This window comes from Elaeis guineensis, chromosome 8, assembly GCF_000442705.2.
Source record: "Elaeis guineensis isolate ETL-2024a chromosome 8, EG11, whole genome shotgun sequence".
In the NCBI taxonomy this organism is placed as follows: domain Eukaryota; kingdom Viridiplantae; phylum Streptophyta; class Magnoliopsida; order Arecales; family Arecaceae; genus Elaeis; species Elaeis guineensis.
The window spans coordinates 28161079-28216088 of NC_026000.2; the positions used below are offsets into that span (position 1 = coordinate 28161079).

Sequence of the window (55010 nt, forward strand, 5' to 3'; positions counted from 1 at the left end):
TTATCTGAGAGATCGTGGATCGAGATGATGTTGACTTTCAGAAGATCGACAGAAAGGATAATTTAACTGACCCATTAACTAAAGTCCTTGCGGTAAAGAAGTTCGAAGATCACAAAATGAAGATGAATATAGGATACAGTACTGATTGACTTTAGTACAAGTGAAAGTTGTTGAAAAATATATCCTAAAATCAATTATCAACCTATTGATGGTTGTAATATTTAACATAATTATATATGAATTAATTAATAAAATATTTATTTGATAATTTTCATCATAAGATTGTACATCTTCTATATCAAACTTTTATGTTATGATAAAAGTCCTTAGGACTATTTTAAATCGATAAAGGAGGATTTATCGTTTAGTCCTTAAATGAGTTCGTGACCAAATGATATGCTATTACTAGGATGATAGACATATCAAGTGTCGGTCGTTGTGTACCATATAGGTTGGTTGTCCTCTTAATCAAGGGACATGGAGATGCTGGTATGACATGTAGGTGAAATATAGGAGTATATTTTACTGAACGTGATCAACTTCGGAGTACTTTACTATCAAGAGTCACTCCGAAGGGATATAGGTATAAGTGTCCCTCCGACCTGAGATCACCATGGTGACTTGCAAGTAACTCATTACGCTTTGACGTCAAACTATCTAAATTTCTAATTCAAGATTGAAAAATTTTTAGGTACAGTCAAGTACTTGTGAAGTTGGTGCATGAGTCAAGATGAAATTGACCACTCCAAGAGATTGGAGAGAATGCTTTGTATTTCAATTTAGTAAAATCTTGACCAGGACAATCCTTGTGAGGAGTCACAAAATTTATTAGGTTGAGACACATAATGGATGTACTATTAAGAGTTGATAGTTTAAACTCTAAGTCATCCTAGCATCAAGAGTCAAAGGGATGAATTATATGGTAACTATATTCATATAGATTCTTGAGTGTTGCTTTGCAGACATTCGGCCTATCCAGATGTCGGATACCATTGCTAGATGGTTACTCCGATTGGTACAGAAATCAATTTCTGTGCTACCGGCCTAGATTCAAACCTATGGGGTCACCCATATTAAAAGTTTCTCTCTGATCATATGGCTAATCTGAAGAGTTCCAGTGGACGGAGACTCTGGTGAAGAGTCCCATTGGACAGAGATTCTACTGAAGAGTCCCACTGGATGGGGTCTCTAGAGAAGAGCCCCACTAGATTTGGATTCTATCATTAATGGAAGATTAATTAGTGATTAGATCACTAATTAGCTCAATTTGATTAAGCATTAAAGTCTAGATCAAGTTTGATTGAATTGAATTCAATCAAGTCAAGTCTAATTAGATTATGAGATGACCTAATCGGTAAGGAAGAAATGATCCTGATTTGATTGGATCTATGGCTCAATTAATTTATTGATTTTATCAGATTTAATTAAGATTATAAGAGCCTAATGATATTAGATTCATCATATTTTATTTGAATCTAATTGGATTGGATTTGAAAGAAATCCAATTGGTTAAACCCTAGAGTCTCAAATGAATGGGACTCTCTCCCTTCCGCCACCCAAATTATCTCATGCCTTTTCTTATCGTACAAAATAAGTTTGTGCATGAGAAAATTAGAAGATAACCCTTCTTTTATCATCCATTAAGGATAGAAATTTGTTGGTTTTGATTTGAATTCAAAATGGTTTGAATTTCAACCTAAAATATTATCCATATCCTTCCACACGTTGGCTGTTTTTGAAGGGGCCCATTGTGTGGGAGAAAAGAAAGTCTTCTCGATGGTTTTTTATATCCAATTTTTTTGATAAGTCCTTATTTAAGTTAGATAAGGGTGAGAAAAAGTTAGAGTCAAATTAAAATTCAAAATTATTTGAATTACAACAAACTCCAACCCTTATCTATCTTACCTGGTTTGTACGACAACCACAAAAAAGTCATAATTTTGTGTGCCAACAAGAGAGAACTTTTCATCATGAGATATCAGAGAGAAAGAGGAATAAAAATCCTTCTTTAGGGTATGAGGTTTGAATGGTTTTTTTCTTTCTTGGCGTGAACAAAAGAGGAGACCGTTCTCCTCTCGGGTGAGAGATCTAGAACTGTTCTAGATTTTTGGATGAGAAAAAAATCAAAGAGAAGAGAGTCTTCATCTAATTTTTCTCTCCTATCCAGCATCCTCCTCTGATCCATCTTCGACATCGAAAAGGTTTGAGATGATCGAAGAAAGAGATCAAGTCAGATCTGCCATCAGAAGTCGACTGCACAAGCTAGCACTCCTATGGAGGGCTGATCGGTCCGAAGGACTTCGTGTGGACCATTCGTAGAGATCGGATGCTTGTGTGGCTACGAACAATCAGAGAAGACTTTCAAATCTACATTCTTAATTGTGGAGTTTGACTACCCATGCTTAGATATTGTGTTCAGAATCTTAGAAGTGGTAGATTAGATCTATTACTAAATATTATTTTTTTGGTTCACATACTTGTCATTTTAAATTTAAATTTTTATGTATATAAATTCATATCATCGATCTGTTTATAAAAGTTTTGAGATTAGATCTTATGCATGTATTTATAGATTAAATAGTTTAATCTAATATTTTTTTATTGAAAAATTTATGAAATGCATGCATGAAATCTCTGCGCAATTCTAACAAATACATTATAAATATATAAAAATATATAATAACTATACAAAAATAAATAAATAAATAAATAATTAAAATAATGAAAATCTATTCTCACTGAGATCGTACGACGTAGATGTTGGTGGAGCCTCATCAGTGGGTGGAGTATGTGCCGAAGACATGGCTACCAGTGGAGGCTTAGATGTCGATGGTGCCTGCGAAGTCAAAGCTGATGTAGAGGTGGATAGAGTATGCTCTAGCAGTAGCTCAGATGTGAAGCTCCGCATAGCCCGTTGAGGGGTGGGGATGAAAACTAGATGGTGTTTCGGTGCTATCATGATCTGCAATGTTAATGAACATTAACCAATGTAATATATTGTTGAACAACAATATTAGTAGAGCATCAATAAATAAATATTAACATTTATATCAAGATGTTGAACTCATCGCCTAGTGGCATCTATAATATGGACATCACCATCGCTCCTGACAAATGTATCTGGGACCTTGACAATATCAGATAAGTTTTGTCCTAGAAAAATACTTTGTATAGATGGTCCAACATCGTCATCAATCTCGGTATCATCAAAGATATATCTAGATACCATCCTCACAACAACACCCCATTGAGGCTCCAAGAGATCACTAATGTAGAAGACATGACTAGCTTGGAAGGCAAGTATATACAGTTCTTCAGTGTAGAGATGGCATTACATATTGACGAGAGTAAAATCACACTCATCAGTCTTCATCCCTGACTGAGACAATGTGTCAAACCAATCACATTTCATCAATGTAACCCTCCCTTTAGAATAGTAGTCCAAAATAACTATCTTCTCCATAATCCTATAATAGTTCAGATCTTCCGTACAAGACTGTGAATCCATCGAGCTAGCATAACACCCAGTGGTGGCGCTCAATATCATGCCACTATTTTGTGTTGCAATGTTTACGAACCGACTGTGAATATTGGATCTATAGCCATTAATGACGAGCTGTTTGTACTCATACACGGTATGATTAGGTTCTATTGAAAGAGCATGCACTTCAGAGCTCACATCATCGAGCGATAATCTTCACACCTAAGAAGATGACACCTAATTAGTAACATGTTCAAATAAGGTGTACAAGGCAGGAATATATACTCACTTACATGATCTTTGAACCACTCAAAAAAATTTTTGCAGTACATTTTCTCTTTTTTTCGCATACTTAGAGCACTGTATTTTACTCTTATGATCTTCTTGTGTTTGCTACATGCATAAAAAACAAATTTAGATGTATGAGATATTTTTTTCTAAGTAATAAAAAATAAATAAGATTTAGTGACTCACCTTATGTATGACTCAATGACATCATAATTGAACAGCACGTAGCGGTGCACCTTATCCCTTTCCTCAAGGCTCAAATCAGTGAGATGGTATGAAGTGAAAAGTTCATCTAATTATGAAATAGACTCAAATGCAGACTCAATTGGCTCATATTGATCATCATGATTCCTCATTGGCCGGTTATGATGAATCTCAAGCTTGTTTAAGTACATGGTATAAAAATCCATACACTCTTAACCCAAATAATCTTCTGCTATGAATCCCATCAGGCGATTCATATTTTTTACATAAGATTTCAGTATTTGAATATTTCTCTCGATGAGATACATCCATCGGCAGAACACCAGGCCTCCAAGTGCAACTTCCTCCGTAAGGTGTACGGTGAGATGCATCATAACTGTAAAAAATGATGGTGAAAATATCTTCTTCAAATCACATAATATAGTGACGGCCCTTGTCTTCATTTTCTTCACATCTTTCTTAAGTAATCTCTTCACACAAATATCTTTATAGAAGTTGCTTTTGTAATTATAAATGATCTAAAATTATATATCTCTTGATACTCATTCTTAAAGTCCTTAAGTAATTATATTTCTACTTTTGTAAGATCTACTTAACATGGACGATTCATGTAGATACGGTTTAGATTTTATGATCATCACTGTATAAATAATTAAAGTAGTAGCAAAGATTATTTATCTAAAAAATCATCTTATAATCAGATACCATTTGGCTTTTTCATCACTCTTTTTTATTTAACAATCAAAATCATCCTGTACTAAATTAATCATGATAATGATGTCTAATTAAAGTAAAACTTTGATAGTGTGCTATAAATATTATCAAGATTATCATTGCAAGTTTTTGAATCCATCGGTGTTCTCTATCTATCAAATCATCATACGGTCATTCATAACCGTCGAAATCAAATTTTATTGATCGACATAGCTAGGGCTATCGGATCAAGACAATATTTTGTGATCACACTCTAACGATAATTATTTAGATAATGAATGATAAAGATGAACTTTAAATTTTAAAATTATATCATATTCAGAAAAAAATATAAAAAAAAATTATATCCAACCTATATAGCAGCGGTTGCATGAAACCACTGCTATAATTAGTTATAGCAGCGGTTATTATTAGCCGCTACTATAGATTTGACCTATAGCAGCTGTTGCCATACGTCAGAGATATGGTAGTGGTTATAACAACTGCTGCCATATGTTGAACCGATAGAAGTGGTTACACATAATCGCTGCCATAGGTTGAACCTATGGCAGTGATTTTTTGTAACCGCTGCTATATCTCCAACCTATGGCCGTGGTTAGTCAACTGCTGCAATATCTAGAATCTATTATGGTGATTATTTGTAACCGCTATCATAGGTCGGGACTATAGCCACGGTTACGTTTAACCGCTGCCATAAGTAGCCTATGGCAGTGGTTACTTATAACCACTGCCATATGTCCAACATTTGATAGTGGTTATGGATAACCACTACTATACTTACTACAGCAGTGGTTTTTGAACCGCTACTGTAGTAAGCGCTTTCATAGGCCTGTTCTTTAGTAGTGCTACCATGAGACTATCGATCCCATGGATGACTTAGAGAACTTCAAAGCCCTAATGTTGTTTCATAGGGCCACCGATGCTGCTCTCTGTCGAGCCTTCCTGTCTATCCTGAAAGGCATATCTCGGCACTGGTATTCTAACTTGAAGTAGTGGACGATCCACCCATTCGACTAGATGAGTTGATTGTTCGCAGAATATTTTGTCAGTAGTAGGAGGCAGCAAAAAGGATCAGACTCCCTGATCAACATCAAGCAGAGGGAGGGAGAGTCTCTCTGATCCTACCTCAATCACTTCAACATGATTGTTTTGGAGGTATGTGATCTGGATTAGTCGGTCGCTATGACCACCTTGAATGATGGTCTTCTGAAGAACGATCTTCGATACTCTTTAGAGAAGACCTACCCTTACACTTCACCGATATGTTGGCTCGGATAGAGAAGTACATGAGGGCTGATGAAGCTTTTGAAGATAAGCCCTGATGGATGCGATCGTCAGAGAAAAGAAGAAGGTAGATGAGATGAAGTTTCTAATAAAGAATCGGTAATGCTCCCACTCTCCATCCAAATGTCGGAGGTCCCGAACTCCCCCATAGAACCCCCGACGGAAGAACTCCAGGAGAGAGTGATGTGTATCTCCACTTCAAAGGTTCACCAACTACATGCCGTGGAACACCTCGAGAACTCAAGTGATGATGAAATCAGGGATCAGCTTCCTCCAACAAGAAAGTTGCGGGCCCACCTGAGGTAGTGTAATCCTAATAAGTACTATCTCTACCATCACGACCATGATCACAACACTAAAGAATGTCTTCAGCTTTGGGATGAAATTGAGGAACTCATTCATCGTGGTCGCTTGGATCGGTTTATCAAACGACGACAAGAGCAATCGAAGGATCGGTGGAGGTCTCCTCACCCACCAGAATAGCAACAAAGAGAGCCTTTTGCAGATCGATCTCCTGTCAGAATGATAAACATAATAACTAGGAGGCACCGAAGCAGAGCGGATGATCCAACCAAACCTTCCAAGAAGCGAAGGACTAAGGAGTCTCTTACTTTCACTAATGAAGATGTTGAATGAGTCCAATTCCTGCATACTGATGCGATAATTATAACATTTAATATTGCGAACTATGATGTACACTGCATTCTCATTGATAATAAAAGCTCAGCCGATATATTATTTTATGATGCATTCTCTTAAATGGGCATACCCTCAGAATGGCTAGGCCGAATGGACTCTCTTCTAGTGGGATTTACTGGAGATTTTGTACTTGTCGAAGGAGTCATAACTCTTCCTATGGTTGTCTGTCGCTCCCCCTAAAAATCCAAAGCTCAAGTTGACTTCTTAGTGGTTCGGGACCTTTGACCTACAATGCCATCCTTAGGCATCTGGGACTCAACGCACTCAGAGCTGTGGTATCCACCTACCATCTGAAAATAAATTTTTTCATCGAATATGGAGTCGACTAAGTCAGAGGAGACCAGGCCCTGGTGCGATAGTGCTATATACACCATCACACTTCATGGCATGGGGCCTTCTGAAGCTTACCCAATTGATGGATTGGATGCCCAAGATGAGCTATCGAAAGAAAGAGGGAAGCCAGTGGATGACCTAGAGATGATCCCATTAAATGACGGCAACAAGGATCATACTGTCCAAATTGGATCGAATCTTGATTAGGTAACCAAAGAGCATCTTGTCTCCTTCTTGCAGGACATGCGGACGTGTTTTTCTGGACCTTGGCTGATATACCTCACATTGATCTAAAAATGATGATGCATTGGCTAAGCATTAATCAAAACCATCAGCCCATCAAGTAGAAGAAAAGTAGCTTCACACCTGAACGTCAGAAGATAATTGTCGAAGAGGTAGACAAATTACTTGATGTTGGCTTCATCCGAGAGGTGACTTATTTGAGCTGGATCCCAAACATGGTCTTGATGAAGAAAGCAAATGGGAAGTGGAAGATATGTATCAACTTAACCGACCTTAACAAGGTGTGTCTGAAGGACAGCTATCCTTTACCATCAATCAACTAGCTAATAGATGCAACTTCGGAACATGAGCTCCTTACCTTTATGGATACCTTTTTGAGATATAATTAAATCTAAATGGCTCCTAAAGATGAGAAAAAAACTACTTTTATCACTGATCAAGGTCTCTTCTGTTACATGGTGATGCCTTTCGGCTTAAAAAATATAGGTGCCACTTATCAATGCCTAGATTAAATTATCTATGATTTTTATTAAGCCATCTATACACTAATTCAACTATAATTTTGTTAAACCATCTTGATTAGATCAATCATATTGTTGAACAATGTCTCATGATTATTCTATTCTATTTTATTAATTTTTCTCTTCTTTGAATCTGGGTTGATTATAGTAGAAAATTTTGAACCACTCTGTTAGTTGGACAATATGCCTACACCATTCGAGCCTTTATCAAATATCTCAAAATCTGATTCTTATTAATCTCTATCGAATCATTATACTTTAAGTGATCCTAATTAGATGAAGTTATCTAATCAAATGGATCTTTGACTATCAATCGATGTTCTGACCTCTACTTTGACTATTATCGAATACTACTAATTTGATCACCATTGTTTTCTGTTGAATGATCTATTTTCTATTCTAATTATGATAAGATAAAATTAAAAATACTTTTAATTTGACCAACCTGGATGTTAATTGATACCACTTTTATCAGTCTTATGAGGGTGTCCAAAAATAAGATTTTAATTTATTGTGGCTTAAGACTGATAGAAGAATATATTTTGAATAATAGGTTCTAAAAGATACTTTCAGGATTAATTGAATATGTCTATTCAATATTCCATAGAGATAAGTAATGAACCATCTTCTCGAGATATTTTATAATTTATTTTAAAAATAAATAATTAGTCTTTAAAATTATGCATGATTTATGAAATTATATTTTGAATGAAAAATAGTTTCTGAAATATTATAGTTATTAATGAAATATGTATATGTTGAATGGAATTATATATATATTATCTTACAAATGTGTTTTGATATGGATTAGATTTATACTCTTAGCCTAACTATATTCTGAACCCTATCAATAGGGGTGGTGCATTGGTTTTTAATTCTGCCAATGGAGGCTTGTGCATTGGTTGTTAACCCTACCAATGGGGGTTGTGCATTGGTTTTTGACTCTATCAATTAGGGTTATACATTAATTTTTGATCCTACCAATGGGGTTATATGTTGGCACTCCAATTGAACTCATAGTTTCTATTTTGGCCCTGTCACATGGATAAGTATGGTCGTAGTTAAGGCTATTGAGCTATATATGTTTTATGTCGAAACTAGATTTATGATTATGTATATATATGAGTATTTGAAAGATTTGATTTGTATTAAGTAGCATGGAATATATGATCTTATGTTTATTTATAGTATTTATTTTCCAACATCATATCTTATGATAATAATTGAGATGTCTAGCTGAGATATTCATTACTTACTGGACTATCATGCTCGTTACCTTTTTTTTACATTTAGATTATTAATTACAGGCATAGATACTACTTTAGGAGTAGGTTAGAAGCGAGAGACAATAACATAAATTTAATATTATATTTTTTATAGGATCATTATTTGAGATGTAATTTATGTAAGATTTTTTTGGATATTATTAAAATTTTATGAGAGATAACAATTGATTTTGGTTAGTTAAATTTTAGCATTAATTTATTATAAATTCTGCTATGATGTATTAATATTATTTTTGAAAAGTCTTATATGCTTATAGAGAGAGTTCTCTATTAGTATGTGGTAGTTGTCATTGTTAATGAATACCCTAGAAGACAATTAGGCCAATATATATTTATTCTAAGGTAAAATTTTGTATTTGATATTTTTATTATTAATGAAATTGGGTTATAATATTCCATTCATATTATGCATGTGTCCATGAATCATCTAAAAAATTAATAAGATGATGATATATATTTTCAAGAGTTGAGAATTTGAGGTATGTAATATTGGTGATTAATTTTTAGATACTTTCGATCGATGGATCATCATAGAGATGGTAATTGATCCAGATAGATTGGTGCATAGATCGCTTTCCTATTAGGATAGATGAGTGTCAATCTATAATATGGAGATACTGGTGGAGAGTATAAATATTTGTTAGAGAATAAAGACATCGAGAGTGACCAATACGAGAAGTCATTTGGATGTCTACTTACTCATCAATGACTTACTTGATGCTATAGTAGTGTAACTGATCTTTGACCTATGGTGCCTAGGCTATTCATAATGGGGTTACGGTAGTTTGACCGCATATACACTTGATCTTCTAGCCATATAAATTCTCGTAGTACATATTGGTTACAGTAGGTTTAATGTAGGAATAGGGTGTACACCTATATAAAATCTATCATCCTTAGTAAATAAAGAGATAGTCCTATGTGATTTATAGATTGAGTTCAAAAAATGTTGGTTAGGGCTGTGTGAATAGTGAAAAGAGTTTCTATAATTTTTACATTAGAAATTCGAGTCGAATAAATTTGACATATGATAGATGATGGATTTGACGAGAAATTTCATAACTTCTGTCTTATCAAGACTCACAATAGAAGAACTAAATCATATGGTAACTACATCTGGAGGTTTACCTATGTATTTTTCTGAAATGCTACTACATACTACTAGGCATCACTGGGGATTGTAAGATTCATGAAAATTATTTTGATAATCAATAATTCTCATTGGATGAGTTAAAATTATTTTAATTATTGAAAAAGTTTCAATGATATTATTGATGAAAATTATAATATTTTTTACTGTTAGACAAAATAAAACCTATGGAATCATACACAAAGAGGTTGTATCTGATCAGATGGTTGGATTAATTTAATATGTCAAAAAGTTGACACGATCAAGCCCAAAAAAAATTGGACTCCTTATGAGATATTTTGCTTTGATCAAAGTCCATGCCCTTTGAAACTCTATCCTAAAGGTGATTAAGTAGCAGAAGGACTCCTCTCCTCATATTTTGGTGCCACTTATTCCCTACTTCCTCATGTGAAAACCTTTCTCACACCTAAGTGGGGACACACCTCTTTGGTTGCGCACCACACTTCTTCATGCCAAGTGCGAGAGGCATGCATCCAAGAGTTGGATGCCCAAGGCTAAAGTCCTTCCTAAACAAGAGTTTGACTAAATCAAAGTTGTGACATGTCAAAGTCTTATAAAACTTGAACTCCTTATAAGATAAGGATTGGTATTGGTCAAAAAGGACTACCTCGCTTTTCCATGCCCCTTAAGAAGAGGAGCACCAAATCTCTCTCATGAGATAAGCCTCATGTCCAAGTTGTTGGGTGCTAAGAAGGATGAGTGCCTAAAGTATTCCATGCCCTTCTTCATGTGGAAAAGGTTCGTGCCCTTCTCATATCTCATGCCCCGTGGAGAGTCCATGTGTCTTGAAAAACTCTCATAACACCTCTTTCTCATTCCTTGATATCTCACGTCCAAGGTAGTTGGATGCCCCACATATCTCTCTCCCTCTTCCTACTAACATCCAAGTGTTGGACATCAAAAGGGTGGGCACACACAAAAGGGATGGGAAGAAAAAGAGGAGCTAGATTTTTTGAGAAAAAAATCAAGAAAGGTTGAAAAGCTTGATTTTCTTGTGAAAGGAATCAAAAAGGATTAGGAAAGGTTCCGATCCATTCATGTGTGGAACATGATTTGCAAAGAGGAAAGGCTAAAATTCTTGAGAAAGATTTTTAGCAAAAAAGAGAAAAAAAATCCACCATCAAAGAAGATCTTGGTAAGGAAGCTAGCACCCCAGTGATATTGGATATCTTAATCAGATGATGACCTCGTGTGGATACTTGTAAAGGTCGGATGCTCGTGCGTCTTCAAGAAATCATGAAGACATCCACAATCATCAAATTACGGTGAAGAACTGCCCACACAAAGGTGAAGATCTAATTTTTTGATCTTAATCTTAATAACTATGAGAGATCTGGATTGATTCGAGATGAGATCTCGCATCTTTAATGATCCAAAATTAATTTTATTTTTTGCTACATATTAGTCAAAATTTTTATTTTATCCTTCCATTGTGTATATCAATCAATCTCTAGTTTCTAATAGCCATGACCCCTAAACTCGTGATCTTGGGTTGGAGGTGTGATAATTTATATGATATCAGAGCATGAGTGGATAAATTATGATAGATAGAATCGGACATAGCATGAGTGTAAATGGGAAACTATTGTAGCAGATTTTTAGCTTCGGTCGGAGGTGTTGGAGTGAGGTAAATTCCGAAGGGGATGATGATGACCGAAACTGCAAAATAAGTCTCGGCCGGAGGTGATTCTGATGAGGATCCTTCGACACTCAAGTTAGAAATATAGAATGGATGGGAAGGAGCGTAAGAGAGAATTTGTATACCTTTGGGGGTCCCTTATTTTTCCTATTTTGTAGGCAAGGATTGGAGCCATAGAGGGGATTGTGGTGGGAGGTCTCTCTACCTCCATTGAGTATATCCTTAAAATTCTCACTTTGATTTTCCTGGATTTGGTGGGTGGCATCACCTTTCCCAGCATGTGGCCTGCCGCTTTCATTAATGATTCTAGTCAGAGTCTATGGGACCTGGTAGTTGATGCGACCTGATCCTATGCTTGGCTAGCTATTTTCAATAAATAATTTTGGCCTATCTCCCTAGGACTTGATAGTTGATGTGATCTTATTCGACATGTGATCTATTGCTCTCATAAATGGCTTGATTGTGGGAGTTTCCTATCAACCTTCTTGAATATGGTGGCAATAACAAAGGTTGGCCAAAATGAAGAGCATCAGCTGAAGCATGGTGAACACTGGAGAGACGCATGGGTCAAAAGCCAGTGCATGAGTTGACAGCCAATGCTTCATATGTTTCTAGTGGTCATGGGATTTGAAGATCCTTGTGGGTACTGAGGGTCCATCTTTTCAATTATGCCAGATAAAGTTGGCTCATATACCTCAAGTCGGCAAGCATTAAGGTTGGAGTGGGCCCGCCTCCCTATGCATCGACTTTAACTAAGGAAAGAATTTTCTACCTATAGCATATGCCCCCTACTCTCAAGTCCAAACTAGAATTAGGTCAGATGAAAAGAGTACATTAGCTTTTAGTAGCCGATACCAATCCTTTAGATGGTTTCTAGAAGATAGTGTATCCATTGGTTTGTCTCTAGGGTGGCTTTGAGTATGTGTAATAGTTCCTTTGGTGATCTTGACTCATATCGATGTTGATGTTTTGAGCCTCCAAGAATTATTTTTGCCATTGTTGCTCATAGTTTGGCTCATCTTAGAGATAAGGGGCTTCCTTTGCTCATGGTCATCCGAGGTCTTCGAGGGTCCTTGGGGTTTAGCCTTTGCTTTTTGATCACCGAAGTCTTCTTTGTCAATTATTCCCTTTCACCTTTGAGAATCTCATGGTTATTTTTGTTCGAAAATGAGGTGGCTTCGACTTCTTCTCATGGCCATATTCATCTAGAGATGAAGCACCCGGCATCATGGCTTCATTCATTGAGATGATAAAGTGTCTAACATCACGGCTACATTCATCGAGATGATGAAGTACCCAGTATCGTGGCTAGTTCGTCAGGTGATGAAGTGCCTAGCATCGTGACTACATTTATCGAGGTGACAAAGTATCCGACATCATGGCTACGTTCATCAAGGTGATGAAGCACTTGGCATCATGGCTATGTTCATTAGGATGATGAAGCCACTGGCATTATGACTATGTTTATCGAGGTGATGAAGCATCTGACATCGTGACTATATTCATCAAGGTGATGAAGTGCCCATTATTGTGACTACGTTGATCGAGATGACGAAGTGTCTAGCGTCTGGCTACATTCGTCAAGGTGATGAAGCATCCGACATTATGGTAGAGTTGTTTGCTTTGGCCTGTGCACATACCATAGCCTATGCTTGTGGCAAAGCTGTAGCTTATGCTTGCGATAACCGGATGTCATCGTAGGGGTGTCTGCTTTGGCCTGTGTGCATACCAAAGCTTATGCTTGCAGCAGCCAGGCATCATCATGCAGGTGTCTGCCTTGACCTACATGCATATCGTAGCTTGTGCTTGTGGCAAAGCCATAGCTTATGCTTGCGGTAGCCAGGCCTCATCGTGGGGTGGTCTACTTTGGCCTGCATGCAAACCATAGCTTATGCTTGCGGTAGAGCCGTAGCTTATGCTTGTGGTAGTCAGGCCCCATAGTTTGTCCCTCTAAGGTGTCTCACAGAGGGAAATGCTTGGCATCATTGTTTCCCTAGATGACTTGATAGGGGGTCTTATTCATCTGCAAATATCCATGGATAAGGGAAAGAAAGGATTTATTAAGAGAGCTTTACATATTTATCTTTGATACAATTAGTGATTTGAAAACTTGTAAGACTCTTTATTTTATACTGAGCTTTGATTTTATTTTCCTATTCATGAGATTATTTTCAAGTTTTTATGCGCTATACTATGTGTAGTTAATTCTTGAATAGCCTATGTGTATGTAGGGATAGATCGTGATCGAAAAATATGATCTATACTCAAGCAAAATAGGTTAGCTTAAGAATTTACTCACAGATCTTTTTATCTTCCTCCTAAGATTTTTATGATTCATGTTTTGAATAGTTTATGACTATAAGGAGATGGATCGTGATCGGGAGATACTATCTATGCTCAAGTGAGATAAGTTATGCTCAGAATCTGATCATAAAATATTTTGATTGATTATCATAATTATATCATTAGAAAATACCAACATTGTGATTAAATATGGATTTGAAACCCTGAAACTTTCATTCTCATATGACTTTCTTTGATTTTATTTCTTAGTTAATTATTTTCATAAACATTTATATTCTTCAAGATATTGATTCATAAAAATTTTTTTATTCAATAAAACCCTAAACCTTTCATTCTTAATTTTTTGTTTTTGTTGAACGTAACTTAGCCTTTGATCCCTATGGATTCAATATCTGACTCCAGCTATTCTATCCAATAGTTAAATCAGAACATAATTTTATCTTTGGTGTTAGAAATGACACGTATCACTAGATCTAATCTATTCATCATGCATAGTGAAATAAAAGATAAACTATCCAACATATAAAAGAGAAAACCTAATATGAATATCCCAACATACATAGAAAAAAAGAAATTATATAATAAAAAAACTAACTTTTCCATTATCCCTTTGCATGGTTTGAAGAACTCCACAAATAATGATCATGGATTTGTTCCTTTTCTTGTAGCTGTGCAAGTGTCTGGCCTCCACGGGTATCCACACAAAGTCAAAGGGCTGATCTGCAACCAACTGGCTCTTTGGGATGCTAGCTCCCTTGCAAAACCTTTGCTTGATGGATAATCTTTTTTAACTCCTTAAGAAAAATAGCAGGACAAGAGCTTCTACAAGATCCATTTGCTGAAATCTAATTTTTAGCAACGGAGAGGAGAGAGATGCCCTAGGCATGGAGGAGAGGGAGAAAGATGCTACGATAGCCTTGGGGCTAGGGAGAGAAAACTTGGTGTTAGATGTATGCCCTAGAAGCCAATTGGGCGACACATATAATCTTTCTAAGGGCATAGTTTGTAATTTTGACTTAATAATGAAATAAAATTTGAGTTATTCATCCATTCATATTGTGTAATATTTCTATGAATTATCTAATAATTAATAAGATGATGATACATATTCTAAGAGTTGAGAATTTAAGGTATATGTCATTAGTGGTTAATTCATAAACTTCTCTTGATCATAAAATCATCATGGAGATGATGATTGATCCAGATAGGTTGGTGCATGAATCGCTTTCTTATGGATAGATAAGTCTCGAATCTACAGTATGAAGATACTGAGTGAGAGTGCAAGCACTTATCAGAGAATAAGGATGTTGAGCGTGACCAACACGAGTAGTCATTTGGATATCTACTTTCTCATCATGACATACTCGATGATGTAGTAGTGTGAATAATTCTTCGATCTGTAATATTTCAACTATTTACAATGAGGTTACTATAGTTTGACTACATCATAACTCGACCTTCTAGTCATACAGAGTCTTGAGGTATATGTTGATTGCAGTAGGTTCATTGTAGGAATAAAGTATGCACCTATATGGGATCTATCAATCCTGATAGTTAGAGAGAAGTCCTATGAGGATCATAAAACTAAGTTTGAAAGTTCATGGTGATGGCAGATGTGAATGATGGAAAGAAATTTCTATGAGGATCACTAAGAAGTCAGATTGATTGAATCTTACATATGTAAGATCAGGTTGATGAGTTATCCATGACCTTAGTCTTGTCATGATTTATGATAGAAAAATTGGATCACACGACAACTGCACCTAGAGGTTCGTCTATTCAGTTCTACTGGATTGCTACTGCATAATGTTAGATGTCACTGATAGATCATAGGATCAATTGAGAATTATTCTGATGATCAATAATTCTCAAATTAGCTGAATTAGAAGAGATTCCAATCCATTGAAAGGAGTTTCAATGATATTATTGATGGAGATCACAATATATCCTACTATCAGACAGAATTGAACTTATGAGGTCATACAACAAAGGATTTGATCTAGGATCATATAATTGAAATCATGTGGTTCTAATTAGTTTAGATTTGAGAAATTTTATTGTATTTAGAAAAACCATACTACCACATGGTAAACCCAAAATCTTTTTTAAACTTGAATCCCTATGAGATGGAGATTGGACAAGTCAATTGTAAGTAATATTGATAGCCAAGAGTTGGTTTTCTCTTATTAATTAAGTTAGAAGAAATTGGGTTTGAACTCAATTAGATTGGATCCATGGGGTGCCAGTTGTTGGCGCCCCCTAGTCCTTGTGCAATAAAGAATTGGAAGAGGATGGGGCACACGCCCCATCAGGGTTTGGCATCAAAGAGAGCAAGTGGAGGTACATAAGAAGTTCTAATTAAAGTTGGTTCTGGGTTCCTTATGAGATAAGGATCTGATTTGATAAAATTCTTAAACCAAGTAGGACTCTGTTTTAGCCTATAAAAGGGACTTGAGATGAGATCTCTAAGCCCTAAGCAATCAAAGCAAGTTAGCCTTCACACCTCCCTCTCTCTTTCTTGAGTTCTCCATGCCCTCTCCCTCTCCTCTCTTCCTCACGCCCAAGAGTTGGGCATCCTTGGTTCCCATGCCCAAGGATTGGGTGCCTTCTTTCTTTTACGCGCCAAGCTTTAAGGTGCTGATTTGAGAGAAGGAGTTCTCTCATCTTCTTCATACTCTTTTAAAGATTGCTTGCTAGTTTCTTGGTGAAGAAATAAAAGAAAAGTTTTTCTAGATCTATCCTGTGGATATCTGTAGAGGTCGGATACTTGTACGACTCAAAAATAATCGAGAAGTTATCCACGATCATCAATTACGGTGAATAACTATCCACGCAAAGGTGAAGATGAGATATTCATGATTTTTACTGTAATAAAATTTTATTTGCTGCATATAGATCTTAAGAATATAATAGAAATGATCTCATGAGATAAGATCTAGAAGATGTATATTAGATTAATATACTTCCACTGCTCGTATGAAAATTTTTGTTATTCTAGTATGCATGCTGCCCTAGATTTTTCTTCAACTAGTATCAGAGCATAGGTTCATGATCATATTTTTAGATCTAAAATTTAGATAAGAACTGAATTATTTTACTTATGATTAGATCTCTATTTCAGATTAGATCTAAAAATTTATGTTTATCAATTATAGATGAAATTTAGATGAGATATGAATTTTATGTTTTCAAATAAGCATGATTGTTAGATTAGATCTAATGTTTTATTTTATTTGAATTTAATTTTTTGTGTTATAATCTGAAATTTAGATAAAATTTAAAATATTAGATCAAAAATTTTAATAAAAAATTAAAAAATATAATTGATAAATATAGAATTAATTAAGGATCATCTTGACATAAGGTTGTCCTAGCATAATGGATGTTATGCTGAAAGGTTATCCTAGGATGATAAGAGATGAAATCCCAAGTCACACCTCTAAAATTTAGATTGAATCTAAAATTTTAGATTAGAGATCTAATTGATAAGCAATCAGATTAGTCTAAGTTCATCCTGACATAAGGTTGTCCTGACATAAAGTTGGTTATGCTGAAAGGCTGTCCTAAGATGATAAGTGATCAAATCCTTTCATCATAAGTCATCTTTTGAGAAAAGAAAAGACTTAACTAGATTATGAAATAATTGTGATGTAGTTCGTTGATACATGTAGTGATCAAATTGAGTTACTATGATCTTTGGTGTAGGGTTGTATCATGAATTCACTTAGATGGTTGCAACAGGTCAATTAGTGGTAAGAAACCAAAAGCTGTAGTCAATTTAGATAAGGTTGACCAATTGGTGTCTAAAATAAGTTCTTTGAAAGATGGTTATTTAATTAGAACCATTGCACTAGTAGTGGGGAGCCTCCCACTGATCTCCACTTATCTGATCAATTTGTCTGACCAATTCTGATTTGAAATGCTTAGAGTTGAGTTCACCACAATTGCATTGCACCATGAGTCTGGTCTTGATGGGTCAAGACACGATCTCACTAGTAGATCTAATTAATTATGGATTTACATGTGATGTAAATAAATAATTAAACTTAAAGAAGATCTAAATTAAATCTTTTCGCAAAATATTAAGTCAAGCGGTCTTCTACCGTTATAGATTTGCGGGCCCTTTCGGATGTTAACTGTTCTCAGCTAGATATAGTGGTTTAGTTGCATCAAGAAAGATGCAACCACTCTATTAGCATGAGATGCTATGGGGTGGAGATGGGGTTAGATCCAATAACTATCAGGTGAGGATCCTAATGATAGCTTCACTTTCGCAAGAACAGTGGATCTGATTTAACTAAAGAATAAGATCAATAACTATTGAGTGAGGCTTCAGAAATTAGAGATCGATAACCACTGCAACTTACTTAAGAAGCATCAAACAAGAGTTGTCTACTCATTGATTGATATATAATCAAGAACTGTCAGATGAGGTGGTATGCCAATTGGTGAGACCGCAATATCCACTTGAAACCCTAATCACGGAGGTTTTCATTTCTCCACTAGAGGAGTGTGGAAGATCCGAGGGAACAATGGGAGTCAATTTATTTTTAAAATAAAAATTTTAAAATAAACTAAGAAGTCAATTATAAAATCTAACTAGAATCTTCTTCTCTCTGTAGAAAAATATCTGCTTCAAATCCTCTAGCATGAATCTTAGAAAATAACCGATTGATTGGACCCAATTATAAGGATTGGCTTAGAAACTTAAAGATTGTCTTGAGTTTTGAAGAACTGAGCTATGTTCTTCACCAGGACCTTCCTGTACTACCAGCCCATCCGACCCCTGATCAAAGGGCTACCCACAAGTAGTTGGACGATGACAATAAGGCATGGTGCTACGTGCTGGCATCCATGTCCAATGAGCTCCAACACCAGCTTGAGGACATGAAAACTGTCAAGAGCATGTTAGCACACCTACAAAAGTTGTACAGTGAGCAGAGTCAAGCAGCTCATTATGAAGTGTCCAAAAGACTCTTCAAGATGAAAATGCATGATGGGCAGTCAGTCCATGAGTATTGTTTGACAATGGTCAAGGACTTTGAGAAGCTTGAGATGCTTGAAATATCCATGGTTAAAGAGTTGCAGATTGATTTGATCCTGCAATCTCTTACTGATTCATATGCGCAGTTTATAGTAAACTACCATATGAATAAAATCGAATGCACCAAGGCCAAATTGCTCAATATATTGGTGACTACGGAAGGTACCTTGAAGAGTTCAAAAAGCACTGTTCTAGCTGTAGAGCAAACTTTTTTTTCTAAGAAAAATTTTACTGGAAAGAAAAAAAAAATCGTGAAGAAGCAGAAGATGGAGAACAGGCCAAGAAAGAAGATTCCTAAGAAGAAGGCTATAAAGAGAGAAAATTATTTCCACTGCAAAGAGGACGGTGATTGGAAGAGGAACTGTCCTGACTACTTGGCGAGCCTGAAGAACAAGAAGGATAGCACACCTTCTAAAGGTATGTCTAACCTATTCGTTATCGAAACTAACCTTATATTTTCTTCTACATCTAGTTGGGTTATCGACTCTGGTTCAAGTGCTCATCTGTGCACTTCTATGTAAGGTCTTGAGGATAGTAGGAGGGTAAGAGAAGGTGAGATGGCTCTATGAGTCAAAAATGGAGCAAGAGTTGCTATTGTTACTGTAGGGACATACCCTCTATGACTACCGTTAGGATTTAGTTTAATTCTTAGGAACTATTATTTTGTACCTATAGCAAGTAGAAATTTGATTTCTGTACTTATTTAGCATAGGATAACTATGTAATTAGTTTTCATAACGACTACTGTACCATTTATTTTGAAAATAAAATAGTTGAAAGTAGTTTCTTGATTAACAGTCTCTATCAGTTATATGTTGATGTTTTTATGAATATAACCAAGCAAGATGTGAATGCCATAGGAACTAAACGATCTAGAGATGATATTAACTTCAAGTATATGTGGCACCTTAGGCTAGGTCATATAGGAGAAAAAAAGATTAACAGATTGGAGAAAGATGGGCTCTTGAGCTCATTGATCTCTAGGTCTTATCCGGTCTGTGAGTCCTACATTCAAAAAAAATGACCAAGCTATCCTTTGTAAGACAAGGGGAAAGGACTACTGAAATACTTATTTTGGTACACACTGACATGTGTGGCCCATTTTATGTGACGGTCAGAGAAGGTTATCACTACTTCATCACCTTTACTAATGATCACTCATGATCTAGATATATATATATCTAATGAGACACATGTTTGAAGCCTTTGAAAGGTTCAAAGAATTCAAGAAAGAAATAGAAAAGTAGACTGAAAAATTTTTTAAGATTTTTTGATCATATCAAGGAGGTGAATACCTTAGTGAAAAATTTTTAGTTATCTCAAAGAATATGGCAAGTCTCATAATGGACTCTACCTAAAATATCTCAACTCAACGAAGTTTCAGAATGGAAAAATCAAACTCTATTGGATATGGTTCGATCCATGATGAGCTTCACGGACCTTCCTGCATTTTTTTAGGGACATAGTCTATTAACAATTAATTATGTGTTGAATAGGATTCCTTCTAAAATCATTTCTACTATACCATATGAGATATGGTATAATAAGAAATCAAGTTTGTGTCATCTCAGAATTTGAGATTGTCTGACCCACGTCAAGAGATAACAGGTGGACAAGTTAAAAGCCAGATCTCTTAAGGCTCATTTCATCAGATATCCTAAGGAGTCTTTAAGATATTATTCTATCTTTCAGAAGATCACAATGTGATTATGAGCTGGCATGTCATCTCTCTCGAAAAATAGTTTATTCAAGATGGAGGTATTGGAAGACAGATTGAGCTCGAAAAGAAAGTCTCTAATAAGCAACAAGCTTCAAAACTTGAAGAACCCATTCATATTGAGCCAAAACACACATCTCCTCTTCCATCTTATAGATCTAGTAGGATTTTTTATCCTCTTGATAAATACATGGGTATCATAACAGAGGATATAGAGAAAATATTTCTCATAAAAAATGGGGTTCATATTGATAACCCCAAGACCTATGATGAGGCGATATCAGATATCAATTTCGAAAAATGGTTAGAGGTAATGAAGTCAGAGATTGACTCGATGTACTTAAATCAGGTCTGAACCTTAGTGGATCCATCAAAAGATATTGTACCTATCGGGTGTAAATGGATCTATAAAAGAAAGATAGGTTCGGATGGTAAGGTAGAGACCTTTAAGGCAAGGCTCGTAGTGAAAGGTTATAGTCAATAAGAAAGCATTGACTATCAAGATACCTTTTCATCGGTGGCCATGCTAAAATTTATTCAAATATTGCTTGCTATTACAGCATATCACGATTATGAGATATAACAGATGGATATGAAAACTATTTTTTTGAATGGATATCTTGAGAAAGATATCTACATGGAGTAGTATTTAGATTTTCGATGATGGAGATCATAAAATTTACAAGCTGTAAAGATCCATTTATAGACTTAAGCAAGCATCTCAGATTTGGAACACTCATTTCAATAATGTCATCAAATCATTTGATTTTATCAAGAACGAGGAGGAACTATGTGTGTTCAAAAAGGTCAGTGGGAGTACTATTATTTTCCTCGTACTATAGGTGGATGACATACTCTTGATTGGAAATGATATTTTCGTGCTGACATCAGTCAAGTTATGGTTATCTAAGAAATTCTCCATGAAAAATCTTGGAGAAGCATCTTTTATTTTAGAGATTAAGGTCTATAGAGATAGATCTAAGAAGATGCTAGGACTTTTACATAAGATGCATATAGAAGAGGTGCGGAAGATGTTCGGCATAAAAATTTCAAGGGACTTGTGCCATTAGGTATAAAATTATCTCTCTAAAAAAATATACCCCAACACACCAGAAGAGATAGAAAGCATGAGCAAGATTCCTTATGCTTGGTCATAGGGAGCCTCATGTATGCCAGGCTATATACACGATCTGATATAGCCCATGTTGTGAGTGTCACGAGCAGATATCAATCGAATGCAGATAAAGAGTACTAAATATATATGAAATATATCCTTAAGTACTTGAGAAGATCTAAAGATATGTTTTTGATCTTTGGAGGTGAAAAATTGAGGGTGCAGGGATATATTAATTCAAACTTCATGTCTGATATTAATGATCGAAAGTCAACATTAGGCAGTGTATTCTTATGCAATGGTGGTGCTGTGAGCTAAAAGAGTTTCAAACAGCCTGTCATAGCAGACTCCACCATGGAAGTAAAGTACATCACCATATCGGAAGGTATAGAAAAGGTATTCTGATTCAAGAAGTTTGTTGCAGAATTGGATGTAATGCCATCAGATACTATTCTTCTCTATGCGACAATAATAGCACTATAGCACTTGCTAAGGAGTCGAGATCTCACTAGAAGTTCAAGTACATCGAGTGATGATTCTATTTGATCCATGATTATCTCGAGAAAAAATACATCGAGGTACAGAGAGTAGACACCATGAACAACATAGCTGATCCACTGACGAAGCAGCTAAGCCAACAAAAAATCAAAGTCCATCTTGATAAGATGGGACTTAGATTTGTGATCAATTAGCTTTAGTGTAAGTGGAAGATTGTTAGATATATGTCCTAGAAGTCAATTAGACCGACACATGTAATCTTTCTAAGGCATAGTTTGTAATTTTGACTTAATAATGAAATAAAATTTGAATTTTTTATCCATTCATATTATGTAATATGTCTATGAATCATCTAATGAATTAACAAAATGATGACACATATTCTCAAGAGTTAAAAATTTGGGGTATGTGTTATTGATAGTTAATTCATAAATTACTTCCGACCATAGAATCATCATGAGAATGATGATCGATCCAAAAAGATTGATGGACGGATCACTTTCTTATGAATAGATGAGTCTCGAATCTACAGTGTGGAGATATTAAGCGAGAGTGCAGACACTTATTAGGGAATGAGGATACTGAACATGACCAACATGAGTAGTCACTTGGATATCTACCTTCTCGTTGTGACATACTCGATGCTGCAGTATTTGAATAGTTCTTCGATCTGCAATGCCTTAGCTATTCACAATGAGGTTGCTGTAGTTTAACTACACCATAACTCGATCTTCTAGTCATACGGAGCCTTGAGGTATATATTGACTGTAGTAAATTCATTATAAGAATAGGATGTGCACCTATATGGGATCTATCAATCCTGATGGTTAAAGAAAAGTCCTATGAGGATCATGAAATTGAGTTCAAAAGTCCATAACCATGACAGGTGTGAATGATATTAAGGAGTTTCTATGAGGATTCACTAAGAACTCAAATTAATTAAATTTTATATATGATAAGATCAGATTGACGAGTTATCCATGATCTTAGTCTTGTCAGGACTCACGATAAAAGAATCGAATCACACAGTAACTGTATCTAGAGGTTCATCTATTCAATTCTATTAGATTGCTATTATATACTGCTAGCTATCACTGATGGATCATACGATCAATTGAGAATTATTATGATGATTAATAATTTTTGAATTGACTGAATTGGAAGGGATTTCAATCTATTAAAAGAAGTTTCAATGATATTGTTGATAGAGATCACAATATATCCTATTACCAGATAAAACTGAACTTATGGTGTCACATAACAAGAGATTTGATCTAGGATCGTACAATTGGGATCATGTGGTTCCAATTGATTTGGATTAAAGAAATCTTATTGGGTTTAGAAGAACCATGTTAGCACATGGTAGACCCAAAATCCTCTTTAGACTTGAATTTCTATAAGATGGAGATTGGACCAAGTCAATTGCAAGCAATATGGGCAGTCAAGAGTTAGTTTTTTCTCATTAATTAAGTTGGAAGAAATTGGATTTGAACCCAATTGGATTGGATCCATGGGACACCGATTGTTGGCGCCCCCTAGTCCTTGTGCGACAAGGAATTGGAAGAGGATGGGGCGCACGCCCCATCAGGGTTTGGCATCAAAGAAAGCAAGTGGAGACATCCAAGAAGTCCTAATTAAAGTTGGTTTTAGATTAATTATGAGATAAGGATCTGATTTGATAGAATTTCTAAACCAAATAGGACTCCATTTTAGCCTATAAAAGGGGCTTGAGATGAGATCTCTAAGTCCTAAGCAATCAAAGCAAGTTAGCCTTCAAACCTGCATGCCTCCCCCTCTCTTTCTTAAGCTCTCCACACCCTCTCTCTCTCCTCTCTTCCTCACACCCAAGAGTTGGATGTCCTTGGTTTCCATGCCCAAGGGTTGGATGCCTTCTTCCTTCTATGCGCCAAGCTTCGAGGTGCTGATTTGAGAAAAGAAATTCTTCATCTTTTTTATACTCCTTTGAAGATTGCTTGCTCATCTTTTGATGAAGAAACAAGAAAAAAAAATTTCTAGATCTGTTCTGTGTATATCTGTAGAGGTCGGACACTTGTGCGGCTCAAAAAAAATCAAGAAGATATCTACGATTATCAATTGCAATGAATAACTACTCACGCAAAGGTGAAGATAAGATCTTCATGATTTTTGCTATAATAAAATTTTATTTGCTGCATATAGATCTTAAGAACATGATAGGGATGATCTCATGAGATGAGATCTAGAAGATGCATGTTAGATTTTATGCTTCCATTGCTCGTATGAAAATTTTTGTTGTTCTAGCATGCATGTTGCCTTAGATTTTCCTTCACTTGGGATGTGGGAACTTCTTATAAACCCTAAGGGCTTGGCCACTTATTTATAGGATCAAAACCCTAGGTGGCACCCCTAAGCTTTCATAAAAATTAATCACATGAAAGACCCCTTGATGGCTAGGATTCCTGGAGAGAGAATTCCAGTGTGGCGCCCCACATAAATTAGCCAAGAAACTTCCTTTCATGGCTAGGGCGGCAAGGGTTTCAAGAAACCCTAGTGTTGGCACCCCACACTTGCCCCATTTGCTCCATATTGTGGCACTTAGGGTTTCATTCAAGAAACCCTATGGCATGGGCCCTGATAATTGGTCCATAACCAAGTCAAAATAGATTATTTGATGCATCCAAACTCATTTGGTTGCATATGACCTTGACCCAAATTCAATTGGACCCAAATTTCTATTTGATTCAATATGAATTCAACCACAATTATTTTGATCTAATCAAATCTAAGACATGCAACATTTACACATTAGTCCTCTTCGAAATTGCTAACATTTAGCAATTAAGTCCTTACTTTTGTAATAATTATAAATTAATCTAATTATCAATCACATTGATAATTTGGATTTCAACCATCTGATCAGTCTTAAAACTCCTTATGTGTGTGACCCCATAGGTTCTATTCTATCTGATAGTGAGTCATGTTGTAATCTCCATCACAGTATTATTGAAACTCTTTCAATGGATTGGAACACTTTCAATTCTTTCCAACAAAGAATCATTTGATCATCTATCTGATTCTCTATGGGTCCCACAATCCACCAGTGACACCTGATAGTATATGGTGGCAGGCTAGTAGAATAGAATGGAATGAACCTCTAGGTATAGTTATCGTGTGATACAGTCCTTCTATCAAGATCTCGACTAAATGAAGGTTATGGATTACTCATCAAACTACATCATCGTCATATGTCAAATTTATTTGACTTGAGTTCCTGATGTGAAATACGTGAAAACTCTTTCATTATTCATACTATCTTGATCAAGATCTTTTAAACTCAGTCTCATAAATTATATAGGACCATCTTCCTTATCTACCAAAGATGATAAATTCTATCTTGGTGCACATTCTATTCCTACAATAAATCCACTACAGTCAACATGCTGCATGATGCATGTCATTTTTAGAATCAAAGATAAAAGTTGTAATCTGATTCAACTATTGGATAGAATAGCTAGAGTCAGATGTTGAATCCATAGGTATCAAAGGCTAAGTTGCATTCAACAAAAATAAAGTTTAAGAATTAAGGGTTTAGGATTTATTTTAGGTAAGATTTAATTTTATGGAATAGAAAAGTTTTTATGAAATAAATATCTTGGAGAATATAAAATGAGAAAGATAATGTAATAAGAAACAAGACTAGATTGATGGCACAAAATCATAATCAAGAAGGAAAAATTAATTTTAATGAAATCTTTGCACCAGTTGTTAGGCTTGAAGCTATTACATTGCTTTTAGCTTTTGCATGTTTAATGGATTTTAAGCTTTTTCAAATAGATATAAAAGAGCATTTTTTATGGATATATTAAGGAAGAAGTTTATATGGAACAACCTCTTGATTTTGAAAACCATGAATTTCTAAATCATATATTCAAATTAAATAAAGCACTATGTAGATTAAAACAAGCATCAAGAGCTTGGTATGATAGATTAAGTAAATTTTTATTGAAAATTCATTTCAAAAGAGAAAATATAGACACAACTCTCTTTATCAAAAATAAATCAAATAAACTCTTAATTATTCATATTTATGTTGATGATATAATATTTGATACAACTAATGAATCTTTGTGTGAAGAATTTACCAAGTTAATATAGAGAAAGTTCGAAATGAGCATGATGGATAAACTAACCTTCTTTCTCAGACTTTAAATCAAAAAAATAAATGAGGGAATCTCTATAAACCAAAGTAAGTATATAAAAAAATATTAAAAAATTTGATATGGAGAATGTCAAAGAAATTGCACCCCCATGAGCTCAAATTGCAAGCTTGATCAAGATTTCAAGGGTAAAGCAATGGATCTTAAGCTATATAAAGATATGATTGGATTACTTCTTTACTTAACTGCTAGTAGACCAGACATTATATTTAGTATATGTATGTGTGCTCGCTATTAATCAAATCGTAAGGAATCACATGTATTAGCTATCAAAAGAATCTTTTGATATTTAATTGATACTCCAAATACTGGTTTATGGTTTTCAAAGCAATCTTCTTTATACTTAATTGATTATTTAGATACTAATTTTGCTGGACATAAATTAGATAAAAAAAGTATAAGTGGTATATATCAATTTTAGGTATTAATTTGATCTCATAATTTAGTAAGAAATAAAATTCAGTAGCATTGTCTATAGCTGAAGCTGAATACATTGCGATTACAAATTGTTGTACTCAACTTTTGTAGATTAAACAACAACTAAAGGATTATGTTATGACTTGTAATAAAATTTCAATAAGATGTGTAATACAAGTGCCATAAATCTAACTAAGAATTCGATTTAGCACTCAAGATCAAAATATATTAAAATTAGACATCATTTCATTAGAGATCATATTCAAAATAATAATATTATTTTTGAGTTTATTTCTACCAATAATCAAATTATTAATTTTTTATAAAATCTCAAAGTGAAGATAAGTTTTGTTCCATGAGAAAAGAATTAGATATCTATGATCCATGCAGTTGAATTATCTTGATAGATTAAAGTGTTTATTCATATGCAATGTTCTTGATTAAACGAATGGTTAAATTAATTTGATATGTATTTAATTGATTTTGAGACGAGTTATATTTTGGCATATTTGAATGCATTATTTTATGAAAGTTCATAGCTCCTGAAATTTCTTGAAAAATTTTTGAAATATTTCTTTGTCAGACTGAGTTGACTCATCCCTAATTGAGTCGACCCACATTCGAGCAGACTCACCAGTAATCTGAGCCAACTCAAAGATCGGGACCTAGACCTTTTAACTGATGCCTTAGCCGTTCATTTTCACTATTTCCATTTCACTCTCGAACCATTCCGTTCCTAAAAGCTCTCCACCCCACAAGAACCATTCTTCTTCTTGTCCTCCCTATAGTGTTTGTGGTGGGTTTTTTTTTGCAAATGGCTCCGATTAAGAGGCATGCCATGTGAAAGGAAAGTGGGAAGAGTTCCAAAGAAATGTATCAATAGCAAATTTGGTTGAGCCGATGCCAAGGTCAATGTCGACTCCTCCAAAGATAAACTTCTCAAATCATCCCATTGCATTAGGAAGAAGAGTTTATTTCAACTTTCTGGAAAAAGAGGAGTTCTCCATTTGTGGTAAACTCATCTATTCGTTAAATGATGTGGTTTATCCTATGTTGGTGCTTGAGTTTCATGAGAATGTTTCTTTAGAGTGTGATGCACTAATCTCCAAAGTTAAAGGCAAAGAGCTGAGAGTCTCTATTCATCATCTACTCTATCTGTCGATAGTTGATGAATCCTCTAACCCTCCTTTCAAAAGAAGAGATACATTAATTCATATTTTGGGAAGAATGGAGGTTGAAGAATCAAAAAGTCTGTTCGTTAGCCAACTTTCCTTGGAAATGCATCTTCTATACTATTTTATTTGTGGAATCATTATGCCAAGGATGAAAATTTTGACTTAGGACGAAAAGGATTTGCAGATCATGTACAGCATAGTATGTGAATATCCTTTGGATCTTGCCGCACTTATTGTTCATCAAATGCAAGAATCTATTGTCAAGAGTAAAGGAGTTTTACCATTCGGCATGGTTCTTACCCTTATATTCAACATTGCTAGAATCAATCTAGAGTTTGAGCCAACAAAAGTGTTACACCATTCGGATACTTATAACATACATTCTCTATGACAAATAGGTTTCAAGAAAATTAAGGAGGAATGGATAAGAAAACCTCTATCAGGCAAAAGAAAGGCTAAAGTTCTTGAAAGTGAAAATAAGAATGAATCTTTTGATCATTCTACTCCTAAGTTGCAACCATTGAATTCACTTTTCGGACATACAGGAGCCTCTCAACAATCCAAGAATTTTGAAAGTCATATCTCTACCTTGTATAGACTAATGACAAATATTGATCTCAAAATAACAAATCCAAGTCAATCTATTGGAAAACTGGCTCAAAGGACTACAACTATTGAAGATGAAGTAAAGGCAATCTGAAGATTCCAGGAGCAAACAACACCGGCTATCCCTCCTACTTATTCCCAACCCTTACACACTGCTAGAAACTTGCTGCTACTCGTCATCCCTATCCTCATCATTCTAGTAGTTCTTCTGACTCCCACCACAGCCCTGGCTTCTATTAGTCCATCATACAGTGTGTTTTGTTTTTTAATCTTTTTAGTTATGTCTTGCCTGATCCTAATAATGTTCTTTTTTGTAAAGGACAGGCACCCTTTTGACTGTGAAAACTTCTGCTTATCAACATTAAGCCTTGTTTGTCTTCTAATAATTTTATATTATTTGATATGAATGTAATTTGTTTAACTATCTTATGCTGATCTTATGTCTGAACAATAGGTTGAAATGATTTTAATTATGATTGAGATGGCAATAGAAATAGAAATGAAACCTTGTCCCTACCTTTTGATAATGACAAAAAGGGGGAGAGTATATAGAAATATAAAAATTAAGATGGAGATAAAGGCAAAAGCAGGTAAAGTATAATGAAATAAAGACAAAAATAGATCAAGTATAAGGAATTGTACATCAAAGGGGAAGTCTTGTATTGAAAGGTTATTTAACGAAGGTGGAGAAACAAATAGATAATGAAGTTTGATTATATTTAGAAACTTTTATGGAAAAGTTAAACTTTTGAAAATAGAAAGTTAAGAAATGCTTGTGTTGAAAAGTTATTTAAGAAAGCGGGAGATATGTGTTGAATATCTATTATTTGTTGAAATTTGAAACTCTTTCAATGCTTGAAAGGTGGTACTTAAAAAATTTTATCATCATCAAAAAAAGAAAGATTGTTAGTCCTAGAATTGATTTTGATGATATCAAAAGGTATTTAAGTACAAATTATGGTCACCAATAAAGTGCTTGAGAATGGTTGTAGGCTATCTTAAATTGCTAATTCACACTACTCGAAAGGCTACACTCTCAAAAGACTCAAAGGCCATATCCTCAAGAAAATTTAGAAGCCATATACTCAAAAAATACTCAAAGGCAAGAAAGATTTAAAGATGTCATCTTTAGAAAATTCAAAGGCCTTATTCTCAAAAAGAGTCAATTTTTCTTGCTTAAAATTCTCAAATTTGGAAGCAAAGAAATAAGTTGGAGTAAGAAATACAATCTAAAACTTCCTATAGCACGCTTGTCACGCATCTGAGCTAAATCAGTTTGAATTTAAGCCAACTCAGTATCAGAAGATAGGAAAGATAGAAGCCTTCATAATGCAGAACAATTCTCTGAACCGACCCAGTGATTAACTTAGCCAATCCAGTATTAGAAGATAAGAAAGACAGCAGCCTTCATAATGAAGAATAATTCTTTGAGCTGAGCCAGTGATTAACTTAGCTGATCTAGTCTAGAACTTAGTCAACTCAGTAAAGAAAAGAATCGACTCAATCTTAAAGAAAGATGAACACAGAAAGCTCATAAAGCAACTTTTCTTCTGATCGATTCAAATAATTAGTGAGCCGATCCATGTAACAAGTGAGTTGATCAAAATAGTATCTGAGCCGACCCAGTCTCAAGCTAGTAGAATAAAATAGAATGATAGATTTTTAGTATCTACTATTGAGCCAACTTAATTTTTTTGTTAGCCAACTCAGTATTTGGATGAGCTGACTCAGTGAACATAGACAAAATAATGGCTAGTTTCTCAGAAATTCTAAAAAGTGGCTAATTAATTCCAAACAGGTATTTTCTCATCTCAAATGGCTACAGCATTAAATGAAGATATTTTTCAGTCAATAAATATGTGGAATTCATAGAGGGAACCAATCCTTTTAACTTTGAATAGCTTGAATATCCTTGAACAACCTTTTGAAGGAAAAAGAGCTTATTGAGTATTTATTTAAGAGAAAAGTGAGAGGAACCTCAAGAGAAAAGGATGAAATTTAAGAGTATCATAAATCTTGTCCTTTCTACATTAAAGTCAGATTGAAAGAGAGGAAGAGTAATTGACTTTCAACCAGCTACTACCTTGAAAAAGCACAAAGGGCTGCCTCAACCACTCAAGCTTTCAAGAAGAAAGTCCAAGCATTGAATTCTCAACTATCTCGATTTCTTCTATTCCAAAAGGAGTTCTTTTGCTCCTAACTCTATTCTTACTCCTTTATTATTTTCTTGTAATAAGTTTCTTGGATTAGAAATTTAGAGTTGGTCCAAATCTTTGAAATTAGATGTTATATTGATTTTAATTAGTATCTCTGAAAAGTTCAATCAGGGTTGATTGTTATCCTAGAAGAAAACAATCGGGTTGATTTGGAGCCTAGAAGAAAATAATTGGTTGTAAGATTTTGGTTGGTGAGTTAGTAAAAATCAACTAGATTGAGTTGTGAATCTATAAAATAATTATATTATAATCTTAAAGATTTATAGTTAAAATTCTCAAGTGGTTTGCTTAGGGAGTAGACATAGGTACCGATTTGGTGCCGAACCACTACAAAATCCTTATGTTTGTGATTGTATTTGTTTTGACTACTATTTATTGCTTTACCTTAGTTTATTTTTGCTGCATCTTTATCTTTTCTGCAATCACTTCACACATACAATCTGAATTATATTTCGGCACACAAATTCTCTATCTTTACTTTAAAATTTTATAAAACTAAATCACCCACCTCTTATGTTGTTGCCTCTAGAAAATAGATGGAAAGCAATTTCTAAATATTATAGTTATTAATGGACTATGCATATGTTGAATGAAATTATGATATACATATATCATATTACAAAAGTACTTTGATACGGATCAGATTTGTACTCTCAGCCTAACTATGTTTTGAACCCTACCAATGGAGTTGTGCATTTATTTTTGATCCTACCAATAGAGGTTGTGCATTGGTTTTTGGCCCTGCAATGGAGGTTGTGTATTGTTTTGACCCTAAAAATGAGGGTTATGTGTTAGCACTCTGATTAAGCTCTTGATTTCTGTTATGGCTCTACCATAGGGATAAGTGTAGTCGTAGTTACAACTATGGAACTATATGTGTTTTATTTTAAATTAGATTTATGATTATATATGTATATGAGTATTTGAAAGATTTGATTTTTGTTATATTAGAAAAGTGCTTTTGTATGGATCAATTTGTGCTCTCAACCTAATGTGTTTTGAACCCTACTAATGGGGGTTATGCATTGAATTTTGATCCTGCCAATGGGAGTTATGCATTAATTTTTGACTCTTCAATAAGAATTCTGCATTAGTTTTTCACCTTGCCAATGGAGGTTGTGCATTAATTTTTAATTCTGCCAATAAGAGTTGTGTATTAGTTTTTGATCCTACCAATGGGGGTTATATGTTGGCACTTTGATTGAGCTCATAGTTTCTATTCTGGCTTTGCCACAGAGATAAGTGGTCATAGTTAAGACTGTTGAGCTATATGTATTTTATTTCAAATTAGATTTATGATTATGTATATATATGAGTATTTGAAAATTTGATTTGTATTAATTAGAATGGAATATATGTTCTTATGTTTATTCATAGTATTTATTTTGAATATCATATCTTATGATAATAATCGAGATATCTAGTTGAAATATTTATCACTTACTAGACTATCGTGCTCATTACCTCCTCTTTCTTTTTAGATTCAATTATTAATTGTGGTATGGGTACTGCTTTGGGAGTGAATTAAAAGTAAGAAATAGCTACATAATTTATTATTATATTTTTTTAAGAATTATTTTGTTAGAAACTGAGGTTGATTAGCACAGTAAAAGTTAAAAATTTTAAATATATATGCAGTAGAAAATTAAATTTTAGATCACGATGATGCGAGATCTCATCTTAAATCAACCTTAGATCCCTTATAGTTATTAAGATTAAGATTAAAAAAGAAGATTAGATTAAGATTATTATATATATATATATATATATATATTAAAATAGAAGTATCAATCTCCATCTGCTACATGTCCACTCTATTCGTGAGCACCATCCACCATGTATCCATTATACCTGTAGCATGCTTTTTTCTTTGTCCCTCTCGAGAGAGGAGAACTTCTACTGGGTTTTGGGCGTGGCGGTAGTGACAGTCGAGGAAGAGGGCCTAGGCCTGCATGTAGATATTGACGGGGTCACCATTGGCTGCCACCACCTTATCCACGAAGAATATTACTCATGAGTATAGGATCTACAGCAATTGCAGCAAAGGGGCCTGCACCGAGTGGGCCATCATCGAGCTACAGTTCATCGTCAAATCCCAGACCCATTGATGGTTAGATCCAAGGTCTGAGATCAGATGCTTCTGTTGAAATGGGGGAGGGGGTTAGCAGGAACTTGGCGGTGAGGTAGCAAAAGCGAAGGTCTTGGAGAGGATGTGGGAGGAGCTGAGGAGGTGGAAGATATGGCGGTAGCGGGTGAAGAAAATGAAAGTAGTGGGTGAAGAGGAGATGGGGCCAAATCAAAAGTCATTGGAATTATTGGCCATAAGATAGCCAAAGCCTTGATTTAAGTAAATTGGGATGTGATAGAAAGCATTGAAGGAACATATGGTTCTAATTTTATAGGACTTCTTATAAATTTTTAATTTATTTTTTTTAAGGCTCACAAATAAAAGAAAAGAAAATCTCATAGTGATTGAATGCATATGCTTAAAGATTTTCTTTTTGGGTAAATATCATAAAAAGTTAATTAATTTTTTTTATTGACCAACTTACCCATATTCTCATACTTTTCAAAATGCATAAGTTACTTTCCTATAAATAGCATTTATCCATGAAATGAAAAAAAAAATTATCCATCTAGGTGGTTGCTAAATCATTTTTTCATCGACCCAAAAAAATAATTTTTTAATTTATTCTAATATATGCTTAACCTTATAATAATATAATAAATATTTAATAATAACTATAATATATTATAATAATATAATAATATATAAAATATATAATATATATATTATATATCAATATTTTATAATTATTATACTATAGTATTATAATATATTAATATAAGATATTAATATAATATAATACTATAATATATTATAATAATATATAATAATAAAATATATTAATATATTAATATTTTTATATTATAATATTATAAATAATAATATAATAATATAATATATGATAATATGTTATAATAATATAATATAATACTATAATAATATAATATATTATTATATATAATAATATATATTAGTATAGTGTAATATAGTATAGTATAATATATTAAATATACTATAATATAATATAATAATATATTATATTATATTATATATTTATATAATATTATAATAATATAACATATTTGAATATAATAGTATATATTAATATAATATATTATATTATACTATATTATATATAATAATATTATATAATGTATATTATATTATACTAATATAAGATATTATATAAATAATATATCAATATATTATATTATAATAGTATAATATAATATAATAATATGATATAATATAATATATTATTATTATATATAATAATATTATATAATAAAGATATTATGAAAAATATGAATAGATCATAGTAATTTATTCATGAAACTAGTAATACAAAAGAACATGGATTACAGATTTCTAAGCGATTTTTCAATATACAAAAGAAATGAGTAATTATTTTACTGTCTAAATATTGTTTGAAAATATTTATCCAAAAAAATATATTTTTTGATAAATCTTTTACCATAAAAGAATGGACCGTAAGTGAAAGATTCCTTCCTTTGTATAAACTCAATACTTTTAAACTATGAAACTTTTTAAAGGAACTAATCAGAAATTCAAGTGGATCTATGGCCAAATATAATATAATCACATTTTCATCTATAGGTGTCAAATTTTATCTGTATTTGTGATTAAGATGTAATGTTTTATTTTTTCTCTGCATTATGATAAATCTAATTGGCACTTCACTTAATTCGACCAATATGACACATATAGTTCATTACGACGAGATTGAAAAGTGGCAACCTCCTTTAATGCATAGTCGATGATGTTATAACATAATCCAAATATTTAGCATGGTAACCAAAGAAATGTTCCATATTGACGTCGATATTGGATATGGTCACTAATTTAGTTCAAATATTATGATTGCTTGACACTTGAGGCAAGAAGTGAGGGTTTGCCGGTTGCCCTCCTATAAAAAAAAATAAGATAGCTTATAATTTATACTATACATAAAATATATTTTTTTATTATTTTAATTATCATTAAAATATATATAATATTAATAAAATAATAAAATAAAATATATTTTAGAAAAAATTGGTTCCATGCATGGCACAGGGTTATAAGCTGGTTTATAATTTATAATGGACATATAATCTAATAGTTTATTTTGTCAAATATTTATAGATTTTTTTTTTGGTACAGATTTACTGTGTATGTTTAGCTTTTGTGTTGTTGAGCAGAAGGTTTGAATTTACTTGTTGCTATGACATGCTATGTCCAAATTCCTTTTAAAATTATTATTATTGAGTAGATTATTTGTTGGTGCAAATTGTCGACCACCTATTCTTACTATATTTTTTAATAAAATCAATAAACATTGTGCTATAATTTATTTTTGAAATATTTTAATAATTTAAAGAGCAATTTGCTAGTCAAATTTTGGTTGTCTCACATTGGTGTGTTATGATATTGATTGGCCAACTTTTAATTTCAAAAATTGAAAACTAACTAGGATCGATCTAACATCTAGTAGCTGCTGTCTTTTATCTTTCCTCATGTCCTATTTGTTATATGAAGTAGGCTTTTAAATGATTGATCTTGTGACAATGCAAATTATATTATTTAAATATAAACTTTTGACTTGATTGAATAGCATGAATTATAATATTTTTTGTTAATTAAATAGTAATTTTTATATTCAAGAAATCAAGTAAAATTGAAAAGTTTATCAAAAGCTCCAAAATGTATAGATTCAATACTTGCTTTTTGTGCTTGATTGCTTGTGTATATGTATCCGATACATAGAACATTGTAGGTGCAATGCAAAAGTTAAAATATCTAGTAGACATGAATTGCGTGTGGAGTTCCTCTTAAGCAGTGAATGGCAGTCTTGAAAAAAAAAAAAAAGATTGTTATTTTTAGTTTTAGTTATGGTAATAGCCATTGTAATGATTATTAATTATTTTAACATACGCATTCTCAAAATCATATCGTGTATGATAAATAGCGTTACAACTATCTGATTGCTCTGTTATTTATACTACTCTTAAAAATAGATAGTTGGAATCTTTGGTCTTCCTCATATAAATGACCAAACTATTCTAGATTAATTCAAATAAAGGCTCTTAAAGAATAATAAAGTATATGATGAATGTTATGTCCGAATATCTATATGTAAAGATTCAGCAACGTTCCCATTTCATGATATTATATATATATGTATATACACAATTGTTTAAAAATCCAAGTTAATGCCTTTATCGTACTCATCCGTTTATTTCATTCACAACTAAAATATTTCTATAACAAAAGTTTTTCTCTTCGGAAATAAGAAATCTGGAATGATGTTCCATCGCTATTTTTTATTGGGTTGGTCAATGGTTAATGTGATAGACTTAACCTATGTAATAATTTCTGCTGTTAAGAATGCTAATTAGAAAGAGTCCAAATCTGTTGGCAAGGAATATAAAATTAAGCTTTTAAGAATATCAATGGCTGGATTTTTTTTTTTTTTTTTTTCCAAATGAATGGTAAATGGCGCAGCCATATTAACCGTTTTTAGGAATACTAATAGCTGAATTTTTTTTTTTCTTAAATTAACGGTAAATGACATGAGGCAGAGCTGGGGCCTGCTTCTATAGGGTTTAGTTAAAGCGAGAATAGCAATCATGTATTTGCTACCAAAAATATTTAATATTGACCAAGACTTTTATTTGGATTTCTATTTCATGATTTATATGAAATTGGTTAAATAATCCAAGAAAATGCCCTTATCATACTCAGCCCTTTGTTCCATTCAGGATTAAAATATTTCTGCTACAAAATATTTTATTTTATATTAATTAAATAACAAATCTTAAGCAAATATAAAAACTGGTGCTACTACAATAAATTTATCAGCAATACATCATACAAAACCAAAAGAGAAAAGAAGTTGCTCTATACCAACACAACCCTCCTTTACCCTTTATTTAGGCTACCATTTATATACTAAATAATATTTTAGATTATTAATGTATAAATTAAATGCAATTTTTTAAAAAACCATCCAAGTAATAGGCTATTTCATTGCCACTCTCACCTTCCCAACAACTTCTATTCTCTCTCCCTTATAAAAAGAGAAAAGAGGAAATAGCCTATTACTCTTAACTCCTAAAAATTTGTTGTGACCTCGAACATCTTCTCTTAGTTGTTTTTCATAAACATCTCTTTCCTTTTGCAGCCAAAAATTTATTAATAGAGTGATGACGCCAAAATATCATGTTTAGAGATATTGTCTTAGAGATATTAGAGAAGATGGAATCGGGGCTTCCAGTGGGCATAGCGCCACCACATGTGTTAGTTCGACTACAAGTGTTAGGTGTCTCAACAAATATAGATTATTGACAACATACATAGGCAACAAACTTTTTAATGAATAATAAATAACTAAATTGAATTTGGAGGTTTTAGATTTAAAATCATTTTTTTTTTCGAATTTGATTTTTAATTAAAACTATATTTATTCAAAAGATCCATGGTAGTTAATGAGAGAGTTCAAAAGTGAAAAAAAAAAAAAAAAAAGAAGAATTAGAGACAAAATAGAGAAAAACATGAATTAGAAAAGTTCTTCTCAAAGTATATATTTTACTGTGCAATTTAAATGTCCAGCTTACAATATCATAATTAATAGTTTCAAAAATATGAAATATCATATTTTTCCTATAATCCAAAAGTATTCCAATGAAATCCTCTTATTTTGTTTAAGTCTTCTGCATTATTGAGATATATATTCTTTATCTAAAGCTAATTGCTGCCGAGTTAGGTGAACCCAAAGGTACATAACCGACTTTAAGTCTACCATGTCTCGTGAACTTAGTGACTTCCTTCAATTGATTCACACTTAACTAGGATGGCTCAAGAGATCCCTCAATCCTGTGCCTTCCCAAAGGACAAGGTAGTATCTTTCGCATAAAAGCTGGATTCCCCTTCGTTCACATGAATCCACTATCGAAGTGCATAATAACTGCTTTGAGATCTATCAAAAGAAAAAAGATTTTCATATTGCTTTGGGATATGTGCAATGCATGATCCAATGATTGACATTGTGAAAGAGGATTAATCATTTTCTCACACAAAAGATACAACCCAAGCCCCTCTCCAAAGCCATTACCTACCATACAAGGTTTAGAAAATGAGCCACATGTAAAGCAAGCTGCATAGGCTTAGGACCTAGCTTCAAGCATGGCTAGACCACAACTTAGTCCTTGAAATCAAGCCCAATCTTATCTCTACAGGCATGAAAGGCCCTCCTGGATAGACATCTCATTGTCCATAAGTTTAATGATGAAGAGATTTTTGTGCAATCAATAATCACTAATTCTGAACCTATCAATCTCAATCATTAAAGCAATGATAAGAAAACTCATTGCTTGGTTGGGCATCATTAAACAATTTAGCTCCAAGATATCCGCAGGCCCAACATTCACCAATTTGATTCAAGATTGCTATGATGCAGTACTGTCAGAGCACATGAAATGCTTCATACGTTGCACTAAATGGCCAGTAACTAAAACTGATCACTTGCCATGCTACTCCAAAGCATTTCATCGAAAATTTAGAAATCCTACAACTTACAGTAGCTTCAATCATTCTCTGTTTGGCTTAAGTTCCTCTCCAACTTTGTATTTGAAATCAATGCCCACATGGATTTTCCAACCTTTATGAGCTTTGTTTTTAATGACATATCTCTCATTTACTACTTGGAGACATTCTTGAACTTGTATTCTTATAAAATCTATGGAGCTCAAATAAGAAAGATGGTAATATTTAACAGCAAATATTACCTCAAAAACCCAAGAAAATGACATCTTACCCTTCACCTTCCTACGTTAGTAAAATCCACTTACGTGTCAAACCTTGTTGAAGAAAACAAATAACTCATGACTGCAAGCCATCCCTCCTTCATTGGACTGTGAGAATAGTTTGACATGAGAACAAACATTTAAGTTCAAAGATATGCTGGAAGGTCAGCTAACTTCCATACAGATTAATAAATTTAGAAAATAAAAAGATACAAAAATAGGAAAACTGCAAAAATAAATATCACATATATATAAGTGAATGCCCCCTCCAAGAGAAAAAAAAAAAAAAAAAAGAAAAAGATGAGGAATAAGAACTAAAATAAAATATCATCTTTTGTTTCTTGAGAAGAATAATTGTCATTTATGGATCATTCATTTTCATATATAAATACTTTATGAAATTAATATAGTATTTTTTGGTTGCGAAAAAGTTGGCCAGTGGAGCACTCATGAATTCATTTTGTTTTATTTTTTGATGAATTGAGTTGGAGATTTTGTGAGGAGCATTTTAAGTTCTTGGCCTCTGAAACTGCCGACTTTCTTAGGATTTAACGTCTCGAGATTCAGTCCACATTGAGCCCACAGTGAGGTTCGCGGTGAAAAATGAAGTCCAACGAGACCAAGATCGTCCCAAACGGAGCTCGGATAGAGGAGATACGAGCTTTTAAAGTCGGCATGAGATTCGAGGCGGCGGAGGACCGTCGGCGGCGGCGGGCCGGCGGAGCGGCGGCGGCATGGCCGCAGGCCGCAGTGCGCAGCCTAGGCGGGGCCAATGCGCGGGACGCACGACCCAGGCGTGTAGCCCAAGCGGGCAGGCGGCCCAGGCAGGCACGCGACCCAGCCCGTGCGTGGGCCCGCGCGCGCGAGCCGGCCCAGGCCCAGGCACCTTGCCTGGGCCTGCACCCCGATCCACCATGGACCGAGCGGTCCACGGCTGGGCCTGTGGACCGCATGGGCATTTCCCATGCATTTCTCGCGGTCCACAGCACTATTCCATGGATTGGAGTGCGATCGAAGGGCCCAGGGACGTCCCGGTCTTGATCCGACGGTCTGGGGCCTTGATCTGGATTATTTTAGCTGTGTTTGGGTTGATTAGGATTGAGAATCCTAAGCTAATACAAGTTTTAGCCTTTAAAAAGACCTGTGAGGCACAGAGGGAAAGGGTGGTGATTCGGTTTTTGCTGAGGATGCATGTGGAACCCGAGAAGAGAAAGAGAGAGGCGTGAAGCCACTGAGAGAGAAGAGCAGGGCTCCTGGACAACAGACGCCAGACACTTAGGGGTTCAGGGGTCTTCCAAGAGAGAGAGCTTTTGTGAGGAAAACTCCTAATGAGAGAGAAATTGGGTATACGAGGGTTGAGGATAAGATCTCTTGTAAAATTTTTTTTTCATAGTGAAGTTTGCATGTCCTGTGGAGGCGAGCCCTTTTTGGCTGATCCACATATTTTGATTGTTTTTGTTTTGTTTTTCTTTCTTCCTGCTGCATCGGTGGTACTGAAAAATCTTGGGAGGTGGTGTCCTGGCCAGACATCCACCCAACAAGTGGTATCAGAATAAGTGGTACAAGATGCAGATTGCAGCGGTGGTGAGCAAGACTGAAGATGGAGAAGACAGAAACAATCAAGATGAAGATCAACAAGTTCGATGGTAAGAGCAATTTCTCCTTATGGCAGGCAAAGGTGAAGGACATGCTCATCCAACAGGGGTTGATCGATGCTCTCTTGTACGATGAGAAGCCGACCACCATAGAGATGAGGGATTGGAAATGGCTATAGATGCAGGCAGTGAGCACCATCCGTATATACCTGACGGATGAGATGGTGATCTATGTGCTGAGCGAGACTTCTTCGATGGTGCTGTGGTCGAAGCTCGAGGAATTGTACATGGCGAAGTCTCTCACCAATACTATTTTTCTCTGGAGGCAGTTTCATCAACTGCGGATGACTGAGGGACAGAGCATGCAGGAGCATCTCAGCTACTTCCAGAAGATCCTCACCGACCTCCTCAACGTTGGTGAGAATGTTGAGGAGAAGACCAGGACACTGGTTTTGCTGGCATCGCTTCTCCCTTCGTACGAGTCCTTAGTGACTGCTCTTCTAGTGGGGAAGAGCACTATCAAGATGGATGAGGTCACCGTAGTGATACTCCAGAACAGGTTCTCAGGAGGGAGAATCTGGTTTCGAGCTCAGATGGCGGTAGCTCAGCTTTGGTGGCTTTTGAAGGAGCAGGAGGCAGTAAACAGAGCGACAGAAGATCACAACGAGGGCGGTCCAAGTCTAGAGGGACTTAAGCAAAATTAGGTGTTATCGATGTGAAGAGTTGGGGCATCTAGCTAGAGATTGTCCTCAACTCAAAAATCGGACAGTGGCTGCTATAGCGACGGCTGACAGCGATTCAGATGGAGATATCCTAGAGATATCTGATGAGGTATCTACTTCTTTCCACAGTGGATATTAGATTCTGCATGCCCCTATTATGTATGTTGCAGAGAGGAGCAATTTGACTCCCTTGAGAACAGTGAGGGACTGTATATCTGTCGGATAGATCGAGCTGTACGATCAGAGGCATTGGGACGGTCAACTGGAGGACACATGACGGTGCAGTGAGAAGATGGGGGAGATCCGATACATACCGATTTCAGACGAAATCTTATCTCACTTAGCAGACTGGATTCGAGAGGCTACAGGACGGTAGCTGGTGGAGGAATCCTGGGGTGCTACGCAGTGATAGGATTGTACTGGAGGGGAAGAAGGGAGTAGAGGACATTATTATCTGGTGGGGAGCCCAGTGCAAGGTGGAGCTTCGGGAGCCAGGCAGAGACCAGAGTGAGGTGGAGCTCCAGGTGGAGGCGGATCGGGCACGAGATAAAAGACTCGAGAGGACGAGAGGCGACGTCGCAAGGTAAGATTCTATTACCGCAAGATGATACCCAAGCAATCTTAGGTCAGGAGGAGCACAGCATACGACGGAGATGGGATCGAGCAGCCTGGCTCGACTCCCTGTTTGCCCATCCATGATCAGCAGGCGATTGCCCTAGGGCATGGGGACGAAGAGATCCAGAAGCTCTCGAAGTTTGGAGGAGGCCGAATATCGAGTCGAGATAGAGATTGTTAGGATTTGACATCTCAAGATTCAGCCCATATTGAGCCTACAGTGAGGTTCACGATGAAAAACGGAGTCCAACGAGATCAAGATCGCCCCAAACGGAGCTCAGATGGAGGAGATACAAGCTTTTAAAGTCGACACGAGACTCGAGGCGACAGAGGACCACCGGCGGCCGGCGGCCGGCGGCGCGCGGCCCAGGCGGGGCCAATGCACGGGACGAGCGACCCAGGCGCACAGCCCAAGCAGGCGGGCGGCCCACGATTGGGCCTGTGGACCGCGTGGGCATTTCCCACACATTTTTCGTGGTCCACAGCACTATTTCGTAGACCGGAATGCGATCGGAGGGCCCAGGGACATCCCGGTCTTGATCCGACGGTCTGGGGCCTTGATCTGGATTATTTTAGTTGTGTTTGGGTTCGTTTAGGATTAAGAATCCTAATCTAATACAAGTTTTAGCCTTTAAAAAGGCCTATGAGGCACAGAGGGAAAGGGTGGTGATTCAGTTTTTGCTTAGGACGCCGCATGGAACCCGAGAAGAGAAAGAGAGAGGCATGAGGCCGTTGAGAGAGAAGGAGCAGGGCTCTTGGACAGCGGATGCCAGGCACTTCAGGAGTTCAGGAGATCTTCCAAGAGGGAGAGTTTTTGTGAGGAAAACTCCTAGTGGGAGAGAAATTGAGTGTACGAGGGTTAAGGGTGAGATCTCCTCTTGTAAATTTTTTTTTCATAGTGAAGTTTGCATGCCTCGTAGAGACGAGCCCTTTTGTGACTGATCCACGTATTTTAATTATTTTTATTTTGTTTCTTCTTTCTTTTGCTGCATTACATGGTGCTGAAAAGATCTTGAGAGATGGTGTCCTGAGACATCTACCCAACAGACTTTTTATCGTAAGCCTTCGAAACTGCTGATTTTTTTATCATTCATACCCGGTAACCAATGGCCCGGCGGAAGTCCCTTTCAACTCACCCCTCCTCGCCACATCTCACGCACAAAGCATGAGACAAATTCACACGAAGCGCCTTGCAAACTGAACTGATTGCAGCATTGGGATGGTTGAACTAGGCTTTCACTCTTTTAATGTTGCAATAAGGATCGATGATCGACCCTAGCTAGCACTCTCATTCCTCTTTCGTTCCTCCTCAAAAATCATCAGAATTTTTAGTAATTTCTAATGTTGGCAGAGTTTCTATTACAGTATTCAACCTCCCAAACAATCCCTTTCAGGCTTCTCACAACATCGAAGCCATGGACCTAGACATGATGCTATAAATCCCTTTCTAAAGCCATGTTGCTGCTCTAAGGCTCAACCAAGTCCATGCTCTTCCACCTTGCCTTCATTTCTTGATCATAATATTTGGACATAATGTTTTTGATGCGTGGATTCATGAAGACAGCCAGTGAAAGGCCGCTGCAGTCTGAGAAGAAACCACGAGGGAGGCCATTGCCAGGGAAAGCCATAGTCGTACTCTGCATGGCGAGCTTCTTTGTGATCTTGCTCTTTAGCAATCGAATGGGGTTCCTGCCACTGGAGACTCGAGAGCAAAGTACGTCTATCAATCGACAGTCGAAAATCTCTCACAACACATGATTGCGAAGATAAGCATGTAAGTTTTCTAGTAGTTCATTAATGCATTGCAAATGTAATTCGTTTTGCTGTAAAAGATTCATGGTTATCATAATTACATCACTCCAATAAATTTGTAGAGGCTTGGTGAGGGCAATACAAGAGATATCATTGGAGAAGTCTCCAAGACTCATCAAGCAATTCAGTGAGTTTAAGCTCTTCTTAGTTTATAGTTACGAGTTCATTCAAACATGCACCTTGTTTCCAGGCATGATTATTTCAATTCAGACACTCTGATTTTTCTCTTTCTCGTTTCAATTTCCTGTAAATATTTTTAGGTCCTTGGACAAAACGATCTCTACATTGGAGATGGAACTGGCAGCAGCTCGAACAAACCAAAATGGCGGAGGCCAGGGTACACCTGGAGGAGCTGCAATGGGGTCTAATAAGGGACTTCAAAAGGCATTTGTAGTGATTGGGATCAACACTGCATTTAGCAGCAAGAAGAGGCGTGACTCAATCAGAGAAACTTGGATGCCTAGAGGTCCTTATTGTCTCCTATAATTTAAGAAAGTATCGGTCCCTCTGAAGTTGCACCATACCAGCCTCACAGTGCCCATGTTTTTATGGTGCAATCAGTAAAATGGAGCATGGTAGTCACTAATAATCTTTGTAATTAGCCTTTGTTTAGGGTCCAAACTTGAGAGATTGGAGAAGGAGAAAGGGATCGTTATACGATTTGTGATCGGTCACAGTGCCACACGCGGAGGCGTTCTCGATCATGCAATCGATGCAGAAGATGCAGAGACTAAGGACTTCCTAAGGCTTGAGCATGTGGAAGGGTACCATGAGCTTTCATCCAAGACAAGGGTGTACTTCGCCACGGTGGTATCCTTATGGGATGCTGATTTCTATGTTAAGTTTGATGATGATGTGCATGTTAATCTTGGTAAGCATTTTCATTCATTGTTCTTGCTTTTTTTTTTTGTATTATTTTGGTGCAAAATTCGTTAGCAAAGAAGGCAGTTGAGTTCTCCAATAGAGGATAGATGTAAAAACACGTAAGAAAGATGGAATAGACTAGCAAAGATGTTGATTAGAACTCCCAAATTTTCCTATTTTATTAGTAATAGTGTGTGTGTGTGTGGTGTGTGTGTGTGGTGTGTCAAAGTGAAATAGTTGTAAGACTAGATGAATTATATAGGTCACCTGTCCTAAGCTAAAGAATAGACTTTCATACAATTCTAAGATTGACCTAAACGTCATAAGCTTGAAGCTTCATATTTTTTTTTGTCTATGTATAAGCCACTAGATTGTGGCTGATGGTGGGTCTTTCTTTTTTCTTGTTTATTCCTCTACCCCCTTTACTTCTCTATACTCCTACTTCACTCTGTTTTTTAATTATTCTTCCCACATTTCATTCTGTAAATATTTGATAATTGAATAAATGCTGGATGCCTATGTGCCTCCCTTGAACCTCAAAAAAAAAAAAAAGAAAATAGCTTCTCCACATATAAAAATAAAACTGTGTACATCTGTCCCTCCCTAGTTTCCTAGCGTAAGCCTTTTATATCGTGATGCCCTTTTGCCTTTTTTGAGCCATTACTTGAAAACCCTGATGTAGCCATAGTCAGACGTAAGGATCATGAACCAGCCTAGCCTACTAAGAATTTAGATGGCCAAACCCAAGTCAAACTTAGCTTGGCACAACAATAATCAAGGACAAGCTATAGAAACAATATGTAGTCCTGGAAATTTTTGTTAATTTAAAAAAAAAGTTTCCAATCTAAGCACTTGCTTGTACAAATGCAAAAACAATGAGGACTAAGAGTAATCTGAATACACACACACACACATTGAAGTAGACCTCCTTAATAAACAAGCACTTTACCTTTGCGTCCTATAAACCCCTCTTTTTTTATCAATCTCTCTGAATCATCATCAAATATTGCAGGCAGGCTTGCAACTACACTCACTCATTATAGAGCTAAACCAAGAATTTACATTGGCTGTATGAAATCTGGACCAGTCCTTTCACAGAAGTAAGTACATAGGATCCATCAACACAAACACATACATTTATTATATGTGGTAAGAAGATTTTCCTAATCTTTTATTTGCAGAGGAGTGAAATACCATGAACCAGAATTTTGGAAATTTGGAGAAGAGGGAAATAAATACTTTAGACATGCCACTGGTCAAATTTATGCCATCTCTAAAGATCTTGCTACATATATCTCCATCAACGCGTGAGTACGCATACTTTTCCTCTCTTCTTGTGACCAAAGTATATATATACAAAAGCAGGATAATAATATTGAGTTTCGCTTCGGTAAAGAATTTGTACTAAAGCAAAACTCATTAATATTTCTGCATATCAGTTTTGCTATCTCCACTAACTTGATATGTCAAAGTAAACAAGCAACCTGAAATATCCTTGTTAGATTCAAATAAGCAATTTCTTAAAATTGCCAAATATAATGTATTGGATAAAACAAGATATATTGGTGGAAGCATTGATCCTCTAATTGTAATTTTGGATTTGGGCAACCTCAAATATCATTTTTAATGAATTGAAGTACTATAAGCATTCCACTCCTTCAAATAGTTTAGGATGAAACTATGTTTTCTTTTTAGATATAAAAAAACTGCAACTATTGTTAGGATTTGACGCCTCGAGATTCAGTCCACATTGAGTCCACAGCGAGGTTCGCGGCGAAAAACGGAGTCCAACGAGACCAAGATCACCTGAAACGGAGCTCGGATGGAGGAGATACGAACTTTTGAAGTCGGCACGACATTCAAGGTGGCGGAGGACTGCCGGCGACCGGCGGCGGGGCGGCAGCGGCGTGCGGGACGCGCGACCCATGCCCATGCGGGACGCGCGACCCAGGCCTGCGGCCCAGCGGGCGCGCGGCCCAACCGGCCGCGCGGCCCAGTCTGCGCGCAGGCCCCCACGCAGGCGTGGCCCAGGCCCGCACGTGCGGGCCGGCCCAGGCCCAGCGGCCTGCTGGCCCCTTTGCCCCGGTCCACCGTGGACCGGGCAGTCCACGGCGGGGCCTATGGACCACATGGGTGTTTCCCATGCGTTTCTCGCGGTCCACGGTACTATTCCGTGGATCGAAGCGCGATCAGAGGGCCCAGGTGACTCCCGGTCTTGATCCGACGGTCTGGGATGTGATTTGGGTTGATTAAGGAGTCCTAATCATGATCTAAATCATGATTAAGGTCTATAAAAAGCTCATGTGACAAACAGAGGAAGCAAGTGGTTCGGATTTGCGCCGTACGAAGCCCGTACGAACCCGAGAAGAAGAGAGAGGCGAGAGTGCTGAGAGAGAAAGAGCAGGAGGCTCCTGGACAGCGGTCGCCAGGCTCTTCAGGGGTTCAGGGGGGTCTCCAAGAGAGAGAGAGCTTTTGTGAGGGGAACTTCAGATGAGAGAGAATTGGGTGTACAAGGGTTGAGAGTGAGGTCTCCTCTTGTAAAATTTTCTTTTTCATAGTGAAGTTTGCATGCCCCGTGGAGGCGAGCCCTTTTGTGGCTGATCCACGTATTTTGATTATTTTTCTTTTGTTTTGTTTCTTCTTTCTTCCTGCTACATCGCGTGGTACTGAAAAGATCTTGGGAGGTGGTGTCCTGACCAGACATCCACCCAACAAGTGGGATCAGAGCAAGGCGGTATAAGGACGTAGATTGCAGTGGTGGTGAGCAAGACTGAAGATGGAGAAGACAGAAACAATCAAGATGGAGATCAACAAGTTCGATGGTAAGAGCAATTTCTCCTTGTGGCAGGCAAGGATGAAGGACGTGCTCATCCAACAGGGGTTGATCGATCCTCTCTTGTGCGATGAGAAGCCGACCACCATGGAGGTGCGGGATTGAAAACAGCTACAGATGCAGGTGGTGAGTACCATTCGCATGTACCTAGCGGATGAGGTGATGATCCATGTGCTGAGCGAGACTTCCCCGATGGTGCTGTGGTCGAAGCTCGAGGAGTTGTACATGGCGAAGTCTCTCACCAACACTCTTTTCCTCTGGAGGTAGTTTTACCAACTGCGGATGACTGAGGGACAGAGCGTGCAGGAGCATCTAAGCCACTTCCAGAAGATCCTCACCGATCTTCTCAGCATTGGCGAGAATGTTGAGGAGAAGACCAGTGCACTAGTTTTGCTAGCATCGCTTCCCCCTTCGTACGAGTCCTTGGTGATTGCTCTTTTAGTGGGGAAGAGCACTATTAAGATGGACGAGGTCACCGCGGCGATACTCCAGAACGAGGTTCTCAGGAGGGAGAACCCAGCTTCGAGCTCAGGTGGCGGTAGCTCAGCTTTAATGGCTTCTGGAGGAGCAGAAGGAGGTAGACGGAGTGACAGGAGATTGCAACGAGGGCGGTCTAAGTCCAGGAGGGACTTGAGCAAAACCAGGTGTTACCGGTGTGAGGAGTTAGGGCATCTAGCCAGAGATTGCCCTCAACTGAAAAATCGGATGGTGGCTGCTGTAGCGACGGCCGGCAGTGATTTAGATGGAGATGTCCTGGAGATATCTGATGAGGTATCTACTTCTTCCCAGTAGTGGATATTAGATTCTGCATGCCCCTATCATGTATGTTGCAGAGAGGAGCAGTTTGACTCCCTGGAGAACAGTGAGGGCACTGTATATCTACCGGATGGATCGAGCTGTGCGATCAGAGGCATTGAGACGGTCAGCTGAGGACACATGACGGTGCAGTGAGGAGATTGGGGGAGGTCCGATACATACCCGATTTCAGGTAAATCTTATCTCACTTAGCAGACTGAATTCGAGAGGCTACAGGATGGTAGCTGGTGGAGGAATCTGAGGGTGCTACGCGGCGATAGGATTGTGCTGGAGGGGAAGAAGGGGAGCAGAGACATTATTACCTGGCAGGGAGTCCAGTGTAGGTGGAGCTTCGGGAGCCAGGTGGAGCCCAGAGCGAGGTGGAGCTCCAGGAGGTGGATCGGGCACGAGACAGGAGACTCGGGAGGACGAGAGGCGACGTCGCAAGGTGAGATTCCTATTGCGCAAGATGATGCCCCGAGCAGTCTCAGGTCAGGAGGAGCACAGCATACGACGGAGATGGGATCGAGCAGCCTGGCTCGACTCCCATGTTTGCCCATCCATGATCAGCAGGCGATTGCCCCAGGGCATGGGGGCGAGGAGATCCAGAAGCTCTCGGAGTTTGGAAGAGTCGAATATGAGTCGAGGTGGAGATTGTTAGGATTTGATACCTCGAGATTCAGCCCACATTGAGCCCACAGCGAGGTTCGCGGTGAAAAATGGAGTCCAACGAGATCAAGATCACCTAAACGGAGCTCGGATGGAGGAGATACGAGCTTTTGAGACATTCGAGGCGGTGGAGGACCGCCGGCGACCGGCGGCGCGGCCGCAGCGGCGGCCCGCGGGACCGCGACCCAGGCCCACGGCCCAGGCGGGCGCACGGCCCATGCGGGCGTGCGGCCCAGCCGGGCGCGCGGCCCAGTCGCGGCCCAGGCCCGCGCGCACGGGCCGGCCCAGGCCCAGCGGCTGCTGGCCCCTTTGCCCCGGTCCGCCGTGGACCGGGCGGTCCACGACGGGGCCTGTGGACCGCGTGGGGTTTTCCATGCGTTTCTCACGGTCCATGGCATTATTCCGTAGATCGGAGCGCGATCGGAGGGCCCTGGTGGCTCACGGTCTTGATCCGACGGTCTGGGACGTGATTTGGGTTGATTAAGAAGTCCTAATCATGATCTAAGTTGTGATTAAGGTCTATAAAAAGCCCCTGTGACGAATAGAGGAAGCAAGTGGTTCGGATTTGCGCCGTACGAAGCCCGTACGAACCGAGAAGAGAGAGAGAGAGGCGAGAGTGCTGAGAGAGAAGGAGCAAGAGGCTCCTGGACAGCGGTCGTCAGGCTCTTCAGGGGTTCAGGGGGGTCTCCAACAGAGAGAGAGCTTTTGTGAGGAAAACTTCAGGTGAGAGAGAATTGGGTGTATAAGGGTTGAGGGTGAGGTCTCCTCTTGTAAATTTTTTTTTTCATAGTGAAGTTTGCATACCCATGGAGGCAGTTCTTTTGTGGCTGATCCACGTATTTGATTATTTTTTTTTATTTTTTTTTCTTTCTTTCTGCTGCATTGTGTGATACTGAAAAGATCTTGGAGGTGGTGCCTTGGTCAGACATCCACCCAACAACTATTTGAAAAGGATGATAGATTAAAAGAGAATAAAATTGATACTCACAAGTAACGAGCCCACTTGAAGCTATGGGGTCAGCTTCTTTTCTTATTTTCTTTTTCCATTAAGACCAAAGAGAGGTTCCTAAGCACCTCCAACAGCTATTCTAACCAAAGAGAGGTTCCTAAGTGCTCTCCAGTAGCTATCCTATGTAATGATTATGGTTGTTATTCTTTAACCTTAGATGCTTTTCGATGAACATAAATATTGCTTTGGATAAAACTTGAGGATAAATATCAAGATGGTGAAAATATTCCATGATGGTCAAATTTATCCTTGTAATACCCATTATCCTCCATTTATTTGCAATATAGATCATTTTAAACAATAAATAATGTATAAATAAAGTGATAGAATATATTAATTATCAAAATAGAGATTTTTATTTAACCATATTTTTTGAAGTGGACAATTTCCCTTTTGAACATTATTTAAAATAATATTAAAAATACTTAAGAAAGATAACTAATATAGCATTAGTATATTCCTATTAATATAACATTGTTGATATAAGGGTATTCTCTTAATAGTTATGTCTTGATATAATATCAACATTAATAATATATCATATTATAATTATATAATATCATACTATACATCAACATATTAATATATCTACTTATAACCAAAAAAATAAAAATAATAATAAATTAGTATATTCAAAGAAGAAAGAACCAAGAACAATTTGGCCATTTTTTAAACTAACTTTCTCTCATCTTTTCTATGTTACCTTGCTTAATCCAAAGTGCTTGCCTCCCCTTTATATAGATCCATCCTAGACTTACTTTGACCAAATTTTTGGGGATGGATGCTGGAGCAAGATAAATGCTTTATTTGGATCTTCTCCCAGGATAGACAAGTATAACTTGCCTTATCCTCGTTCCAAAATTGCCCTAAAGACCTCTAGACTTTCAAGTCTTGACCGACAAATAGAGAAAACAAAAGATCAAATCCTAAGACTTGTTCTGTTTACCCAATGACCACTACTCAAATATAAAAATTCCTATCAAGCTATCACCACCATCCACTATCTTAACCTATAACTAGTGTATACTCTTTTAGACCAAGTCCTATTTTGCAGACTTCATTAGTATAACTCGAGACTAGCCATTAAAAGCCATTCAAAATCAAAACTATTTGACAGTTGTAAACACCCACTTAGGTAGACTTATATTCACTCTATAATTTCTTCTTAAGAAATACAATAGGTTCCTTACCATAGAGTTTGAACCCACATCTTATAAAACTCCTTTTTCAAAGATTGTTGCAGAGCAACTGAACTCTAGTTGGCCACACCATAATTTTTTTTGAGCAAATGCTCCTATCATAATTTAAATAAATGAAACCTTTTATATAAGTTCCAAATTCCTATCAAAACCAAAAACTAAAAAATTCTTTAATATTGTTGTTATTTTTGCAATTTCATTTCCTTACAAAGAAATGAAATATCACATAGAGATTGATATTGGAGATGACATTTGCACTAATCTTCTATCATTACTTGCTTTTATTTTTAGTTTTTGGAAGCAATATATTTTTTCCACCATCATACATGCTTTTTAATCTAGTTAATTAGTTTTTTTCTTGAGTTTTGAAAATAAAAATAGAAAATAAAGATAGTACCAATGAGCCCAAAATAGTTCATCCTGCTCAAATAATTGTGTCTATTTAAAATATGAAACATTGTAACAAAGATTAGTTGTCGGAGCCTAAAATTTCCTCTCTTTTTTTCTGGAGAAGAGGGAGGTATTGTAATGGCTCTTAATCTTACCGAAAAGGATTAGTCAAAAGTTATATTTTGACTTTCTATACACTATATAAGTACATAAGGTTTTCATAGTGGACAATCAAGGTAGGATTAAATATACACTCATATGAGTCTCTATGTACTTTCCCTTTCCCATATGACCCCATCACATGTATTCATACTACCCCAAGTTAAGCCATGGTGCCCTAACATGTAAAAATCCAAATCCAATTAAATATAATCACAAATATCATAATGTTCCTTAAGCCTACATGCCTATGGGCTAGGTACACTTTGATCCTATCTATAATGATTTAAGATCCTATCAAAAAAAGAATAGCCTGAAGTTAACCTTTTATATGTATCCAAGGTCTTTCCATCATAACTAATAGGGCTAAATACATGCTTGCATTGATTCTCATCATAGGAGTCAACTCTATATCTCGACTGAACTATTCAAATTATATTCTAGCTCCAAAACTCAAAATAATCATAATTAAATAGCTTAGCCACAATGAAAAGAATAGCTTGATTTTGGTATCAGACTTGTAATGATGTTCAACACCATCGCTTATTGTGAAGTCCACACTCATGATTTGCAGTTGATGATGACTTTCAGTAATTCTTTGCCATATTTAATTTGATTCAATCATGTTTATGACCTTGATTTATTACAAGCAATCTTGTCCTTTCTCAAAACATGATAGTTAATTCAAACAAGTCTGCCCCTTTCTCAAAAAGACTTTCAACCTCAAGTTACTATTAAAAATACTATAAAGGCAAACAAATGACAAAGTAAAGAGTCATCTCATAAAATAAATAGAATAAATGGTTTACATGCCATTGTTCTTATTATCAAAACAATACATTGCTTTTTTCTAGTGCTATAATCCATTTGATAAAAATGAATGATTAGATTATAAAATATATTATAGATGAAATATAGAATTAACAATCATTTAAAGATATAGCTTATGTAGTATCTGTGAATACAAAAATCATCAATAAAAATTTTGATCATCATAACCCCTTCTCCACCCTAGCAACCTTGCATGAAATCTTTCTTAATATAGTATAGTTGATAAGGTCAAGCCTAAGCATAAAAAATCTATTGCTTTGAAGATGATCATTATCTAACCAAAAAACTACTAAGTATAAGATGAAAAGCTATTTCCTAGCACATTCTATAGATGACAAATCTATCCCCATAGATCTTCGTGTGAAAGTACTAACATCCATCTTCATTTGATACACATTTGTTATTTGTTAATTTAAAACTCTATTTGTCTTAACCTCTTGCATTTGAACTACTTATATATTTTAGTGTCAATTGAATAAACCGTTACAAAAGACTTGTATTAAGAACCTAACATACCATGAAAGTGAAAAAATATGGTAACATATTAAAATGATCATATCTTAGAAGTCTAAATGGAAATATTTTTTTAATATTTAATTTGTAAGGATGGTATAATTGATTTGGTAATTGAAAAGGAAGGCATAGAAACAAATTATAAGACAAATTATGTAAAACTTAGATTCATATAAAAGAGGATGTTTCATATTTGCATGTGTTACTAATCAATTTAAACTTTGCAGACCAATATTGCATAGATATGCAAATGAAGATGTATCTCTAGACTCATGGTTGATTGGTCTACAAGTTGAGCATATTGATGATCGAACGATGTGTTGTGGAACACCTCCAGGTATATCTAATAAATATTTTAAATTTTATGCTTAATTATAACTTTTTCTTTGACTATGTAGAAGTTGACTATTAAAAAAAGAAAAGAAATAAAAGAAAACATAATTATGATGCATTCACAAAAATAATGTACTATAATTTGGAAAGTTATATTATAGATATTAACTTTGTTTGTAGCTCTTAATTGGATACCTAATTGTAATAGCATATAAAGTAATATTTTCTTTTATAATTTAGACACTAGTTCAATATAGCTTAACTGTACATTTATTTAATTTACTTAACCATTATAGCTAAAAGCTATTGATAAATTTGTATTTGTATTTTACTTTTAGGTTCATCTTGTTTATCTAATTGAGACTAGTTTTTGTCTAGTATTTTAACTTAAATACTTGTTGATATAGGTTTAGCATCCTAAACTAATTTGTTATCAATTTTATTTATAATTATGAAATAAAATGATAGATCTATCACTTTATTATCAAAAATAAAACTAGCATATTTAAGATGACTATTTACCTAATTACCTAATCATGTATAGATATGGCATTAAATTATTCATCAAAAATTTGAATTTCATATATAACAACTACAGAGTTAGAAAATATTACTTTTTGGTAGAAGTTAAAAAAAAGTATTCAGTTTGAAGTATGCAACACAATTTTATTTATATTTTTTATTGGAAAACTATTTAATACTTATAATTTATATGTATTTATATATACTCATTATCTATGATAGATTGCGAGTGGAAGATGCAAGCTGAAAATATTTGTGTAGCATCATTGGACTGGTCATGTAGTGGGATATGCAAGTCAGTGGAGAGGATGAAAGATGTTCACAACACATATGGAGAAGGAGAAGGGGCAATTTGGAATGTTGCTTTTTAGTTGAGTTAATGCATTTGTTTGTTGTATCCATGGAATAAAAAAAAAGATGCAACACATAAATATTTACCTTTTTGATTTGGATAGAAAAAATATCCTAACTTGGAAGAAGAGTGATCTTAATGGCATAATGACATGCTTTAATATAAGGGTTAAACTTAGTATTTAGTCTTTAAATAATACTTAATGTCAATCATTAAGAAAGATTACTAATGATAGATTAGAAGAAAGAAGGTCATTTTCTTGCTCTCTAAATGCTTAGAAGTATTTTTGTGCACATCTTATCAATTGGCATCGCTAACATGACATAATTTGTTTATTGCATATCAATCAATCAATAATATGAAAGCTTAACTTATGAAATAATCTTTTATAATATTATAAATTTTTTTATCATATTTTGTCTTCATAACCATTAACTATTAAACTAGCCTCATTTTTTAAAATATAATGGCAAGACTTAAGATATGCCAACGTCGAAAAGGATATCCTCTTTTGATCAATACTTATAGAAGATGTTGCAATCACTTATCTAAAATTTGAAAATAATATTTTATTATATCTCATAAATGAGTAAATTCATATTAAAATATTAGAATATCCACTAAATGTCTAAAAGAATATAATTTGTATTATTGTATGAGCATCTAGATGACAACTTTAAAAGAATCTTAGACTTTTGAATAAAGTGGACATGTAAAATAATTAGTATTATTATTGATATTGCTAAGATTAAATTGTAAAGAGTATAAAATAGAGATTATAGATCACTTATCAAAA

At 35.8% G+C, this 55010-nt stretch overlaps 1 protein-coding gene across 1 annotated transcript; it reads left to right on the plus strand.

Annotated features, from left to right (window-relative positions):
• The first annotated feature begins 43487 nt into the window (after positions 1-43487).
• Positions 43488-54233, plus strand: LOC105049784 (probable beta-1,3-galactosyltransferase 8). The gene is given in 9 exon segments (XM_073262232.1): positions 43488-43672; positions 43674-43707; positions 43808-43872; positions 44006-44211; positions 44359-44616; positions 45622-45709; positions 45791-45916; positions 53235-53344; positions 54085-54233. Coding segments are annotated over 9 exon segments (1221 nt in total).
• The last annotated feature ends 777 nt before the right edge of the window (positions 54234-55010 follow it).